General features: G+C 43.9%; 2 protein-coding genes across 4 annotated transcripts; both read right to left on the bottom strand.

The window, feature by feature from the left end:
• Positions 1–20,533: 20,533 nt before the first annotated feature.
• On the bottom strand, positions 20,534–33,736 carry NPEPL1 (aminopeptidase like 1). The gene is made up of 12 exons (XM_085078994.1): positions 33,546–33,736; positions 32,550–32,735; positions 31,210–31,380; positions 28,565–28,654; positions 27,810–27,891; positions 27,469–27,611; positions 26,828–26,905; positions 24,216–24,316; positions 23,470–23,593; positions 22,942–23,118; positions 22,221–22,331; positions 20,534–21,455 (listed from the first exon to the last, which is right to left on the bottom strand). Exons 1-12 carry the CDS (start codon positions 33,693–33,695, stop codon positions 21,297–21,299), a joined length of 1,572 nt encoding a protein of 523 aa, XP_084935120.1. The 5' UTR covers positions 33,696–33,736; the 3' UTR covers positions 20,534–21,296.
• A 2,570-nt stretch (positions 33,737–36,306) lies between these two features.
• Positions 36,307–46,856, bottom strand: STX16 (syntaxin 16). 3 transcript variants are annotated; one of them, XM_085078898.1, is made up of 9 exons: positions 46,560–46,856; positions 44,216–44,260; positions 43,038–43,145; positions 42,005–42,145; positions 41,334–41,496; positions 40,318–40,409; positions 40,022–40,165; positions 39,430–39,510; positions 36,307–38,299 (listed from the first exon to the last, which is right to left on the bottom strand). In XM_085078898.1, the coding sequence occupies exons 1-9, from the start codon at positions 46,638–46,640 to the stop codon at positions 38,195–38,197; spliced, it is 960 nt and encodes a 319-aa protein (XP_084935024.1). In that variant the 5' UTR covers positions 46,641–46,856; the 3' UTR covers positions 36,307–38,194. The 3 variants fall into 3 exon arrangements, with proteins under 3 accessions (XP_084935024.1, XP_084935023.1, XP_084935025.1); XM_085078897.1 differs by lacking the exon at positions 44,216–44,260 and having other exon boundaries at positions 46,506–46,856; XM_085078899.1 differs by lacking the exon at positions 44,216–44,260 and having other exon boundaries at positions 46,560–46,855.
• Positions 46,857–54,893: the final 8,037 nt, after the last annotated feature.

The raw sequence follows: 54,893 nt of genomic DNA, 5'->3' as shown, positions 1-54,893 counted from the left end.
TTTTTCTACCCATGCCGTCATCCAGTGGAGAAGTTACTGATGAAGCTTCCTCTGGAGGCACCACATCTGCCTCCTGACAACGAACTTCACATTCACCTCCCTGCTTCTCTCGGTTTACCTGGCCTGGTTTGTGGCCGTACCCCTTCCCTGGCAGCACGGTGTGTGCACAGCACTGCCAACTTTGTCATGCTGTATTTTGTACTCATCTCCGGCCAGCTCTGAGCATTCACTTATGAGATGACTAATGCTCTCTGGGGCCCGGCCACACATCCTGCCCTCTGGAGCTGAAGCTTTCCACCCAGCTCTCTGTGCTGTCCTCTGCAAATAGCCTGTGTGACTGTCACTGAAATCTCCATTTCTCCTCTCCTCTCCTCTCCTCTCCTCTCCTCTCCTCTCCTCACCTAACTGCTCACAAGTTAGGTGTCTTCTTGATGTGAATTTCTCTTTCAAAATCTCCTGCAGCTGTTTCAGCAGTTAGTGTACAAATGAAATCACTACACGGCAGGGAAGTTCACTTTGCACACCACTGTTAGCCCAAGGTTCAGCAGTTGCTGCCTGTTGCAGGAATTAATCCATCTCACATCAGGCTCAAGATGCCCACATGACTCATTCTGCCTCGACTGTTGTAATGCCTTTCCCTCTGGGACCCAGAGTTCGTTCTTCTGATGAACACACCCCTGAGAATGTAATATAACAAGAAAATATAAAGGTCAGCCTAGAAGATTATTAATAGTTTTCTTTCTCTTCCTGTGCTTTTTGGAGAGACATTGAGACAAGACAAATCTTATGCTTACAGGCAGGACAGTTCTTTGACAAAATGGGCTGGTTTGTGGGGATCTGTCCATGTGCAACCTGCAAAAGGAGAGAGAACTCTCTGGAGGACTGTGCAGAAAACAAATCCAAACAAACCCAAAAACTAAAATGACAAACTAGTCATTGAGAGCCTATAAATTTGTTCTCCTGGCTCTGGGGGTAGGCAAGCAGAGTTTTCCTTCTGGTGCAATTCGCAGCGAGAAGTTTGAGGTCAGCCTGTCTTGGTTTGGTTACTCTGAAAACTTTGCCAGTGCAGGTGACAAGTTCTGCAAAGCACACCAAGCCTACCTTTGCTGTAATGTCCATCCTCTGAAGTAGACATCTGAAAATGACATAGCATTTTAAAGTGGAAGACAGGCTTTCCCCCATCCTATTATTCCAACCCCCAAGAATAACTCATAAAACTTACAAATTGCTTGTTTCGGGAAATCAGAAATCTCACATCCTGCTGTGCCCCTGGCTGTGGCTCTGCCCGTGGTTACAGCACAGATGGAGTTACTTGAATTCCAGCTGTTAACAATGTCAGACACAGCTCATCACTTCCCTATTTACACCAGTTTTAGTTAGTGGCAGAAAGTGACAGCAAGGGCAAAGTCATGTGTTTCACCTGGGTAAAGACTGCATGACACAGGCTGACTGCTTTTTGAAATCACACACCGTTTTAAAGACACAAGAGGAAATTACCTTCAAGATCTGCCTCTTCCTGGCTCTCAGGGTGGAGGAAGGGAATGGAGAGTTGTCCTTCCCTGAGCACTGGGCTGCAGATCTCTCTGCATTTTTATTCTGTTGCTTCTACCATCTGCAACGAGGGGGAAAAAGGTAGAGAGGTTAAAAAGCAGAATGGGCCATCTGGGAATGCAAAAAATATGTAAGAAAAGAAGAGGCAACAACTGTGAGACTGCAGCATTAAAAGAAGAGACATGGACACATAAGCAAATAACTTGGATCAACACCAGCAAATATGACAGCAAGAGAAATGTAGATTAGTAAAATTTGCATTTACTTGTACCTTGGGAGGCAAAATGATTGAACTCAAACTCCCACCCCTGTTAGGGTAAGTGCTCCATCTGTACATCTCATTTCTTGCTGCAAACCAGCACGTGTCAGCCCTGCTCTGGCACTGCCCTCCCCAGTTTGCACTCAGCTTTTCCAGTGTAGGTGGCTGTACCCTGGCACGATGCTTAAAGACATCTGAGGAAAGGCTTAGCTTTTGAAATGGGCCCTGGGACTGCTGTGCACAGTCTGGCTGGAGCAACAAGGGGTGCTGAGCACCCCTGAAAATAAATTGTGCCACTCAGTTACAAAACAAGGCTTTTAGGGCATAAGGAGAGGAATCTACTTTTGTGGGATTTGCTCAGTGTTTATATGACTGAACACCCACTGCAGACTGTGGGAGTTTTCCATTCATTTTAGCTGAAGCAGATTCTGTCTGGTCTTTGCTTTTGGTTCTTTCCTTCACTGAACGCTCATTTTGCTGTCGTTTCTCTGTTTCCTGCATTGCAGTTTAGATCTAAAATGGTGACTAAGTGTCTAATTTCAATCATGGATTCCTAAATCGTTGTTTAAGTATCCATCTAAACTGTTAATTTTTTGTCTTCTTTCTGAAGAAGTCTGAAAACCAAGAGCCCCTGATACCCATAACCACAAAGCCACCATCGCTGGCCTCGTCACATCTCTTAAGCTGAAAGCAGGCTTGTCTGTAAAGTAAACATCATGATGCACTGATAAGGCACGGTGGGTAGAATTAGCTCAATTTGAATTGTATTTCAGATATGAAATGACAAGAGGTGTTGGTGCTTCCAGCCATGGTGAGGTGACTGAGAACATGGTCAACAAACAGCATTGCTGTTACTGCACTGCAGCTTTCAGCTTCCACCTGGGCTCACGGGGCATGGGCTCAGCAATGCCACCTCCAGCTAGGATATTCAAGTCCATTCCATGTACAAAAAAAGGCAGAGTCTTTATTTGGAGAGATTGGAGCATGTAGGTAGAGCTGGGAGAAGGGACAATGTCCTGGCCTAAATGCCAGTTGTGACTGATACTCTTCCAATCCATACTCTTCCATACTTCCACAGGGGGAAGTCCTGCACTCCAGGAGCAAAGCTCTGCACTTCACTGAGTGTGGTGTGTAGCTGAATAGATAAGTGTCCAACTCATCCTGATTAACTTTATGGAGATGTGAGTTATCCCTCAGTGATTTCCATGAGATCTTTCATCCCCTGATCCAGCATTTGCCTTCTCTCTGGTCCTGGCAATGCAGTGAGGGATAGAAGACCAGCTGGGAGGCTGCACCAGGCACAGAACCAGCCACTGTCACCATCCAAGCTCCAAAGTACAAACTTTTCTCTCTCTAATGCAATAAAACTTGCTACCTTTCCCCTTGGCTATCTTAATGGTTGGTTTTCCCGTGGCTATCTCAGTTTGTGTCTTCATGCCCCAGTTTGCCTTCAGGAGTATCAAAATACTTTGCTTTTTTTTTCCTTTCACCCACTGCAGACCATGTGTGAGGTTCTCCAGAGTGGCCTTCTCTGTCCCAGACCTGTCCCCTGAAAACATTTATGACTTCAGGTGGAAAAAAGAGTAAATCTCATTGTCAAATTCCCTCCATTCAGACATCATCTCACCAGACGACCTACCCAATTCCACCGACTTTACTGGGCTTTACACACATACCTGTCATTAACTTGCCACAGAAGAGGTACCCTGAGCTGGGCTAGAAAGCCCCTGGGACTGCACTTGTGAAAACAGCAATATTTTGATAAAGCAGCTTATTTCCATTTCTTAACTGCTTTTCCTACAGCCTGCAGATACTTCCTGCTTCCCCTCTGTCCCTCTCCAGCAGATAAAGGGACGCGTTTGTTGTTGAGATCATCGTGGCACCCTCGGCAAGCCGAGGTTGTCATGGGACTCCCCGCACAAACAGAGCGCGTTTTCAAGGATAATACACAGCACAAATGAGCAGTCTTGTTCTGTCAACAAAAGCCCGTGTGTTTACAAGGACCCTCGAACGTGTTTTTAAAAATACTTGGGCGGATATTTTTAGCAGCTCGATGCCGTCCAGCCTCCCCTAGCACACCGCGCTGCCCCGGCGCTGCTCTCCCTCCCCCGGCCAGGTACTCCCACCCGGGGATGTTCCCGCAGCAGCAGCAGAGCCCCGAGCAGAGCACGGCCCGTGTTGTTCAGGCTGCACTGACATCTGTTGGCTCTTATCAAGGCGGGTAGGAAAAAACAAGCCCGTGTGGTTTCGCGCACGGAGATAGCGGCTGCGGCAGGGCGAGAGGCGGGCGGGCGATGCTGCGGGAGCAGCGCTCGGCAGATAAGCGGCGCGCAGACAGCGCTGGCCAGCGGGCAAGGGCGAGCGGGCGGAGAGCTCGGCTGGCAATGACCGTGTTCCCTGCGAAACATGCGATTCCCAGGGCTTGTCCTTCCAATGCCGCGGCTGTCCTCGCAGCCTGAAGGAGCTCGGGCTGCCTTTGTGAAGGAGAAGGTTGGCGGCAGCCCGTGTCGCCTCGCTGCACGCGTGTTCCTCGGTCCATGTGACTAATTAAACCGGGAGGACACGAACACTCATTTCTGAATCAGTGTCTGAAAACATCGCGCAGCCCGTTGGAAAAAGCAAGTAAGATCTCAGCAGAACGTTGCAGTTGAAGCAGCGAACTCTTACTCAGATGTACAATTTGGATAACAGAACTGCATGTTTAGTGCAGCAAGCAGGGAGCAACTGCATGCGCTGGAGTTCAGCCAGCATCCTGCTCCGGTTCAAAGCTCCATCCTGCAAATAGTGTATCGTGTGTCAGTGCTCTTATTCACAGAGTTAGCACGGGGTAACAGTGCTCCACGCTGCTCTGCCAGCCTCAAGGATGGAGCAATTACAGACCTCTGGCTTTGAGTGACTAAAGCCCCAAGTGTGGCAAGCCTGAGTGTGCAGCCCAAGGGGTTTTCTGAGAAACACTCTGCGAGCATGGGGCCCAGCTGACTGGGGCACTGATGGTCCCACAGCGCTCTGTGAGCAAGAGAAAGGGCAAACAGCTGGCAGGGAGGTGTTGTAGGCATGGGAGGATGTCAAGAGGACTTTTAGAATAGCCTGGACTGGAGGGGCAGGCTTGAGAGAGATGGACACTACCATCAATTTTCTCTTTGAGTGGAAACAGTCCCAGAAATCCTTCTCCCTGCTGTTCCTCAGAAATACTTGTTATATGATTGGGTCAACAGCTTTTAATTTTGGCCACAATGTATAATCTCATTTTTTAATGTCAAATTTGCCCTTTGATTTTAAAGACAGCTTGTGCTGTTCAGGTTTTGAAATAATTTTAAATGGAATTAGCTTATTTTACAGCTTTATAAATCTCTCCTGGTTGGCTCCAGCCTAAGTAGGTTGTTAAATTCTACCAGTAGAGATTTCATCATTTCTCTGAGCGCTGCAGTTTAATATTTGCCATTGAAGCACTGGGTCAGGCTGACTTTGCCTGCTAGTCTTCACTGTTCCCATGCAGCTTTAAAGGAGAAAATGTCAGAAAAACAAGGGATCTACTTTCTTGGTTAAAAAAAGGCACAGAACATGAAAGCACCGCTGGTTGTGCAGGACAGGGGATGTGGGGAAGGCTGATGTCCCCACTGCCAGCAAGCCCTGGAGCAGCCTGGCAGCTCTGCCACTGAGCAGCTCCGTGCCAACACACTCCAGAGCCAAGGGAGAGCTGGAGCTGCCAGGACCGGGGAGGCTGAGCAAGCCCAGGCTCTCAGAGGGAGCTGCAGTGCCATTCCCACAAGAGCTGGGGAGCAGCAGCCCTGCAGAGCAGTCGGAGCTCCCACTTCCACCTTCCCTGTGGATTTTTTCATGCTGCCTGGCACACCTGCCTCTCGCCTCTGGTTAGCGCTGCAGGAAATAGAGGCATCGATGCACTGTAGCTGCAGTTAGTCATAATTGTGATTATTTGTAACTGGGAGGGGAGTGGGGGAATGCTCCCGGAGCACAGCAGCTGCCTGTCTGTGTCACACAGCGTCACTTGACCCCGGCTCTGGGGACAGTGTCAGAGCTTCCCCAGGCACAGCATCCTGGTAAGTCCATCACAGCAGGGAAGGAGCAGGTTTTGGTCTATTCCTTGCTTGCTGTAGTGCAGTTTGTACCATAAATTAATGAAATCTGAAACTCTGGAGGGAGGGAAGCAGAGCATTCCCTCCGGGGCAGTTTCATGGGCACACGGGGAGGTTTTTAGGGTTCTGCTCTGCCACATCAGTGTGAGACGAGCTCAGCTGGCAGCAGGAGATGCCCCACGGCTGGCTAGCCCATCTTCCCGGCACGGAGCCGTGGCTGGTGCCGAGAGCTGGAGTCCTCTAGATGTCACCAGTGCCACGGGCTGGCTGTGCTGGTGCTGCTGTACCACATCCTCGAGAGTCCAGAGGAACAAAGGCAGAGCTGCTGATGGAGATGGCCAGCTTCGGAGCCGTCTGTGAGCTGCTAATGAGGCCCCAGCGAATTAACACCAGCCTCATTAGAAGTTAAAAAAAGAACAAAACTGCTTCATTTCTTTGTCTCCATTTCGGCTGTTCTGTGCTTTCACACATCTGGTGTCTCAACAGCCCAGGTGTCTGCTTGTTCTTCCTCCTTGCTGATGCTGCAGTGCTCAGGTGCAGACACAAAATGGGAGTGATCAGGAATTTATCACCTTTTCTCTTCTGGAAACTACAGGAAAAAATCTTGGGAAACGCAATATTCCTTCTCATCCTCCTTGCATGCTGTATTTTGCTGTTACTTCACTGTCATAGGTTACAACTTCCTAATGGTTTCTGTGGAATAAGGACTAACTCTTTGCCTGGACAGAGTCAAAACACATCAGTTTGGTAAGATTTGTGTTTATTAGGACAGACAGACAGCTGTCCTTCACCCAGAAGAGTCCTTGTGTGCCGAGCTGGAGACCAGCAGCCTGCACTGAACCCAATGGAAAGGCATGGGAGAAAGGGAGAACAGCAGTGTCAAGGGAAAAAAAAAAAAACCTCTAAGCATCTCACTTATAAAGCCCTCCTGGAAGTGCAAAGCGTTCATGATTCCCCCTGCTGTTATTACTACTGGAAAAAATACAAGAGAATGGAACAGTGAAAGCAATGAAGTCTTTTCATGTTAAGAAATGGTTTCATGTGGCAAAAAAGACACCTTGGCTTGCATGATACAAGATAATTTGGTTTCTCTTCCATTTAGAAATGTGCTTTTCCATATCTCAAGTAGTGTTTAACCCTGGACAGCAAAGGCAGTTTTGATGAGCTTTATTAATTTTTGCTGAGGACATCTGTGCTCCCATTATGAAATAATCATAAAGAACTCTGTGTTTTCAGAGCTGCAAAGTTCATTCACAGATACATTTGGCAACAAAAATCACAGACCCACCGTGCACTCTCTGTTGGATTATCTACTACAAAATCCTTGGCCAGAGATTGAAAGGAAAATTCACAGATGCATTTCAGCTTTCACAGTTTAAGTAGCAAATGGCTTCAGTAAATAATTAATAGGACAGAAAGAGGATTTGCTGAGTGAGGTACCAACATTACTAGATCAACTTAACTGTGTTCTGCCTTGCTAGTTAATCCTGCCCTGAGTATTACTAAGGATATAAACCACAAGTTTTGTGCTGATGTATCTCTACTGTCCCCAGTCTCCAGCCTAGTTTGCTCCAAGCTGGGCTGGTAGAGGAGAAATAGGTGGAAATTTGGAGAATTTAACACTGTAGCTATTCCTCAAAAGCATTTCAGATAATATAGGTGGGTAATGCAGGCAGCTGCCTCTGTGATGCTTGGGTTGCTGCTTAGAATGTTCTTTAAAGTCTCTTCACTTGGCCTGTTAAGCATTTAAGGATACATTGCATAGAGACTGTGTGCATTCATCTTAAACTCAAGAACTGGACTTTTGAGCATTAATGTAAAAAAAAAAATCAGTTGTCTTTTTTTTTTTTGTTTGTTTGTTTTCAATGTGAAGAACACTTCTGCTCTCACTAGTTATTTGTATCAGGAAAGAAACCAAGCAGAGAAACTCTAATTTAGAAGGAATGATCCTACAGCCACATTTCAAAGTACTTGTTCAGCAATAAAGAGTCTGGATTAAAGTGAAACATAAGGGATCAATAGTTCCCATTTCAGAGAAAATGAGGATTATTGGGCAGAAAGCAAATCCCAGCCTTTGGTTTGATGATTGGAAATGCATACAGTAAATGTACCTGCAAAGCAATCGATGAACACAGTTTGTGCTTTCCCTCTGGGAACTGAAGGGCATGGAAACAGGAGCAGCTCCCTGTGAGCTCCTTCTGCCTTTCTGAAGCAATGGGAACAACTGCTGTTGGCAAAGGGACACTCCTTGCACCTCACCCTCCCCAGCAGCTGCATTTCTTTTTTCCATAAATGATTTCTTCTTACTCATAAAATATGCATGGTTTAAATTTTGGTCTATCGTATATAACTTCATTTATCCTGCTGAAACTTTAGCATTCTTACAGTTCTTGTACATGAGTGCAGCTTAGCATGGAAAGCTCTCCTGGAAAAGAAGGATAACTTTTCCCATTGTTCTATTACAAAAAAAAATTTTACTTTACTTTAAATTCCATAAGCTGAGTTTTTAATAACTGATATGAACTTGCTTTCCTGTGTTTATTATTTTTGGAAACTTGTTTTGAAGAATAGTCTGTACAATATACCCTTGGTTATTCTTTACACTTCAAGAAAACACTGCCTTGGTAAACTCTGTGCATGAAACAATTGGACAACATGAATATATGACCTAATTTATGAGAGTTGCTTTTCTTGGCACAACTTACCCCTCATTTAAAGCAGCACCCTGTAACTGCATTATTAGCTTGGCAATACCCACTGCAATGAAGAGGTAGCTGAAATTTGTGCTTCTCCATCCCATTAGCAATCCCAGCTTTACAGCCCCACACCTTGGAAGAATAAATTGGCAATAAAAAATTGTTGACTTGCAAAACATGCCAGTTCTTCTTTTGTTTTATCTTATTTTAAAGTGGCATTTGGTCAGCTTTGTATCTGAAGAAACAAAGTTAGTATTTCAGTGTATTTCCATGTGCTATTGATTTAAAATAGAGATTTTTTTCATCAAAGGTTATTAACTGAATTCTACCTTAGTTGGTTATGCAATAACTGCTCTGATTTCAATAAAGGATGTTTTACATTAGGGCAGAAGAAAAATCAGGAAAATATGTTTCTCTGAACTTTGATAAACAAACCAACCCCTCTCTCATTGCCTAAAAGTCAAAGTTTACCCAAAGCTTCTTGTTAATAGATTTTATTTGCATTCATATCTGCCTCTTGCTACCTCCAAACCTTTCACCTCTTACCATCAGAGCATTTCCCCTTCAAAATGCACCAGCAATCCACATTCCCAGTTTGCCTTCAGACTGCAGGGAAAGGGTCTAGGACATTCCAATTACAACAATTTCCATAGAGAGATAAAACATTGCAGTCACAATCAAAACTAAGCAGCAGAGAAGTCAAGTTCATGCTCAAGGCTGTCTCACAGAGGCACAGCAGAGCTCATGGGATGATGGAGAGATGGCTTTGAGTGAAAATCCAGCATTGGCTATAACAAAAGAAAAGAAAACAAAAGAAAGGTATCAAGCTGCACCATCTATTTGGTTACCTGATCCTTTATCTCAGTTATAACACAAGGACTGATTAGGTCTTTAATTGGAAGAAATAATAAATGCTTTACTGGAGCAGCTTTATTGCACATTTGGTAACTCTCATGCAATTTGCTGTGGTTTAAATCACAAGGGTGCTTTATTTTTTTCTTGCATTACTGCAGTTACATTTCTGGGTGGAAGATGCAAGAGAGACTTCAAGTTAATTATTCAATAGAATAGATGGAATATTATGAAACTGTACATTTTTCAGCACTGCTTTCTGCTTGGCAAGCTCAGCAGAATCAATGCTCACAATATCTTCTGCCTACAGATTCCTGATTTGGGAATATTTTGTAGTAGAATCACACTTAAAAGAATTTGAATAAAAAAGAGCATCAAAAGCAAAACCCAAACAAACACCCAAAACCTGGAAAAGGCCTGAATTCCCAAACTACTGTCTCATTCTAAAGACCAAGAAGAAGAGGAAGAAGAGGGGAACAACAAAGAGGTACATGTAGTATTCCACAACCTGAATTCCCAGCCCAACACAGAGCAAAAATGGAATTGGGGTAAAGTTTGCTCACAGCACATGCAGGAGATAAGGAGACAGTGCTAAAGAGAAGGTTTGTTTTTCTAGTTCATGGTGTGGCCTCACTGAGTTTTAGGGTGATGAAGAGCACAGGTGCTCACCTGGTCTTTCAGGTCTGTCTAAACTGACTTTACAACACAGTAACCATTAACAGTATTGTCTTTATAATATTTGCACTTAATTTTAATGTGCACATAATTTTCCAGTGTGATATTTGCTTTCCTATCAAAATGGGACAATAGTAGCATTTGGAACAGCAAATGCACTGATACATCCAAAGCTGAGAATTGGAATTTAAGCAGCAGAATTTCTTCCCCTGTGTGTTTCTGTTGCCTTGCAGGCTCAGGGCACCACAATTGCAGCTGAGCCCCTTTTGTTGTGCTGCTTTGGTCCTGCATCACTTGGTGGCTCGTGACCAGAGGTGTTGCTGCCTTGCGTAGTTCCCCATTCCTTCCTGCTGACGGGAACATCCTGCTTGTCCCGAGTTTCTTTGCAGGGCTAAATCTCTCCCCTGAGGAATTCTTCCCTTGGATCACACAGTCAGTTCCCATCAGCTTTGGCTTCAAACCACGCTGGCTGCCCAGCACACTTCTTGGCACAAAGAGAGGAATTCCACGTTTTCTCACTCCCTGCTCAGGTGAGCCAGCCTCTCAGAGAAAACAAAAGCTGTGTTTTCATTCAGGTGCTGTATTGTACTCTCCCTCAACCTGAACCATGCTAGGAATGATGTGAGGGACAAACCAGAATTGCTTGGCAAAGGCACTCATGAAATCCCTGCAGTTTGGCATGTCCATTGCAGCCTCTGAGGGCAGACCACATGTAAAGTCCAACTTCCATTATAAAATCCTGGGAGTTTGTTCCAGCCCTACCAGTTGATCACAGCCCAAGCATTTGGCTTTGTAGGAGAGGCTGGAGCAGTGAGTGGCCAGTGCTGGAGGCTGCACAGGAGAACCCTGGTGTTGGGAACACTTCTCATTTGGTCTGTCCACAGCACTTCAAGGCTGTGGAATCCAGAGGGGATGGTGCTTTATAGCCAAGGGAAACTTTCTTCTTCCTGTGCTGACCTAATTAACTGTTGGGGAAAAGAGCCATTTGCTGATCCTGAAGAAAAGTGCAGCAGTTAGGCTTCACCCCATTTTGTGACAGTGCTCAGACCTCCCAGTGTGCTGTGTAATGCCCACACAGAGCTACTCCTGCCCCCAAAGCCTTTGCAACCTAAACTCCCTAATTTACACCTAGAAAAGCTATGGCCACTGGGACAGACATCCTCTCCAAACTATTCTTCCTTTTTGACTCCTGTAGTTCATAAGGTTCTAAATCTCTCTCAGTGCCACACCAGGAGAGGTGTTGCTTGTGCTCCTCCACAAGTTCTGTGGGAAAAATAAGGTGCAAATGTGGTTTAATTGCAGCTCCTCTATGCATTCTAAGTCTGACTGTTGCTAAGGCAACATATGATTGAGAGATATAAGAAGGATAAACAAGAATCTCTCCAAAAAGTGACAGTGGACACAGTGAGGAAACAACGAGTTGCTCCTGGTGTGGTCTCTGACCTTCTCTTTAGCAGCACAGTTAAACATTGTGCCAAACTGAGGCTGGAACCTGTTCCCAAAATGCCCTTAGGACAGTTTTACTGAATATCAGTTCTGCAAACACGAGCACTTGGTTTGTGGACACAGCTTGGCTGGGAAGCTCCACGTGTGCTCTTGCAAACCTCTCAGCCCTGCTTGGCTTTGGGGCTGGAATGGGAAGAGGCTTTTGGGAACCACATAAAAGCACATGGAATTGAGATGGAAAGGGTTAATGTTCCCAGGAGAGACCTTCCAGCTGATCTGAGCAGCACAGGCTATTGCAAGGACCTTACCTGGCTGCTGAGGCAGAAGTTTCTGCTGCCAAGAACGTTCCTGTGTTTCCAGCAGTTGTTCAGCTCTCACAGGTTGCTGTTTCAAGTATTTGAGAAAGGCAAGTGAAGCCATGTGAGGTACAACACATCCCATATGCTCAGGAGCAGCAACTGCTCTTCAGGACCACCAATCTCTGCATTTTCACCCTCAGTTGCTAAGTGACAGAGTTTAAGGCAAGATAAGTCACCTGCTCTAGGGGCGTTTGCAGCCACAGGCAGGGATAATTATAGACAAGGTGTCAAGCCAGTCAGTGAGAGCATCATGCCCAACAGATTTGTTTTCTTCTTATTACAGGAGGGGACAAACCACATCATCTTCTTTTGGAAATTCTTTGCCCTCTGCTTAAGGGAACATTGGTTAAAAGCTGGAGATATTTCTGTGCTGCCAAATTGTCAATTCTCAGCTTCGATGGCAGCATGGTGGCCTTTGGAATAAATACCCTGTGCTCTTTTAGTCCTGTGTGGCCCAGCAGCAGGGAAGCAGGAAAACCAAAACCAGAGTGTCCATTAGCATCGATTTTCAGAGAGAGAAAAAACCATCACTTCTCTATTGAATGTTGTTGGGGAAAAGAAAAAAGAAAGGTTTTGTCAGCTTCAGTTTCTTTTGCACCACTGAAGCCTGAACTCCTGGTGATCCACAGGCTGCTGCCACGGGCTGATTGACCCTACCTGGAGAGAGGAGCCTAATTTCAGTCCCTGAGAGGTGGCTGGAGCAATGTCACAGGAGGGCCAAGCAGCACCAAGCTCTGCTGCCTGTCAGGCTGTGGTGTTTTGTAGGACAAGGAGAGCCTTGCAGTGTGAGCAGGGTTTGTTGTGAGTGGTTGTTGTTGTTGTTTTTCCCACTAACTTTCATCCTTCTATTTTTGTTTGGCTTTCTCCATTAAAGAGAGCTGGAATGTATTTGCCAGTTGGCTAGAAATCATTTCAATGGCTTCTGGTTTGGTTAGAAAGCTAAATAACCCATTAACTTGCGTGAGATAAACAGGGTGTAAAAGGTTCTTAAATCAAAAATCCTGTTTAGATATTTGTGACAGCCAGTGGAGAGGAGATGGATGAAGCAAATGGTGAGAGGAGCCCCAGCAAGGACCTGCAAACAGCCCTGCAAGCCTCAGGTCACCCAGGCCATCCCAACACGAGGCACATCTTGATTCCCCAGCAAAGCCTTTCCCAGCTCCTCTCTAGGTGCACAAGGACTGATCAAACATTCTGTGCTATCTGCAGCAGAATCTCACAGATGTTTCCTGGCAGAAACCTTAAGCAGAACACCAAATGTTTCAGCATCACATACAAAGCTGGTGCAGAGCCAGCCCTTTACGGTGGTGCTTTGTGTTTGCCTGCAGTGCTGCCTGTGCCTGTCAAATCCGCTTCCTGTTTTGGAGATGAGATCTGGGGATGGAGAGCTTCCAGCTGCTGGCCACGGCCAAAGTAAGCTGTGCTCCGCAAAAATCAAAACAATAATATCAGGAGAAGTATTAATACTCGGATGAATAATTGTCTCTCTATTATTTCCTGACTTGCAAGCTTACATGTGTTCCTAGGAGGGGGGCAATTTCAAAAGGCAAATGCTCAATTCCTGCTGGCCAAAGAGGCTAAAGTCTGTTGCTCTCACAGCCTTAATATATTGCATGTCGAAGTGATATCCAGCAAAATACACATTTAATTACCATCCTCACCCTGTCTGATATTCATACAATGAGATTTGGGTTAGGTGTGTGGCTTGCCCACTGCTCAGTCTGCTGAAGACAAAAGGAATGCTGGTCTGGTGTCATGGAAGGATTTCAGCCAGATGGGAAAAGTGGTTATGAAATTGCTTGTGAAGGATAATTCTGGGAGAAGAACATTGGTGGGATACTCAGCCTTGGGAGAAAGAATGTGACAGCTGGATGGGAAAGAAAGTTGTGTGTGAGTGTGGATGCCCACAACAAATAAATGTTTAAAATGGTATTTTAAACACCAGGCCTACAGCCAGGGTCTCCTTGGCTTTAGTTTAACCTTACGTCTTCAGGAAAAATATTTCACAATTTGCAATCTGGATTTATTCGTAAAAGCTGGTCCAACAGGAAATTAAAAAAAAAAAAAAAAGGTAAAATACAATAGAATAATAAAAAGGTATTTGACTAGTTGAAAAAAGTTTAGACTAAAAAAAAAAATCTCATTTCTTAAGTAATTTCTAAATCACGTCTGAATTTTCTGGTCATTCCTAGAACACTGAAGTTACAGGTTTATGTCACAAGGACAGTGTTTGTAAGGCACTGAATTCAGATAAAGTGCACACCTAATGCAGAGCAGTCATTGCCTTAACTTTGTTTTCAACCAGTTGGAAGAAATTAATCAAAATAAGACAGAAGAAATGTGAGAATTTGAAGCAAACCAGAAGCCCAGTGGAGAAGAGCAGCATCTCCAAGGTGCAGGGGAAGCAGCAGCACCACTTTGTGTCTGTCCCTGTTCTCTGCTCAGGTTCTGCAGCAAAATGATGGCAAAAAGAGCTGCTGGCAGCCCTGGCTGAGCCTCACCTCGGGGCAGGGAACAGCCAAGGAGCCATTCCCAGGAGGAAGGATGATGTGGGGAAGTGGGAAAACCCACCAGGATGGAGAAGTGTCTCCATAGGCAGCCAGGAGCTGCAGGAGTGGAACTCTGTGCCCTCCAGGAGCATCCAGAGCTGCCCTTGCCTGAGGCCACTGAGTGTATTTTAGCCAGACATGTGCAATTTTCCACTCTGTCCCTCCCAAACACTGCTGCTGCCCAGCACACTCCAATGTACATGGAAAATTATTTTCTTCCCAGATGTTCCTACTCAGAGCTCAATAACTGCCTTCAACTGTATGAGCATCACATTAAAAACACTAATAAAGAGACTAAAACCACCGACTTGTGTTCCATTATGCTATGGTTAACTGGTGCTAAAAAGCTAAACACACACTGAGATCACACACCCAGCATTTACAGGCACAGTTTCCTCCCATTTTGCCTTTCTAAATCATCCACAAAACTCTGAACTCCACTGATTTTTAGATTGTTTTAGTGATTTGAACTGGTGGTCACTACCTCTGTGAGGCTGAGCATGAAGAGAATACCCAGGGCACACGGGAAAGCTCAGATGAAATATTTCCCACTGGGCAAGAACCTTCTGTTACCTGTGCATAAAATGATCATTTTCTGTTAATTTTTCTTTCCTGAGAGGTTCAGAGATGTTCAAAATCACACATTTTTGCCACAGGGCTGAAGAATTAAGTGGAGCTGAAGCAGCAGAAGAGATGAGAGCTAAAAACAGCATCAAGGGTGAGATGGAAGGGATGGATTCCTCACCTGCTCCCTCTGCTCTGCTTCCCAGCCTGGAGAATCACTCACCAGTGGCAGATCACAGCTCCAGCACTCCAGGAGTGAAGCAGCAGACAGGATATTTAATGAAGTTCTCATTAAGATCCCTGTGATCTGCATCTGAACAGGCAATAAAAACCTAAAAGCCAACCCACCTGCTACAATATGCATGTGATCAGTGCAAAAAACATCTAAAAAATTAAATATATTAAGACTTAATAGTTGTAGTTTTTAAAGGATTTGAGTCATGTGTGGACTAAAAGGATGGTGTCAGTTGTCCTAAATCAGCACAGAGTTTTTGGTCCCAGGGGGTGTGTGTCTCTGCCCTTGGGGATCAGCCCTGCCAGGCACTGATGCTCATTTTCACACTCTGCATCAGCTCTGTGGCCTTTTAAAGAAAATTAAACTTCTGACAAAGTAATTTGGGGACTGTTTGGTGCCCTGTGTGATGAGTAAGTGCAAACACACCCTGGTAATTCAGAGGGCTTACAGAGTGGGTGCAGTTTAGATGGTTTACCTCACATTATCCTTTTGGTGCCCATAAATCAGCCTGAGCATCCCAGCCTGGGATTATCAGGGACTGAGTCAGCAAAAGCTTTTGGGAAAGTCTTGGTTAGTTCTGTAACCACCTAAAACCTGCAGTTGTTAAAAAGTTCCATTATCCCATGCCTTGCTCTGGTTTATTTATTCATCTGAGTTAAAAATGCTCTTTAGCAATCTCACACCCTTGTTCCTAGAAAACAGGAGTGATTCATTTGGACTCTTATTTTTCCTCCCACCCCCGTGGTTCAGGATATTTCATGACAATGAACTGGAGGAGTCAGGGAGTTTTTCTCTGTCTGCCTTGTGCTTTGCTTTGTGGTGTCCAAGCCAGAAAGACTTTCTATTCCATCATAGTTCTGAATCCCAGGAATTTCTGCTTCAGTTCTCGCTTTGGCTTTGCCCATTATTCTTTTTTTGTATGTCATTTTATTGTTCCAAGGCCAACAAAATCCTTTGGGATGACAGATTATTTATCCACAGGTACGTTTTTCTTGCTACTGATGAAGTTTTTCTTAGTATTGAAGTGAGTAACTTTGCAAACAAGGCATTTTTAAAGTACAATGGATGTCCTTCAGCCCAACGTTGGAGTGGATTAGCAAGGATATAAGACTTGAAACGTTTTGTTCATGAACTATAGACAATTCATGGACTTGAAAATGAGAACTAAATTGAGTAAAAGGAAAAACAATATTTATTCATCCTAAAGTTTCACTGGCTTTCAAAGCAAGATTTACTTCCAGAGCTTCAAGCTATTAAGAATGTCTATTGGAACCATCCCCTATATTTAAAAAGTCTGTGTATTCCTCTGAGAATAATTATAGCCCAAAATTCCAGCTAATTTGGTTTCTTCCCCCCTTCTAGATAACAGTAGCTGTCAAATATTTTCACAGTTTGGATTTTTTCCCTGGACCACTAAATTACATTGTGCCTTCAATGCAGGAGAAACATTTGTTCTGCCAGATATTGTTGGGATTGAGGGTGGCTGGCTCTGTGCACTTTGATCTCATCAGTGGCTGCACAGGTCAGTCCTGGAGGTAAATTTCCATTCATGCAGAGAGGATTGTTTTCCCCTCCAGCTGTGATGCATGTTTGCAGTTAAATTAAGTGATGCTGAACGTATTTGGTCTTAGTTTTTGTTATAAATCCAAAATTTACTTTTTTAGTTTTGCTTTAAGGAGTACAACTCAGCACTCAGCATCTAAGCTTTGTTTTGGAGGTTTCTCTCAGCTTTGTAAAAGGCTCAGTCCCACAGATCAGGATCTTTATCCTGCTTCTCCTGCCACTCCAGAGAGCCCAGAGGGAGAGAGAAACTTCATTCCCTTCAGCCGAGGGCTTTGCTGAAAGAGACAAGTTGGGAATTCCCTCTGACCCACAGGCATGGATCAGCTGGAGCAAATCCAGAGGAGCCATGAAGATGCTCAGAGGGTGGAGCTGCCCCTGGAAGTGTCCCAGACCAGGCTGGACAGGACTGGGAACAACCTGGGATCATGGAAGGTGTCCCTGCCCATGGCAGGAGCTTTGGAACTAGACAGTCTTTAAAGTCCCTTCCAACCCAAACCATTCCATGATTCCCCCTTCCTTCAGGGAGGACTAGTCCAATCCTAAATCATTCCTCCACGAGTATTTCAGCCTCATGGTCTCACTGCTGGCAGCCTCCCCTACACTAAATTCTCTCTGGTGCCTGGAACAGCTGCTTATTCCTCCAGCTCGGGCCTTTGAGATGTAAATAGTGTAATCCGACTTCAAGAGGCAAGGAAATATTAGCAGAATTTAATGTAAATATTGTATAAATCATCCCAAAATAGCACAGCCACGGGATCAGCCAAAGACACTAACTGAAAGTTAAACAGACTAAGTAAATATAGACTAAATATATTCCCCTCCTGGAATTGCCACTGGAATGGATCCAGACAGGAAATAGGTTAAAATGCAGTCTTGTGGCAGTGATATTAAAAAGCCATTGGCCCGTTTGGTGACATTTATAATGAATTTTATGTACTCCATACATTTTTAATACACGCCGAGTTAAATATTATCAAATCTATAAAAAGATTATGGAAAAAATGTCTGGTTTCATATGGGTGGACGCAGCCTGGAACTCTCTCTGTGGGTTTTGTGTAAGAGAAGTGTTTGAAAGAAAACATGAAAAGGAAAAATAAAAATCCCTGCACAGCAGTTTTGGGAAACTATTGCTTGCCTGTCCAGAGCCCAGGAGACATCCATACCAAGGCAACAGAATTTCCAAGACACAAACCACAGTGGGGACTGAGGAGTGAGATGTACTAATTCCACCCCTTACACATGCAAATGGTAAAAAATGAATTTAATTTTCTTGTGTGCCTTCATGCAGCTTCTGTGTCAGTGCAGTGTGAGGACAAAAGGGCTCTTTTCCAGTATGGATGCTTTTCCAGCTGGAGCAAACATGGCTAGCAGTAGCTTTGTGCACAGGTAACTAGAAAATAAAACCTGCCCTGACTCACCTAGAACAAACCCAGAATACAAGTGCTTGTCTTCATGGCCCAAAGACTATTTTCCAAAAAACCTAGTGTCCAAAATTCTTTCCACGTGGCGAACAGGATGGGATTTCTGTGCCTCCTGCTCTCACACTGCTCCCAGGGAAAGCAGTGGGTGTTGATCCAACCCAGAGAGGCACCTCCTTGGCTCTGTGACCTTGTCCACTCCTGGTACCTGGAGTTTGGGGCTCCCCAAGTTCAGTTCTTTGACACTGAGGTGACCTCCAGTACTTGGAGAGGTTGGGCCAAGGCTCCCCAGCCAGGAGCATCCAGAGCCCAGCAGTTTTACAGAGCTCTGCAGGTGCTCCTGGCCAGTGTGGGAGTGTTTCTGTTTAAAGTTGCTCAAGTGGTGCCAGAATACACTTCAAGTGCAGTCACCCCAACCCAGAGGTCACCTCTGGTGTCTGGAGGGGTTTGCTGTAAATCATGCTGCTCTCTGCCACAGAAGGGCTTGAGGAGCTGTCTGTGTCAGGGATGAGGTGACACATGGCTGGGGTGGCTCTGGAACCTGCTCACCCCAGGGATCAGCAGCTGCAGGGACAATTTCCAGCTTATTTCTTATTTTGGTAATGATCCCACAAATTAATTTCTGTATCTCTGCTACCTGTAAGGCACTTTTGGGATCTCCCTTTTGGCAGATTGCTGCCAGCTCTCACACAGGGCAAACACTTGCTCAGCACCCAGAAGCTGGTGAGGAAACTAAAGGAACCAAAATTCTACTTGTTAGGGGTTAAGAAACACTGAGTTTAATGGGAAAGATCCCAGTGCAAGCTCTGTGAAACACAGAGGAAAGAGAATCACTGATTTGGCAAATACAGCTCACAAATCACTGTCTTGTGTAGGTCCAAAGCTTGTGCTCCAGAGAATAGACCTTTTGTCAAAACAGAAGGAAATAATAATGTACATGAGGAATAGCAAGAGATTTTATTACAGATTTGAAAGAGCCTTTTTATTTTGTATCTCTGATAGGGAATTTTTTATTATTAGGTGTTGAAAATTTATTTTACCGTCCTTTAGCAAACTTAAGCTGGTTTTCAGTTTTTCATTTCCCAAACATCCTGTTTGCTTTCCAGGTGTTTCTTAATAGATTTAATATGAGGTACTTAATTTAAAAAATGGCTTAAGTGCCTTCCAAATTAAATCCAGCAGAATTATATGCCTTGAGACACAGCAAAACTGAAGAATATGATAATCAGCCATCAAAATCAACTTCTCTGTTATCATTCAGTGAATAACATCAGAACTGAGGCTTGTGCCACAAAGCCACAGGCTGCCTTTTATGTAAAAATCTGGCAAAACACTACATTTCAAAATTAGAATTGATTAATTTGAAGGATGCTTCTACAAGATGAGATTGAAGACAATCTCAGAGCACTGAAATTAGAACATGTTGCTATTTGCTTCTGTGCTCAGACTGAGTGTGTAATGAAAATAACTTCATCAACACATTTCCCATGGCAGTTTTTGGTACCAGGTAATGCTTTATACCAAGTCTAGAATGACCAAAGGCAGAACTCATTTAGATACACATTTCTTAAAACTCTGCTCAAGTGGAGCAGGGAGCCAGAACAGCAAGGGAGAAACAAATACTGCAAGTAATGAAGTTCTGGGCTTGGTTTTTTTCTTTTAAAGTTGTATTTTGTCTATCAAATAGGGCCACACAATCAGAATGAAACACATTCCTTCTCTCTTCTGCATTAAGCTTTCCATGAAGTCTTTAATCAAAGAGACTCTTGTGTAGCTCATTGCTGGAAGTCCAGCTAAAACCAACACCAGGGAAAGGGACAGCAGGAAATCCCTCACAGCTCAGCTTGACTTGATCTGCAAAGCCAAGGGGGTGCTGGGGGGGATTTGTCACCACTGACGCTGCTGGAGCCAGGAAATGATTCCAAAGGCTGCTGCTGGAGACACAGGACAGGGATTTGGTCTCTCTGTTCCCAGCCCTGCCACTGCCATGACATAACTGGGGCCACTCACTTCCCATGGGTGTCCCAGCCAAACCAGTGCCTGGAAGCTCCTTGTGGCAGAAACTCACCCTGAGCATCCCTGACTGCTGCTGAATCAAACAAATGAAGTGAATCACAAAGTTCTCCAGCACTGCCCCAAACCACTCAGTGCAAGCTGTTCCTCTCTCAGCTCTGAGTGCTGGGAAGAGGAATGTGAACAGGGCAATGATGTACACAGAGCTTTGGAGCACTCAGTGTTCTCAGAAATGTAAATAACACCATGAAACACCACATGGGATATGTAAGCTTCTTTAATAATAATAAATTTATCAAGTGGCGAGAAGCCACTCTGCTTTGTAAACCGATTTTACTCAATCACAGTCCCTCTATTGTTTTCCTTGTTTAACATGAATACATTCTGTAATTTGCATGTGAAACAATTACATAGAGATATGTTCTGAACCCTTCTCACTGATTTTACTGGTCAGAAGAACATTAAAACATGCGGAAACAGCACCTTATTAGAACTATAGGCCTTTTCTCATTACATCTCCTTTGCTGCTAAGCTAAATTTTCTCTGAATAAGCCAAGTCTACAGAGTTTTTTTATCCTTGTCCTCTGTTCTGAGATGTAGTGGGGCCTGCAGAAACGTCTGATAAAACCTCACATATAATAAGTAATTCAGAAGGCTTTGTAAGCAATAGCTGCAGTTGCTTCTTCAGACTAGAGAGAGCTTCTCATGCATTAATGCACTTGGTTAGGTTTTGTGAGGAGCTCAGAGGAGGACGTGGCCTCTTCCTGATATAGTTAGTTGAGCCTGGACTCTGCACCACTGATATTGTTCAGCAACTGTGTGCACCAATAATTTAAAAAAAAAAACAACAAACAAACAAACCAAACAATCCATCAGGCTGTTTTCATCAGAAACAAGTAATAAGTCTTATCATGATAGTAAAAATAAAAAAAATGGCGATTTCTGACGTGTGACGTTTTCATTGCTTGAGAACAGATCAGTGCAAAGTGAGGTAACCCCACACCCCTCAGGGCTGGGCTGGGTCAAACCAGGCGCCGTCTCTTGGAGTCTCTCTCCATCTCTTCAGGGGGAGAATCTCCATTGCAGCCAAGAGGAGACACCAGGTTTAGCAAAGGGTCTTCAGAGGCTCCTCCAAACAGGGACAGCAACAAAGCCACGCCATAGCCAGTGGCTCGTTCACCCTGGAACCAAACCAAAACCACACAGTTCACACTTCAGATTGAGGATTTGAGTTAGTTCTAATTTAGCTGCTCACTCAATGGGAGCTGTGGTGGTCAACAGCCACAGCCAATCCCTGCTCTGTGCTGCTGCATCCTCAGTGCCACTGGAATTTGGCCCAGCTGGATTAAACCAACACATGAGAACAGAGCTCCCACTGACTTGTGGGTGGATGGAGGCCAGCATTGTTCAGGGCAGGGGATCTCCCACCCAGCCTGAGCATGGGTTTGGAGTAGGAGCTGAATTAACTGTGTTTAAAAAAGAGAAAGAGGCAGGTGGAGTGAATTGCCTTGGTTTCTAGGAAAAAGAAGAATAGACAAGAATATACGAGAAATCCAGGTTCCACCAAAGGGAGGAAAGGAAATCCCCAAGAGGGAACATGGTTTTGGAAGGACAATCAACTCTGGTCAATCATCTTAAAACAGCATGGGTGAAAATGGAAGGCTGGGATTACTGCCAGGAACAGAAAGCAGGCAAGTTGTCAGGGCTTACAATGATAAAGATGTCACTGATTAAAGTGACTGTAAGAATATTTAAAAACCAAAATGAAAAATACAAACAAACGAAACTACTAAACCAAGAAACTCCCAACCCAGCCAAACCAGCGCTTTTCTTAAGGACAATTCTCCACCTCTTTCTGTCACTCTGAAGTGGATGGACACAACCCAGAGCACCTGCAGGCAGCAGCAGGGGTGTTTCCCCAGGCCAGGGAGGCACAGAACACTCACGGCGTGCACAGGAGCAGCGATGTCCACATGCACCCACACCCCAGGCCAGTCGAAGCCGATGTGAGAGGCAATGAAGAGCCCAGCACAGGAGCTTGGGGTGTTGTCTCGGTCCTGCAGGAGCAATTAACACAGAGTTGGTCTTGCAAGACAAGAAAATGTCAAGGGTTTGTTCTGCCTACAGGGAAAGAGTTATGTAAATCTCGTTCAAAGATTAATGAATGGCCCTAAAACAGCCTTACAAACCAATTTTACTGTAAATCCTTGATTTAGTTCCTGGTGTGGTCCTGCTCAATTCCTCATCTGCCCACACTCCTTTCTGCAGTGTTTTTGGAACCTCACTGCACACTGGAACTCTCAAATGCAGCAAAAGCTGCTGCAGCAATTCTGAGGTCTCCATCCTCAATTTCCTGGTTTCTGCACTCCCAGGTATTATCTCTGCTGGTGATGTAAGATCTGAGGAATGCCCATCCTGACTTCCTGAAAGATCTTCATCCAGGAATTCATTTAGGGCCATGTTTTAAAAGCAAACAGCCCAAAGGTACCTTTGCACTCTGTTTAAAACTGACACAAAGCCCCAGGTGAAAGACCCTGAAGACAACCCCAGTATGGCCAATTTCTGAAAGGTTACAGTCCCCATGAAGAGCTTTCAGCCAGCTATCACTGTTTAGAAAACACACATTTTTATGTAACAGAGATATTTGAAAGAAAAAATAAATCTTACTGCTACAGAGTTCTTCATATCAGCTACAGCAGAGGTAAATTCACTGAAGTGGAGCTCGGGGCAGTACACCAGAGGATGGACCAAGTCTCCACAGTTCCTGCCAGCTTTAACACAAGCCTTCTCCCACTCTTCATTATTGGTAAGGACAGCAGCATGGTATTTCCCTGTAGCAATTCCCTGGTGAGGTAAAGCACAAAATCAGGAAGAAGTCACCTTCCACCACTGCTCATCAACAGAACCTTCTATAAAACAGGAACAGGTGTCAGAAAATAAGGGTGTTAAATTTGTACCCTTGTGCCATTCTGTGTGTGACTTAAAATGGCAGCCATTTCATGGGCAAGAAAATCCTGATCACTATTAATGATTCAGTTATAAAATTACAAATTGAATTGCAAACATGGAGTTCTGGCCTGCTTGCAGCAGCTGTTAATGTCATCAGAACACCATTTTTAATTTAAGTATGCAAAAGCAAAGAAGTTGCATAAAGAACAGAAAAGAAACTCAGTTACAAATGTGAGATTGTTGTACCTGAGCTCCAGTGAGAGTGGCCATATCCAGAATGATATCAGCTCCAAGGTCCTTGCAGGCGTAAGCGACTCCATCAGCCAGGATCAGGCGACCTTCTGCATCAGTGTTATTGATTTCCACAGTTCTGGGGGGAGGAGAGGGCAGTTCAGACAGGAGTGCTCCAGGCTGGGAGTTAGGACTCACCTGTCTGGACTAGAATACTTTAGAGAGAAGTCTCAAATCTCATGTGGTTTTCTTATTTGACCCTGCAGGTCTGTAGGGCTGCTCCTGCCCAGCTCCAAGCATCCAGACAGAGCCCACAAGGAAAAGGGACATGACAGTACTGCCCTCATGGCAGGCTCTGCTTGTTGGGCCTGTGGGATGCCTTGCTGGGATTCTACAAATTACTGCTCAAAAGGTAATATCTCTCCTTATTGGAGGTTCTGATCCAACAGTCGCCTGTCTTTGCTACTTTGCTACACAGTGCAGCTACAGATGGGCACAGAAATCTGCTGTGCCATAAAAAACACCTAAATCTGAGTGCTTTAAGGGAAATTCAACTCATGATATACATGTATTTTGATGTGTATTTACATAACCAGCAGGCAACTCTGAGCAAATAAAACTCACTACTATGGATGTCTGAAATACTATTATTGATATTTAGGAAAGCTGATTTAGGGACAGCTTCACAGTCTGCAAGGCTCTCAGATAAACAGAAAATTAGGTTTGCTCTGTTTCTGGGAAAAGTTTAGATACAATCTTACTTTCCAGAGTAAAGAACATGAATGTCATCAGGTCTTGTTGCACGTGGTCCCACTGCGTTCTCAGCCAGGCAAAAAACAGCATGAAGATTGTCCTTGAACCCCTGCAACAACCAGAGGGGGAAAATGGCTTTTGATTCACATCAAGCTAATTTATTGGGACTGAAATCAGTGAGGGATTAGGACTTCTTGACAGCAATGCAATAAGTTTCATAGGAAACCTGGTGGGGTTTTTGGATGGGTGGGTGGGTGTTAGCTGGGTCTTTTTAAATGTATCATTTCTGCTGGGAGGCACACAGCATTTTTAACCTGTTTTGGTTTTTTTCTTCCCTTAGCCTCCTCCCTTCTGGTATATCTCATAATGTTTTATTTTGGTTTAAAGTCAAGTGCTTATGAGGTTATGGATGATATTTTAAAATGGATGACGGTTCTGTTATTTATACAGCAGCTGTATTGTGTGGAGGGATTCTAGGAACAGACAGGGAGGCAGCAGCATTTCACAAATAAAAACACAGCTCCTCCTTAACTGGGATAATTAACCTTGACAACACCAAATTCTGGGGGAAAACCTGGGCCAGTTTCACTCTTAATCTCTTGATAAAAGTCTGCTGCTGAAGAAATCTCAGCTTGCTGAATCAGCTCATGTTCTTAAGTCTAAAGGGCAAAGGCATCAATCAAAACCTTTCAAAATAACAGGCAACATTCAGAAGGCAGAAAGCAACTGCAGAGTTTCTACTCCAGCTGGTGGGCAAACAGCATTGCTGGGGAGACAACCTTCCAGCCATGACCCAACTATTCACAGCATCTCCCTGCACTGAACTGCATTTTGCTCCTTTGCTCCTCCAAGAGAGACATGTTGTTAATCTACTGTCAAAAAGTGAAAATCTGCTTCCAGTATCAGTTGCCTTTTCCTGAATCTCATTCTGCCTGCAGCTCCTCAAAAGCAGGATTCACTATGCTAATATGCAGGATCATGTTAGCAAGAAAGAATCCAAAAATTTAAGTCAATGTTTTTCTCTTCTCCTTTGTGTTGGAAAGCTCACAATGGAGGAAATGCATCTTTCTAGGAAAAATCACTTGTTTAACTTTGCCATCCAGAGCCTTTTAAAATCTGTTGAACAGCATGCAGGCAGCTATTTTATGAAGATGGAAAATAACCTCTGCCCCTCTTCCCACTGAGCTTTCTACCAACACATTTCCCACTTCAGTCTCTGTGACAAAGCACAGCTCAGTGAAACCTCTTCCACCTGTCTTTTATTCTTAAAAGCATTAAAAAAAAAAAGGTCTTGAAACAGTAACAAATTCATTCCAGTGCCTCTCTGAACACATTTTCTGCAGGGATGTCATTTACAGGTCTCACATGAGACTGTAAAATTAAGGAGTGAGCTTATTCTTCTGTTTTTACATATAAAGGCAAATAAGGATTTCTCCAGGCTCAGTTTGTCCAAACACATCACTGCCAGTTTATTCACTGTTGCAGTAACTGTGTATGAACTGACAGATCACTTGTGCTCACAACCTACTGTGACTGTGGATGGAACTTCTCTCAGTGCAGACAATCACACAAAACCCCTCTGGAAACAAGGACTGAATCACTGCAAGGATGTCCCCCACCCATGGCATTCCCAGAGCCTCCCAAAGCACCATGGAAGTTCTAGCTCTGTCCCTTGCAGACCTCTGATCTAATTTTCTGAAGGATTTAGTTATGCAAGGTAATTCTTCTGCCTGAGATGCAGCTCACAAATGTTTTCAATTTTAATTCTCAGCAGATAACTGTGAAGTTTACAATCTTTCCACATCAAACATGCTGTTAGGGCCAAGGCACAGAGCTAGACTATTGAGAAATGGGAATTTGGCACTGATCAGCCCCTGGACAAAGCATCCATCAGATCCATGCATTAATCTGCAGCAGTAAATATTCTCTGAACTTTGGATACTCCTTGGAGGCAATTGCTGCACTGTCAGCAAGACTCAGTCACTGGATTTGTGGAGAGGGCAGAGTTTTATTGGCAGCAGCCACTTTTCCCCAGTTCATATTGTTAAAGTGCAATAGGAATATTTTTAATTCTTCATATTTCAATACCTGGCTTCCTCTCAGCTCCCCCACTACTTTCTGACCAAAGAAACAAACCAAAAAGCAGCTCCTGAGGAGACAAGAGCTGCCATTTCCCCTCTAGGTTAATATTAGACCTGGCACAGGATTTGGAATATGGAGACTTCATAACCCAGAGTCACTCATCCCCTTCTTTGCTAAGGTGACAACAGCTGCCCCAAATCCCACAGCTTAAACAAAATCAGCACTGGGGAACTCAAGTATAGACCTGATTCAAGGAACTAGAAACCACTCAGTCCACAGAACAAACTCTGAAACTCAAGGAAGACCATCAAAAAAAAAAAAAAAAATCAGCACTCAAGGAATTTCTCACAATTCTCAAGATCCCAGTAAAGATGTGAAATATTTTCCTGAAATAGCAGAAAGAGCAGAGTGGCTGAAGCTCACTAAGAGCAGTGGCAGGTCAGAGCTTCAGCATTAGACAGGCCTCTGTCTCTGGGAATATATCCAAGCTCCTTGGCAGTGCTGGGATACATGATATCAATTAACACATTTTACTTACTTGCTTTACAGTGGCTTTGAAGGCACCCAAAATAGCAGCTGCTCCACCACAGTCTCGTTTCATTCCAGGCATAGTAGTCTGTTTAAACAGAACCATAGAATTTTTTTTTTTATCTTTAAAAGAGGATTTCACAGCAATGCCTGCTAGAACTCGTGTTTCTGATGCTTCTGAGGCTCTGATTTTGACAGTGCTCAGCTGTCAGCAATACAAACAAGGAACATGAGCCTCTGCTTATTGGTGGATCTGGTCTTGGAACTAAAAAATATTAAAGCTGGGCTGCTAAACTGTTAGAAAAGTAAGAAGAAAAACGTTGTTTATAAGTTTCACACTGAGGCCAACTCCAATGGGTTTTGGTTCTATCTTTGAAACCAGAAATTAAGCATCTTCGTTCCTACTTTCTGCCTTTCAGCGGGCAATATTTAAAGTGCAAAATATCAAGTTGCTATTTAATTGTTCTGTAGTGATCCTTGAATCCCATTTAGTCTTCTCCCCTGATAGCTTGTGTCCATATGGATGACAACAGATCAAGCTTTTTAACTCAATAAAAATCTACTTTGGTTTCCTACAGATATTTTCTGAATTACTTTCATCAGAAAACAACAGTGCAAACAAAGACTGTAGCAAAACGAATTTTTTGATACCTTTCCCTTGATGCTGAGTCCTCCAGTGTCATACACAATACCTTTGCCCACCCAGGCAATGGTCTGTGTTGCACCATCTGGAGTGTGACTGAGAACTGCCAAGGCTGGAGGATGCAGAGCTGCCTTTCCAACTCCATAGATACCTGGAAAACAGAGAATTAAACCACCTGTGGGGAAGAAAGTCTGTGGGGAGCCCCTGTGGCTATTTTCTGTAAAACATCTTGGAATACTATGGGCAACGAAACAGTTGCAAAAACGTGCAAATAAAACATTACAATGGTAGATGGCAAAACCTTCCAACCACCTGCTAGGAAAAAAGTGGAATATTCAATGAGATATACCTCCAAAGCCTCTCTCTTTCAGCTCCTCATCTCGGATAATGGTAGGACTAATCCCAAGATCTTTGCCAACTTTTTTGATTTCCTTAATCATTCAAGAAAAAAAAAAAGACATTGTCAGTCAATCATCAGAACACATTTGTGTTTTTCCACACAAATGGGTACCCAATTAAGGGGTCTGTGTGATTTTTGCACGCATACACATACAAACATTCTCAGTTTTGGGGGTGATGCTGCTTATCCAATGGCCTAATTCCACTGAGACATCCTTCATTTACCATGGCATGAAATATAAATTTGACCTTTAGGCTTTGCCAGTAAAACAAATCTTCTGAAGGACAACTGTTCACTCTGTTGGATCATGATGTAATAGGACAGGAATAATTTCATTCTCAACAGCTTTTCAGATCTTTATGATAAAGCTCACTTGGAAATATGTCAACTATGGAAATGTGGGACCATAATTTCAGTAACTCTGGTCACCATCAGGTTTAAGACAAGAATCCAATGCCATGACCAAATGAAGAACTCATGTTTTCAGCTTCCCAGTGCCTTAGCCCAAGCTGTAAATTCTGCCTCCTTCCAACTCTGCACAGTTCTAAGAAACATTAAATGCCAAAGGAAGAGCCTGACAGCCCTGGCTGGATGTTCCCCACTGCTGACACACAGCTTTCCCTGAGACAAAGCAGCACTCTGGTTTGATTACTGCATTCTAGACTTGCAGTGAGCAACCCTCACTCCTCAGGAGCATCACCAACCTCCAGGAAGTGGTCAGTGTTCATCTCATTGCACGGCGTGTCCACGATGCGCGCCGCCAGCCGGACCCCCTCGGTGGCACTGGCCAGGCACTGCAGACACAAGGAAAAACTCCTGAGGAGGGGCTGGGCTTTGGCACAGCTTGGCATTTACCCCTCTGCAGCCAGCATCAGGTGTGTGGTTCCTCTGGAACCTGTGGTTCCTCCTCACTGCCACAGGCACTGCACAGTTAATGTTAGCAAAGCTAACCATTACTTTTTGGATGTGTCCAACTTAATTTTCCATGTGCTCCAAATTCTAAGCAACTGCGTTTTCTTTCCCCAGCAAACTGATATTGCAAAATCAGTATCCTTCTCCACTGTCAAAGGGAGACCAAGAAGGCAATGTGAGGTGGAGGAAAGGAAGATAAGAGGCAGCTAATTCAGGAAGTCCCAATGAGCTTATGGGCTGCTGGGGTTGGAAACCTGCAGAGATTGTGTAATCTGCAACATGGGAAACTGCAGAGTTTGTACAGGGCAGGCAGAGTGGCTGAGGGCAATAAAGAGTACTGTTGTGAGACATTCTTGATGGCAGGCATGCATGCATGGCATGGCATGGGGAAAACTGGAATATTTCATGTTTGTGTAAAACATGCACTGTTTCCTGATTACTGTGGAAAAATTGACTGACCCTCACCTGGACTGAGTGAAAACTTATCTAAGCAAGAGTGGACAGAATTAAAATGGTCAAGCAGCCAAGGCTTGTTTCCTTACGAAAGGATCCTCCTGGCAAAGAAAAGGACCAGACACTAAGTTTCAACTTTTAACTCCCATGAATTAACAACCTGAAGCTGTAAGACCTGGGGGAAGGAAACTTTGTGCAAGCTTTCCAGCAGCCACACCACACTGAGGACCACACACAGCACACGGGTGAGTCAGGATGGGTTTCACAGGAATCTGAGGTGTTGGACACTCACTGGTGCTGAGGGATCTGCAGTTTGGCTTGGCCACACTAGACCAAGGACTCCATACATTTTGTATCCCAGCACACTCCTAAACCTTGGCTTGCTTTGGAATGGTGCCCAACTCCCTGCAATTACTTTTGATTGCTTTACTGTCCCTAAAGGGATAAGGACCTCTGCAGGAGCCAAGCTCTGTCTGGAGTGATTCCCTGCTAGGGCCATGCAGGTAAAAGGAGGTGCTCTAACCCCAAGGACAAGCCCCAGGAGAGCAGCAGGACTTAGAGAAATTAGCTGTGCCTGTGTTTGTGTTTCCAGAGTGCTCCAGAGAACCTGGATAATGGCAGCCTTTAATAAGTGCCTTGTAAAACTCTGACAATCCCTGCTAGTCCTCACCATAAAATACCCTGGACAATGCAGTAGGTGTAAAATACAACATGCCAAGGGAGAGGTTTAGATAAAAATGTCCTACCACGTGCCTCTTCCATGCTCTGCTTTAGCTGTCTGGTGCTGGTTGAATTTAAGGGGTGCAAACTCAGCTTAGAGGAAGCCAATAATATTTTTGGCATTGACATCAAGGGGAAGAACAGGAGGTAGAAATAATTGCAGCTTTGTTTTTAAGTTAAAAATAACCCAAGTGGTTTGGAATCTACCTATCTGAAGGAACTATTTTTGACACCAGCTATGCTTTTTGTGATTTGGGGCATGGAAAAATGGAGTGATGAAGAGTTGTACTCTCAGCACGTCTGTCTTTGCCACTTTGCTGAAAACTGGGCTGGCACCATTTTCTGGGGCCACATCAGTTCACAAAATAAGGGAAAACACACAGAAGAAAAACATACCCTAAAGCTGCAATTCTGTGAATTTCAAATGCAGCAACACCGTATCCTTTATCAAATGCACTGCCAAAACTTTTAAGGGATTTCTATAACCTCACTGATTGATCTGCTAAGGGAGTATCCATCTGTAGTGAAGCACAGAACCTGGAGCACTGAACAGGGATTTCCCTAACAGATTAACTGCAAACCTTGGAAGAGCTTTTAAGTTTATGGATCTTGCAGAGGAATGACCTGGCATGCCAACAGTTACCTGATGTGGAGTTTCCTCTCTGTAACAGTCAAATAAGGGAAACAGTCTTTGATTTTCTGCCATTTAAAGATGACTTAGATACATTTCACTGTCATGCACAGCTCATCTCCAAGCTGTTTTGTTTCTTAGGGTCTTGTTTCTGGCTACAGTTCTGCCAGAAAAACCCAGCCAAAGAGGTACATCAGACAGAAATAGCAGAGGCCATATGTGATCCTTGTTAAGCAACTTTGAGTGACTTCACTGTGGTATTCACCTGCACAGTCACAGACAGCTTTTGCCTGGGTAAAAAAAATAGTGAGAAGCCCACACACTGAAAGCAATGTAATATTAAAGGCTAAAAATACACTATTTGCATCTGTGACACGAATGAGAGAGGAGATGCTCTCCCTGTGCTGTTTGGTGTTTTCCACCCCTGAAAAATAAATTCTGACTAACATCTTCAGTCTCTGCTGCAGTAGTATGATCAGTATTTCTACTCAGAGATGCTGTGAAATTATTAATTCCAAGGAACCTCAAGCTCAGATAATTACACACCACCTGTTCCAGAGGTAGCTTGAGACAGATGCATTAGCCCATGCAACAAACTGAAGGAACAGATCCAGAAAACCCCCAGAATCTTACTTTAAGTGTTGCCACCTCTATTGGTCCGTTGTTTTGGCCAACCAGGAAGAACTCCACGGTCACAGTTTTCTTCTCGGTGCGTCTGGAGGCGCTGGAGCGATGTGTGAACAGGGGGAAGGCTCTGGCCAGGGCACAGGCAGAGGCAAACACTTCAGAGCGCTCACACACCATCTGAAACAGCAGCAGAAACAAGAGTTTCTGACGTGAAACAGACACGTCACACAACAGCAGTGTGTGCCAGGCTGCTCTTGAAAGGATCTGGTACCTGAGGGATTATTGGGGAGAAGGGGAAAAGGAGGTGGGTGGGAGATAACTGAGCTCTGAGTCAAGACAAGCTTGTTTGTCATGTTTTGTATGGATGGAGAGGCAGAGTGAAAGCACCATAGTGAACAGGTCCAGTTCATTTCCTGCATGAAAATGAATTACACTGCTGGACTGTGTGGGAATTAGTTCATCCTTATGAGGGAGCTGGACTGCTTTAATTATACCAGTGCAATTAACACAGGTTAGCCTACAGAGCAGGACCAAAAAAAGCATGGGAATCACCAGTATGTGCTCGAAACAAATGAAACAAAGACAGAAATTACATGAGAATGTGAAGGCAGAAATTATATGAGAATGTGGCTAATATTAACCCAAAAGCTTGTTAACAAGCAGATTGTTTTTCTCAAGTTCATTACAGAAATTACCAATGGAAAGCAGTTTTAGTTAAACATTTTCAAAGGGTAAAAATTAAGCAGTTATTACTCTTGCAAATAAGGTTTCCAAGGGAAGAGTACTATTACACTTTGTCACTGACACTGACTGTATGAGACTTCTCCAACAACCCACAAATCTGATGTTAACTGGAGAACCCACACAAACAAATAAATTCAGGCCCCTATAGAAGGTGACCAAAAAAGCCCAAGAGCTTGTCCTGCAAAGGACTCACACTGGAGCATTATTTGCATCAGGACTTTTAAAACTCACTGAACAACACAAGGCAGCTTTCATGGTGTATGTGATACAGACATAACACCCTTCATGCAGACTGCATCAATCTCCTAAAGCATGTGCTAACACCCCAAGCCCTAGTTTGGAAAAAGCCACTAATGGGCATGGGCACTCCTGGTTGAAGATGTTCCATACTCATCCAGCCTTAATTCCCTCCAGCTGCTTGAGCATGCACAAACCATTACAGTCAGGCCTTGCCTACATGTCAGTGCAAAACCACTCATGTCAGTATAATTATATCAGTAAAACATGTCCACCTCCAGTCTCCTTGGAGACAGCTCCAACCCGGAAAAGTCGAGAAAACACTCACTAGCCATTTCACCACGAGCATTTCAAGAGGCACTTACAACAATGCATCTGTTGACCCCTCCTGGCAGGCAGTTCCTGACCAGGCGGGTGATGAACTGTGCTGCAGAAGGGCTGTTGTGCCTGCTGACCCTGGATGGCAGTGCAGCCACCGTGGCATAGTTCAGGTACAGGGGACAGCTGTCCGTGGGGTTGGGATTCAGAGTGCTCAGAGCAGACTGCCAGACCTGGGGAGAAATGAAGGGTTTAGAGACAAAGAACTGTGCCAGGCTTTCCTTCCCACCTCACTCCTGATGGGGTTAGGCAGTTTTTAATGACAGGGGTTTAGGTGTTGGAAACAAAGAAATTGTGCACAAAAAGCTCTGGAGTGAGAAGAAACAGGAAATTTGACAAACCTGTTCATTAAGCAGAAAATATAAACGTGCTTTCCATTACAAGCATCTCTTTAAACCGTATGAATTACAATTTAAAACCACCCTGCCTAGTGCACAGGCTGCTCCAGAGCTTCCTTAACTTGAGACACTTTTCCTAGTGATAAACAGGACGATTGATTTACTAGCTCCGAATTATTATTTCACATAGCAATTTAATTAAAAACAAACAAAACCAAGAAGGATAAATATTGCCATAAGAGACCGGGGAGCCCTGTACAAAAACCCCGCCAAACATCCAGCGACCTAAAAGCCGCAATGCAAAGCGTTGATCATTCTAGCAGAAGCCATCAGCACCGCTAAACAAACAGTCCGCAGTGCCTGGGCGGGGAGGGGGCTCGGGGCTCGGAGCTCGGGGCTCGGAGCTCCCTGAGGCCCCTCAGGAGGGCAGAGCCGGGCCGGGCTGCACCAGGGCTGGAGAGGCTCCGGGCGGCCCGCCGCAGCAACAGGCTCGGTCCGGCCCGGCCGGGGGGTTTCCGGGGCTCAGCCGGGCTCAGGGCCGCGCAGCCCCGCGGGTGGGAGCGGATGGGATGGGAGCGGAGCGGAGAGCCGCAGCACGAGGCCCGGCGGACACGCGGCGTGGAGAGACCCGCGGCGCGGCCTCACCTCCTCGGTGACCCGCGGCTGCAGCTTCCCCCGCAGCTGCGGCCAGGGCAGGCGGTGCAGGTTGTGCAGCTGCCCCAGCACGAGCAGCGGGCGGCTCTGCGGGTCCGCCTCGCCCGCGCTGGCCTGGAACTCCAGCTGCACGTTCGCCATCTTCCTGCCCGGCCCGGCCGCGCCGCCCCGCCCCGGGCCCGGCCCCGGCTCCGGCTCCGCGGGGCGGGGAATCGCCGGTGTCGCGGGAGCGCCGGGCTCAGCTCAGCGGCGGGCTCCTCAGCACAGCCGGTCTCAGCTCAGCCGGGCTCAGCTCAGCCGGGCTCAGCGCAGCCGGGCTCAGCACAGCCGGGCTCAGCACAGCCGGTCTCCTCAGCACAGCCGGGCTCCTCAGCGCCGGGTACAGCTCAGCCGGGCTCAGCGCAGCCAGGCTCAGCACAGCCAAGCTCAGCTCAGCCGGGCTCCTCAGCGCCGGGCTCCTCAGCGCCGGGCACCTGGCACTGCAGCGGGCAAACAGTGCTTGCCAAGCGCCTGTTTTCGCAGCACGCTTAAATGGTGGGGTGGAATATAATAAAGTGTGTATTCTGATCTTTCTGTAGGTGCCAAGCGCCTGCTGTTGATGCTTGGTCAGTGGACAGTTATCAGAGGAGGCCGATCTGGAAGGAACCCGCGGAGATGATCGAGTCCAGCCCTGCACAGGCAGCCCGACCATCGCAGCCTGTCCGCACGCCGCTGAGCTCACACACAGAATGCTGTGACTATTTCCCAGCCGAACCTGATGCTCACTGACCTGCAGCCAGGAAAGCCGGGAAGGTCTGCGCAATCTTCCACTTATGCGGGAAAAGTGAATGCTGATGCGTATAACGGAAATACACAAAAAAAAATTTAAAGGCTGAATTGCAGAAAAAAACAAACAAAAAAAAAACTTCCTTAGAATAAAGTCTTTGCAGGGACACCACAGAAACTTTATTAAAAATAAATGCTGTAGGAACATCTGTTGCACAGGTCTGTCGTGCATCCTCACAGACAGGACAGTGACTGAATATACAGATTCCAACTTTGAGTCTCTTTACAGAGCCACAGAAAATACACTGCCCAGGAGTCCACTGTGATCCCAACACATAAGATCAGCGTGGGAATGACAGGACACACAGCAATAACTGCAGGATCGAGACATTCCAAAGATTCCTCCAGGCAGTAAGCTCCCAATCATTGAGTTCAAAATATGCTGTTCCTGCTGCTCTAAGAGTCCAAATACAGCACATTTCCTGAATCCACAGCATCTGGAAAGCAAACAGAACAGTAGGAAACACTCACCTAACCCGGGATCCTTGTGTTGCAGTGAAGGGCAGCAGAGGAGGATCCTCGGGAAGGGAATGGACTGAGGAAATCAATTCTCCCTGTCGATGTCCCACCAGCAGCAGCTGCTAACGTTTCTATTTGAGCTTCAGCAGAAGCTGCAGCAAGGACCTGTCTTCCAATTATTGATCCTCTACAATTATTCATGGAATTAAGCCACTAAAATGTAATCTTCTACAATCCATCATAGTTAATATGCAAAATTATAATGAATTCCCTGTTTTAATAAGTTTTCTTTTAGAAGGCTGTCTGGTTTGGGGATTTTTTCCCAATAGGAAACATATATATTTTTCCAACAAAATCAGTTTCACTGTCACCTATCCAGGAACTTACATTTTGAAAGGTTGTACCAAAAGCAGAGTTTCCAAAGATTTAACCAAAGGAGTTAAGACTCCTTAGTTTCAAGTAGTTCATAAAAGCAAATCTTAAGTCAATGCAATCTAGGCAGTGAACACTACATCAAGTATAGATTTTCCAATTTTTAGCACATTCCAAAAATCACCTAGTGAGAAACCAATTCTTCCACATTACTTTCCATTTTCTAGAGAAAACTTGCAGAAATAAATTTGCTATTACAGTGCTTTTAATACTGCTCTTTTGGCATGGAATTAACTTCTGCTAACAAGTTGCAGCTCATTTTTTGCACGCTCACATGCATTTTAATGGAGAAATTCTGCACAAGCCAACAGCTTTACAGGCCATTCCCACCAGGTGGGGAGACAGGGATTGTTGGGAGATGCTCTAGCAATGCTGTTCTGTTCTTTTGAAAGGAATTTGAGCTTCCACACAGGCTGGGAAGAATCCAGCAGCATGAAGAAGCCCCAAGAGCTCCAGCTTTGTCTGTAGCAGCAGCACACAGAGATTTCCAGGGCTGGACAGAAGTGCAGGCAGGAGGCTCAGGCAGCTCCTGGAATACCTGAGCAGGCAGTAGCTGCTGTGGCTTTTCTGGGCTTTCATTGCCCAAAGGCACAGACAGAACCCTTCTTGTGGGGAAACTCCCACAAAGCAGCAGGTTTGATTGAACTGCTGATAGTTATTCAGACTGACTCAGAATAAGCCACACTCCTGCAATGATCTAGAAACGAGCCTGCCCCGAGTTTTCTTCCTCAATATAATTATGCTTCAATAAATTCCAGCTCAAGTTACACAGGACACTTGACATCTGAGTTTAACCTCATTAAAAATGCATTTCCTGGGACAGATTTTGGGTAGAAAATAGGTAAAGACAGTGGGCATAAGTCATGGGAAATCACTCTTGACAATGCAAATGACATTGTGCTACAGAAAGTTACTTTTTTTGGAAAAAGATATGTCACATCACTGCCACTTTCATTTATTATGAAAAACAGAAACATGTTAATATCACAAAAGTACGTTTCAGTTTTAATTAAAAAAAAAAAGAATAATTGCCCAATTAGGTTGGAAGTGTTTTATTACTTCTTTGAATCCATCTGCCATGATAAAATGTCAAAAGCACCGGTCAAGACAGAAATAAATAACACGATCTCATGTTAGAGAGAAAGTTGCAAATACAGTATATTAAATTATAGCGATTTTCTGCTTCACACCTAGTGATGCAGACAGCACGAGGGAGACAGTAGTTTTACTCACGATCATTGAAAGATCTATCACCAGAACAGGGGAGCTGCACACCCAACACAAGCCTCATTCTTCCTTTCTTTTACCAATTTACTTCATGAATTCAGTGAACTGGCAGTTTTGGTGGTTCAACATCCCCTTTCTCTAGAGGTAACAAGAGTGGTACAAAGCTTTTCCTAAGCCCCACAAAAAGCCAAGGCTGTCATGTTTTTGCAGTCTTTGCTTTCAGGTCCATCCCTGAAAATGGTCAGTTTAAAGCCACATCTCAAGTCCTCTTTAGCAGAGAGTAAAGAAATTCAGGGCAGGCAACAGATGCAACTTCAATGTCATAGTGTTTTGAAACTGCACTTGAGGGGCTTGGAGCAGAGCATCTCTGCAGGTCTATGGGGAGCACTTGTATCAGTCAAAAAAATGAAGGAAGTTACAGTCCCTTTGGGAAAAAAAAAAGCCCCCAAACATATAAAAAAGCAGTATTAAAAATATTAAGACAAGGCCTCTACAATTGCACACCACTTCAGGCCTGAATTAAATTAAGAGTATTCTATTACTTACAGGTTGCCCTAATTTCTGTAGTACGGCCTGCAGCAAAGTCTTCCACTGAAAAAAATAGTGAAAACCCCAAATCCTCCACTGAAGGCCTTGTAACATGTCACTTGTGTGACATCTGTCATGGTCAAAAAGACCACAAACACGTCCTCTTCCAGGCAGACATTTGAAAGAGAATCTTCTGTCAGGGAAAATGGATGTAATATCTACTGTAGTGAAGCCACTTCTTACACAAAAAACATAACCCATATGGACAAATGCACTACAAAATAAACAGCTTATACAGCAGTTACAGTTTGAAACATCCAAGACCCACTACAGCAGGCCAGAGAGATTCTCTTTTTGGGTTTCTACTCTATTTTCTCAGCTTAACTTCACCACTGCTTTAATGCAATGTCTGTACTTTAAAGTCAAAAAAGAAATTATGCATGAAAAAAAAATATGATCAACTCAATGAAGGAAAATCATTCCCATGATTACTCAAGCTCAGAAAATTTTTTAATTAACTAAACACGTTAAATTATGCCAGTGATTACATCTTGCTATTTACAAGATCAAGTACCACTGATTCTTAGTAATGGTGCAGTATCTAAATTAAGATCACAGGGGTTGGATTACGTTCTGGTTGCTAAAAGCTTTCCTTTTTAGCTGTCTATCCAGTTCTTTGGAGTTTTTGAGTCTGGAAGAAAGGGCATTCAATCAAACAATTTTGTGTCTCAACGTATTTTACATCTAGATCAATTTTTGGTATCCAGTCCCATTGACATGGCTTAAATGTGAAGCCTACAACAATTATGACATAAGGATATAGAAGACAACACATTTTTGTTCACAGTAACACACTAATTACTGTAGTCACTGGTAAACTTCAATTTTTAATTATTCTTAAGTACTGTGTTTCCAAACACCTCTGCAGAGAGCGCCAAATTTTTTTTCTGTGTGGGAGCATCAAATTTCCTGACATTTTCCATATAATCCTTACAAACACCTCACAGATCACCAGACTTGTACTTTGAAGAACTCTACAGAAACATTGCACAGACGTTGCACCACAAGGGCTCGTACATTCAAAGGCAGCTTTCTGGAGTGCAGGTCCATCCATTCACATTGGGAAAAAAGTTCACAGAAACTCCAAAAATGAGAAAATGAAGCGAAACCTAGTGTGACTTTACACCAATAAGAACAACAATGAGGACAATTACTATAACAAACAAAATTAAAATAACGAGCATCTTCCGGTTCTTCTTTTGATATTGCTCTGCCTATAGAACAGAGAAGAAAGAGTTAATAATTAGATTTCTACAAGGCTAAAGTGCAGATTCTTGTTTAGTGTAAGTGAAGTCCATGTGTTTCAAATTGTTCTTTGGTAAGCTGACATTTCATATAATGGACATTGCAGGCAATTCCCACAAAGTAACTCTGATCTGCACCACAAACTCCAGTGAAGGTAAATGTGCACTGAAGTCACATCCACCTGTGTTAAAGAGCAGGCTCACCTTGCTAGGATAAGATTCCTGTTTTATATTTGAAGGACACTAAAATTCACACCAAAATCTCCTTTTTTAATAGGCATATTTGTTGTAACTGATCAGTGTGCATTTTTATTTAATTTCAATTTGAACTGGAAGCTTTGTTTTTGAGTTGGTTCTCAAGCTTTCTGCTTCATTCCTTCTTTCTTTTAACCATAATTTCTCATCTCTCTTCTCTTTTTCCAAGGGGAATTAAAAGGACACAACATGAAGAAAACTTTCCAAAAACCAATAAAAGTCTACTAATAGAAACTGAAGAAAACAAAATTTGCATTTTGTTTTTAATTAATAAACCTTTAAAATAAAACAACAAAAAAAAGACCACAAAACTCTGATCTGGTGAGATCAATGTTTTTAAAATTTTTCAGCTGTTCATAGTAAAAGCTTCACATTAAAGCAAGAGGTTGGACCTGACATCCAACAAGTGTCAGATGGTAAGAGAAAGCATTAATAAATATTCTTTCTGCTCCCATGACTGAGATAATGTTTTCAAACTAAAGTCTGCAGGGAGGTACCCAATAACCAGCCCTATTTCCCAAGTGCCTGGCTCTCCAAACAGAGAAGGAATTGCAGACAGGTCCCACCAGGTCAGCAATATAAATATCAAAGCACATTGGTTGGATGCCCAGAAAGTCATTTAAGAAATTAATTCAAGGCATCAAGCATGACATTAACAGAAGTTCTATGGAAAGCTCCTCCTACAGTACAGCTGGACATTTCATACTGTACAGAAATCATTTCTAAAAGGGACAATGTCCAAATGAAAATTGACTGAATAACTTAATAGCTATTTAATTACAAAAGATTATTATTATAAAAGATTATTAGATATGCAAAACAGATAAAGTATTCCATCAGCTTACCTTATGCAGTTGTTTTAGACCCTCTTCAGTTTTCATACATGACTGCTCAATATTATAGTCAATTCTATCTAGAACTGTTCCCTAAATAGAATGGAGAAAACAAGCACCAAATTGAACCTAAATGAACTTCATAAAGCAATTATTATTATAAGCAGCAGAGTAATTAGCAACACTCAAGGCAAACAGCTCATGAACTATGTAAACAATTCTTCTGTTCCTACACAGAAGAACTAGCTGGGACTTCATTAAGCAACTTCCTTGCTCAGTGCCTAATGGCAGCTCTGTCACCATCTCACATCACATCCCTAAAAATCACCTTAATTGCAGACCAGGTGCTTTTGGCTGACACATTTAACATAAACTGAATCTCTGGGAGAAATAACCAAGAGAACTTTGGCTTTCTATGGTCTTTTTATTTTATATTTTTTTAGTTGAACACGCATTGCCAGTTGAATTTTTATTCATTTATTTTCATTAACTTGACTTGTGGCATATTTCAAGTAAAGGAAACCTGAGCATGAAGAGGTTAGGACAAATGAGTCACACGACATGGAATGTCCCATTTCTTACTAGCACTGTGCTGTCAATGTACCTGTTCTACTATCATTGCTCCCAGGTCCCTAAATATCTCGTTGAGATCGGAGATTGATTGCACAATCTGACGGATTTCTCGTTCCCTCTCTTCCACCATCAGCGTGTTCTGCTCCACCAATGCCAGCTGGTCGTCTGTAAAACCCTGGTGAAAGACAAGATTTACACGTTGAACTAATATTAACAGCATGAAAATGTTAGAAATCATTAAAAGGATAACAACATTTTGTAACTCGGACAGATATTTATTACCTGAGAAAATGCAATTCATATTAAATCTGTGTAAAAACAACTTACTCTATCATAAAGTGTGTCATCCTCCCCATCATCCATCAGTGGGACTGAGGTGTCAAAGAAGTGTTTGGACCTTTCTTCTCTATTCTTCATTCCTGTAAAAGGCAGACTATATCTGAGCATAATATTTAATCACAGTATAATCAGAGTAAGTTCTGAAGCATTGGACAGAAAAAGCACAAAAAGAAGAAAATCTGGCTAGTAAATTACTTAAATCACAATATTTAAATTTAACTGTCAGGCTTACTATTTAACAAAAGCATAACAAATTGACCCAGACTTGCAAGACTGATTAAATCAGTGATTTTTAAGTCGTTATGTTCCGTGAAGTTAAAAAAATTAGGTAAATTAAGAGCCTAAAGTGTGATCACTCCAGACTATTTTGTAACAAATTCTCTTAGGAACACCCCTTGTCTGAACTGTAATCTTCAGTTCCACCTGTGACATTTATACCACAGGACGAAGAAGTATCAATGTTAAATTCGAAAATCAAGTTTTTGTGGGTTTCTTTCAAGATTAAAATAATCTGACTCACTTTAAGACAAAACCGAACAAAATTTTGAGAGTTTTAAGCAGAGGTTGTTCCACTTTCAATCTGTCTATGGATGCAGAATTTTAATTTATCACAGACTACCTTTTATCCATCACAGCCTGCCATCTACAGTAGATATCATAGCTGAAAACCAAAGGCTGCTTCACCAGTGTAACAGAAGCAGCTTTGCAAACCACATTTTGAGAACCAAAATGCATTAAAAATGCGGATGGATGAAATACTCTGTTTTGTTGATACACTTAACTATGACATTTCTTCTTCAGCAACATGAAAAAGTAAGTAGAACAAAGCAGTTTGAACACGGGCTGTGAACCAGAAACTCTCCAATTCTAACCTCTAGTTAGTCCTGTGTGCATCACTTAACCCTTCTGTGCTTCAGTTTTCCCAAGCAAGAGAACAAGCACACCTCAGTGAGTGGATTGCACAGGAGGTGCCCATGCATTACTGTTACATCTCTTATGCTTACGTTTGAGATAGTCAGACTGTGCATGCCTAAAGTTGGTGGAGAGGTCCTGAAGGGACTGAGCTAAGGAAGACACTACATTCCTGAGAACACGTGCTTCTTGTTCTGTACAGCTACGTGACCTGCTCTGCAACACCTGGACTGCTCTCTGACATCTGTGGAATAACTGAGAAAACAATTTTGTTAATGAAAAAGCAAACAGCAGCACACACTTTAAATGGTACATTGCAAAGTGCCACACTGAAGACTAATATTTTGATCTGTACATTTTTTTAAATTAATTTTTTACTGCCCCATGCAATGTTTAAAAAGATACAGAAATAGAATATAAATGAACAAACAAGCTAACAAGGTAGCAGAGTAACACAACCACCTTCACCAAAGACATTTACTTCATTATAGCTGGCTGGACTGCAAGACTTAGAATAGATAGCTGCATTTCTCTGAGATATCTGTAAATTTGATTTCATTAATCTCCCAATCCTTTTCCCAGTGGAAAAGCAAAGAGGTAAGGGAAAGAACATGGAGGTTGTGCAACTCGTTGCAAAGTTCAGAGCAGAGCCCAGGAGTTCTGGCTCATAAAATAAATGCTTTCCTCTAAGCAAACCACTGCCTCATCCTAATGCATTAAAGATGTGCCAAACTGGAGGTTTAGAACCCAAAGCAGTCTGTACCTGTGTGATCTCTTGGGTTGTTATTTCTATTGCCCGTTCCTCTTCACTGCTGTCATCCAGTGTGGGTCTGTTTAGATGTTTATCATGAAGACTGGCTAATTCTTTCATCTTCTGTTTAACCCTGGCAATATCATATTGAATCTAAAACAGAAAGCCCAACAGGAAGAAAGGGAAGTAACTCATGTTTCAGGGGAAAAGGTTCTGACAAATGTTAGATAAAAATCATTGACAGAAATCTGTAACATAAAAAGCAGACCAAGTCTCATTAAAAGCCACATAAAAAGCTAAGAAACTGAATACTCTTAACAGACTTTGAGTTTGCTACTTTTTAAAACTGACTTGTTAATCTTAGGCAAGACTGCTGTTTTCAAATACACTTCATTAAGTTGGAATAATATTTTGATCATTATACAGTATCATAGCAAGAAGATTTAGCCAACTTCCAAAAATATTAATGAAAACTGAGGTCACATCCTTCAAGTCTGTCAAACATTGAATGGCCTCAACTCAATAGCAGAAGTTAAATGACATGTTTTCAACCAAGTAATTAAAAATAAATCTGTAAGGATGATTATTACAGCAGTAAAAATGAGTCTAAGCACCTTTCTGCACAATCGGTTCTGGACACACAAACTGATAAACCAATGTGTGTTCTGAGTTTAAAAAAAGGATTTTCTGAAAGTCAAGAACAGCTTCACACTCCAAATACTGGGAAAAGCTTTTAACTCGATGCCTCCAGAATCATTCTCTTGCATTCCTCCAAATATTTCCATAACTTGCAAGGCATGCAGACTGCAGAGGCAGGAAAATTCTCCTGCTAGAAGACACTAATGTTTCCTGTTTTCAAACACTGAACTGCTCATCCCATCATTTTAGAGTCTATTCAACCAGACTCCTCACCAGGTTCAAACAAAAATCCAAACTAAAATTCTTACGTTAATCTTTCTTCTAATACTATTTCTGTCACAAACACTGATAAATCCCTCCATGGGAGGTGCACAGTGTGCTGGATGTGCCCCAGCAGAGCACTTACCTCATCTGCTCCATCGACCCATTTGGGAGGTAAGCGCTTTGTCACTCCGATGGCAGCCTCGGGATCCAAGCTGATTCCCGACACAAGGGCCATGCGATCATCAGCCAGCTGCAGAAGGGGGAAAAAGACACCAAATTAGTTTGATTCTAATTAGATCCAAATCCCTGAGCATCAGAGAAAAATGTGTGTTTGCCTTCCCACGGAAATTAAGCTCAGAGATGTGTTTGTTCATGAAGTGAGTATGATCGAACATCACATCTCCTGGTTTGCCCCTTTGTGCTAATGACCTACAGCCTCCCACTTCCTACAGCATCTGAAAGATCAAAGTTACTCTCAGAATAAATTCTTAGCAGGTTTTCCAGGAGGAAAGATGGCATTGCAGAGAGAATTCAATTCCCATGCTGGTACATTTCTATCAGACAGTAATTCCCAGCCAATGGTGCAGCACAGCTCCTATCAGGCCTGGTAAGTTTGAAAATTGCATTTGGGAAAAGTCTCATAAAAAAACCCATTTATTATAACTGCTTGTTCTCAAACAATGCTATTATGAAGAACAAACACTCTTGCAAACTGGCATGCATGCAACTCAAGTGGTTAAATTACTTAGTTAGTGATAATTAAAATGTGCTAAACACAAATAGCCAAGGCAGCAGTGGAGATGATCACTCATGATATCACTTGAAACATAACTAATTACTTGGGAAAGGTATCATAAAAACACCTCCCTTCCTAGTTTCTCCCAAATTTCTAATTTTCCTTTATCAGGCCTGGAAAGTTTTGTCATTCCCTACCCCATCCATTTTTAAGCAACAATGCCTCATCCTTCCTGAGCAACACTTTCTTGAAAGCACTTTCTTTATCCCTGACCTTATTTTCTGATCAATAAAGTTTGCATCATTTATGCACAGCATGAAAAATAGTTAATGGCTTCATTGTGCAAAGTCATGCTATCCCATCTGTGCACAGTAAATCAGACTAGTTCATACATTTATCTACTCACAATATAACATTTTATCACAAAATGCTTGATTTCTCTATGCAGCCTATCCTTCTACTGTGCACAGACCCTTCATCCTATATAATGAAATTCAATAAGCTAGCAGAATAAAGAAAGAATATTTTAGCTCAGTGATGTAGGCTTGATGCACCATGGCAGAATAAAATGTGAAAAACAATACCTCATCCAGCTCCTGAAGTGATTTGTGGATCCCATCAGCCCCATCCAGTTAGAGACAGCAAAAGATAAAAGGGAAAAAAGAGACATAGGACAGATATAGGGCATGGTCAGTTGAGAAAATACTGATTTATTTTTAAAGCATGATGGTTTACCAAGAACAAACAAACTGGCTTTTAAGACACGGTTAATCAATAAATACATAATGATATTGCATTTTAAGTCAGCATTTTGCTTAGTGCACCAACTTTCAAAAGAAATATGTCAGTTCCTTGGTAAACAGCAAGAACATGAGAGATCAAGTGCAGAGCTTGGTTTGTTTTACAAAGTAATTGCACAGTGAAGTTTCTAAATACTGAAATGTCAGGGAGAAAACCTGCAATAGAATACACTGAAGTGTGAGAGCAAGGGCAGCCTGACTGCAGCATTGAGCATCCACTGGGTTTGACTGTGGTTGGAGGAGGCACAGAGAAGTTTCTGTAAGACATTCACTGACCCCAGTTCTCACAGGATAAAACAGACAGCAAAAGACACAAAGCAAAAGCAAATGTTCAGTCACTGCTGCACACACTCGAGCTGTGCTCTACTTTTAGGGAACAGTAACTCTGCAGGGATCTGAAAGAATACACAAGGCAAGGCATCTGCACCTCCTCTGTTCATCAGTCCTTGCACTGTGGAAGGGATGTGTGAGCAAAAGGATATTTCACTCAAAGATTAACAAAGTCAGGCCTAAAATTGGACAAAATACTTGTGGTTTAACAAAGCAGCATCAACTGATGATCTCTTACGAGATTCCCCAGGGTTTTGAATCAGGGCTGTCCTGTTAAAGATGCTGCTTTGATTAGCTGGCTTTAGAATGCAATTCTTGACAGAGTTCTCACAGCAAAGGATTTCTTGAGGAGAAACCTGGAGATGAACTAAGGGAAGCTGAAGTCCTGTGGGTTAGAATTTGCAGCCCTGCCCTGCTGGCACACAGCAGCTCTGCCTTGGGGGTACAACCAAAAAGGAATCTGCAATTCTGACAGTGACACCTAAATCCATGAAATACAAACAGCTCACACTGACATCTTTACACTTCTTGCTAAAACACTTCACTTGTAGCAACTATGGAACTCTGAACTGCCCACCAGGGCCAAACCTGAGCCCCTGACTCCCTTCAGCCACTGCACAGATGGACAGTTCAGCCACTGAGAGCCTCCACTGCATTTGAATGAGCAGCCCTGCAAAAACCTTCAATTAATGTTAACAAATACTGCCAATGAATATTTGATGCAGGTGCTAAGTGTTATTGCCCTGGCTGCTGAGTAAAGTGCAGTTTCACTGCTCAGGAGTAGTGAGTTTAAATTATCACTATGTTTTCTATTTTACTATACCCAAGGATCTACAGAAGTGACATTGATATGGGAAAAAAAAAAATTAACAAGGACTAATGCAGAGCCCAAATACACATGTATAATACAAATTACTATTGACATTTCCTGTTCTGCAAATGCAATTTAATACACAATTTATTAGACACAGGTGTAATAAAGTTAGCAGTGAACAACGACCATTGACAGCAACAGGAAGCACTGTTTTTCCTAAGAAAAATGCATTAATGTAAAGCAATTTAGAACGATGAGACTGCCAGGAGATATTTACTGGTGGCTATGACAAATAAATGACAAGTTTAAACAGAAAGTGTGAAAACCTGAGCAGAGCTGAGCTGCCAAGCAGCCCATCAAAGCCTGACCAGCCCAAAACCTAGAAAAAGCTACAGAGACTGCCTCTGAACCAACAGCTTTTGGTAGTTTCTGTAAAGAGGAGTTACACGAGAACCTACTGACTCCCCTGTCTCACACATGTGTTTGAGTTTTACTTGGACTTAGGGGATTAAGAAATAAAAAAGGGCAATGAACATCCTAAGCAATGGGAATAAACTCCACCAGTGTATTAACAGTGCCCACAGTGAGGTGAATAGAAGAGTTCTGCTTTATGATTTTTTATTCATTTGGAGGTGAAGAGGCATCAAAAACCTCGTGTTAACGCAAACACGAAGCTGTTCGAACAGTAATTGATTCATTCTGCACGAAGCGAATAGAGATGCGATCAGAACACACAGATCTCTTCTATTCCTTTTACGTGGAGGGAGGGGAAAACAGGAATCAACAGGGCGGGGAGGGAGGGAGGGAGGTGGTGGGACGGGGGAATTTGGGGAGAGGGCTCAGGGGAAGCGGGGCAGGGCGGGTTAAGGCACGGCACGGCCGGCAGCCCGGGGCGCGGCGAGTACAGAAGGATGAAGGGAGGAGACTCACCGCAGCAGCCATGCTACGTGAATTCAGAGGGCTGGAGGAGCCGAAACTACTCACTTGCTCGGCCAGCAGCTGCCGGCTCTGCACCGCGTTGTTCCGCAACAACAAGAACGCGTCCGTGAGACGCCGGGTGGCCATGGCCCCCCGCCCCGCGCCGCCGGGCCCAGCCCGGCCCGCACCCGCGGCGGCCGCCCCTCGCAGGGCCGGGGCGGAGACCCGTCAGAGGGCCGCGAGCGGGAGCCCTCAGAGGGCCGGGCCCGGGCCGCCCCTGGCCGGGAGCGGGACCCCCCAGCCCGGCACCCCGCGGCCGCCGGGCGCCGCCATCGCCGGCCCACCGGCACTTCCGCGTTGTGCGGCGCCGCCGCCTTCCGGCTCACCGCGCCGCTCCGCTCCGGCCGGAACTTCGGCCGCCTCAACAGTTCCGCTCTCCGCGGGCCGGGGCAGCAATACCCACGGCCATCCCCGTGTCCATCCCCAGGCCATTCCCGTGTCCATCCCCAGGCCAACCCCAGTCCATCCCCAGTCCAACCCATGTCCATCTTCACGTCCATCGCCAGGTCCATCTCCATCTCCATCTCCACATCCACATCAGCTCCACATCAACCCCACATCCCTCCTCATGTCCATCCCCAGTCCAACCCTGTGTCCATCCCCAGCCCATGCCCACATCCCATTTGTTTTTCACTTCCCAATCCCTCCCACCCCTTCCTTGCCATTTCCTTCGCCTCCAGTCAATTTTCTGTTTCCCAAACAACCACACACAGCCTTTTCCCAGCCCCAACCATTCAAACCCCGAGACGTTCCCTGAAAGTGAGCAAGCCATTTAAAATGTCAATATGGGGTTTGACTTTCCAAAAGAGACTTTTCAATACCGTGACTAAAATGACTTTTCCCAGCTCTTCTGTCTAACCCAGCATGGGGCAGACAAGACATGAGGTGGGCTTGAGCTCCTTCCAGTGCACCCCATGCCTTTATTCATGACATGAGGTGGGCTTGAGCTCCTTCCAGTGCACCCCATGCCTTTATTCATGACATTAGATGGGCTTGACCTCCTTCCAGTGCACCCCATGCCTTTATTCCAAGGGTCACACAACAAATCCCCCATAGAAACAGCAGTGGTCACTGCCCAGCTCAGCCAGGGCAGCTGCTGCCCGTGGATTATCAGGAGATTCCTTCACTAAAACCCTCAAAAACCCCTCCCAAACCAACCAGTATTTACACATGTGGTAGGAACAGGGACTGTAATCACAACCACATTTTCTGGAAATGTTATCTCGTTTTATTTAACCGCCTGGGCAAACTTGTACCGTGAAAAATAGAAAGAAAAAAATTCCCTGTGCTATTATAAGATATTTGGGGAGTTTTCTTGAGCAGTCCTTCTGCCTCAGCAGGAGAGACCTGAAACTTGGAATTTAGCAAGGAAATAAGCTCCAGCCATACAAGGCCTAATGCACGCATTTCATTTTTCGTGGTCTGGTGAAATCTGCTTTCACTTTGGCTGCCTGACAAAGGCTTTAAAAATATATGTGTGTGCTTCATTTCTTCATGCTAATTTTTAATCTACTGTAACAATTTTTATACTATGAGAACAGCTAATGACCTTCCTGCCTTCTCTTGGCACTGCTGCCGTGGCTGGAGGTCAAGAGAAATTTCTCCTGCCATAGTCTCACCATGATCTTTTAGGAAAAACCATTTGGAATATCTCTTTTGGATGGAAAACATGAACCCAGCAGGAAGCCCAGTGTGCTGGAAGTTGGTACACAGCAGCAATTAACATATTTTGCTTCCTGATGTTTGCCAGCTTAAAAGGTTTTGGATGTTGGGCAGGCTTGGAATTTAAGCAGGGGCTATAAAAAGTATTTAGGACTTGTACACAGAGGGATAAAACTCTGCAAAGAATGGGTCCAGACTTGATGAACAACCACTTCAAAGTGGATATTAGGAACAAGCACAGGGAGTAGAAGAAATGGAAAAAAGGATTAATCAAAGAAAACTACGTCTTAGAAGTTAGGAAGTGTAGGCATAAAGGGAAATGGGCCAGAAGTAAAGCTAAGGTAGATCTTGCAAAGGAAATTAAAACAAATAGCAAAATGTTCTTCAGGCGTACATAGCAGGAGAGGAAGGAGAAGAGAGGAAGAGGTGGTGAAAGGGAGAGAGGCAGGACAGGACACAAATGAATGTATAATATGCAGTGGAAATGTACACAGAGGAAATGAATGCATGGAGACAGAAATGACCTCATCCAAGTGGAACAAATCATAAAGATCATAATGCGACAATAATTTGGGCTAAATGATCGTTATAGACACCTTTCAGCTGGAATGTTCTAATTTCTGACTCAGACATCCAAGAGCACTTTATATCTGGCTGTGTAACAGCATCCCTGCATGAGCAACACAACACAATTTGAGAACAGGAAAAATTCTTTCAGCTTTTAAAAAGAGGAAAAATGATTAAAGTCTGATCCAAATAAAACACAAGACTTTGGGATAAATTTAGCAAAAGAGAATAATAGCAGGCATGATGGCAGAGAGAAATGTGCTAAAAGGCAACATGGATTTATTAATTGGAGGTGGACAATGCTGGACTAACCTGATAACTCTGTTAGTTTTCATACAGATAAGAGCTGGTAGTTCTGTTCTGTCTGGTAATGGATAAATGTAGGCTGGAAATGAGAAGAATATGTTCAACCATCTGAGGAATTGGGTCCTGGTATGTCCTTCCTACAGGCATAGCAAAGGCAAACAACCACATTAGAATGTAGTATTTGATCCGATCATCACAAACCCAGAACATATTTTCCCCTCCTAAGACAGCACACATCCCTAAATACATCTTTCCAAGTGTGTGCTGTTAATATTTAGGGCTGTTGCATGTCTGTGCCTAAGCCCACTGCTGCAGGTTTGGAGCCTGTGTCTTCCCTTGCCCTTTTATCTGCTTTTTGAAATGCCTGTTCTTTCCTGCTGCTCCCAGTGAGCCATGAGATAGCAATGCTGCCTGCACTGGCACATTCCTGCACCCACCTCCTCCCACAGCCAGGGCCTGGTGGGGAACTTTCCAGTTACTACTGTGGCATTTGGATCAGGCTTCTGGTGGAAAAAACCACTCCATATTCAGAAGAACATTCTATTTCGAGGTGGATAGATAAGATTTTTTTTTTCCCCTTTTCTTAATGGCAAGTTAATCAGAGCCATATTTCAAACTCCAGCTTTTAAAATGTGCTTGAAAACCCCATCGTTGTGGTCCAGTCCTTGTGCTGCTGTTTGGGTACTCAGGCCACGTCAAGGGCAAGCAGACCTTATGCTCCAGTGATCAGATGAAGGTCAATCCCCACGATGTTTTATCTTGTGTAATTGAGTAGATACACGGAGGAGGTGAAATATTGCACTCTTTTGAAGCCTGAACAATCAGCTGGTGCCAAAGTTAGGATTAATGGACCGTGAAGTGCATTTTGCCCTGAAAAATCCCACCATCCTTTTGCAGATGGAACACTTCTCTGCCAGAAAAGTTCTTCTGCAGGAAAGTTTCTAAAGAAAAAAACAACCAGCAAAATGTCTGGCTTACTGCTGTCATTGCTAGAGATGCCTCTCCTATGGCTCCTGGGAAAATTGATCATATTCTTGCCTTTATCTTGCTGCAGAAGGATTTCAGGTTTTAGGGCTGTCAAACTCACAGTTTGCTGAGCAGGGTAATCTCTGAGACAGGATTTGTTTGTCCAGAGAACTGGAGCTTCCCGAGGTTGGAGTGGGTGTGATACTGACAGCATCTCTGTAGATGGTGCTGCAAGGCAGGGAGATGGGAACAGGAACAGCCTGTGCTGCTTTTAAAATTCAGTCCCTAGGTTTCTCAACCAGCTCTTGGTATTCCAGCTTCCTTACAAGAAAATGAGACATGGTTGCCCATAATGTCTTTCTTTTGATGAGCTATAATCTGAATGCACCCATTGGAAACATAAACAGAGGAGATCTGTTATTTTCTCTGGGTTCAAACAGCTGACATTCTGTAACTCTGCCTGGAAAACTGTTGTTGAACAAACTGGCTTTTCATATTGATCTAACTGTACCAGCATTTTAACAGCAGATTGTGGAATCTAGAGAATTCCAGAAAAACATCTGAAAAAGGATAATAATTTGGTCCTGCAGAGACACAAAATAATGGATGTTTAAATAATAAAGATACAAATTCACATCTCTAAAGGGGTTCTGTCCTTTTTTGTTCAACGTCAAATGTTGCCTTGAGTTCAGCTGGTCTTCTGCACACTGAGAAATGGTAGAATGGATCCTGCAAATGTGTCTGTACTGCTCCCCTGCTACTGAAATGCAATCAATCCAGGTGGAATCAAGTCTTATTTTAAGCTGGGTAGGCAGTGAAGACTGATGTGTCTGCTTGGAGGGCTGGGAGAAATTTTTTAATCAAAATTCAGCTGCATGAATTTGGTGTTTACAGGCAGACATACTTCACATACATAATTACACAGGCAACCTTGTTCAAAGGCAGATGTGAGAGGCACAGCCTGTGAGTTTGTACCCCAGTCTCGTGACAGACTAATAATGCCTGTGGTACTTAAACAATGGAACAACTCTGTCATCTAATATCGTGCAGAATTCCTTCCCTCAGCTGGACACTCTATTAAATCTGTGTCACCACAGTGCTAGGTCACCTCTGCAGCGAAGATAAAAGATTGCTCATTGTGGACATTTATATCTCTGCTTACCCTAATTCTCTCTCCAGTAGCCACGTGAAGATATTCTGGTTTTAAATTGAGCTGTCAGATATAAAAAATTGTTAGTGGTCTTTTTCTTGTAAGGTATTGATAATTTTAGATCCAGGTGGGACACCTAGCAGTCAGGGATGTGGTTTTTAGCAGAGCAAAAGTGTTGGGGCTGGAGTTACAGCAGTAATTAAATGTTCATGTGCAGAGATAGTGTGAATTCAGGATGTTCTGTCCCTTAAATGTTTGCTGTTGACCACAGTGAGGATGTTACCCTGCAATTTAGCTACCACAGTGCACTCTGTGAGTGCTTCTCTCGCTCCTTAGTGCAAATCAGACAGCTCAGTTACTGACAGAGCAGCTTTTCCTGAGAGGTCAAACCACCACAGATAACACACCAGACATTCAAGGGTCAAACAGCACCATGGCTGCAGTGAGAGAGGAGAGGAATGTGTTGTTTGCATCCTGGGGCAGACTCCCACAGTACTTCAAGTACATCCAAACATGAACAAAATGTAGTCAAAATAAGTAGACAAGTGAAGTATTATTATTCCCCTTTCAGACGTGAGGAGCCAAGGCATGAGGAGATTCAGTGAGCAGTTCTCCTGCAGATATGTGTAATGTAAGAGCTGGCAATAAAACACAGGATTCATCATCACTGCCATTTTACAGACGGAAAAACTAAGTCACAGAACAACAGTGGCTTGCTCAAGGTCGTACAGGGTATTTATAGCAAACCCAGGACCTGAATCTGGAGCTGCTGAATCCTGGTCAGCATTTTTCCTAAGGGAATCGTGGATAAGGAGATTAATGTCAATAATTTCCCTCAAAGCAGCAGAATTTCAGTAAGAGAAGGAAGACTGTTCCAGAAAAATATGCCTCTTCTTGTGTTAGAAAAAGAAGCTTAGACTCCAATGTCCCAGCAGCTCATACCTACGTTCTTGTTATCCTAATTAGTGGCAACGTTCCACTTCCAGAAGGTTTTATCTCTTTAAATTAGGTGGTGTGGTTTTTTTCAACTAACAAAATTAGAGAAGGCAATTCAGAAAGATGTATTGCAGTAGATCACAGCCTGACGTTCATTCCAGCAATAACAACTGTTATCAAAGAAAGATCTTTTTCATAAACGTAGGAAACAAGTCAGGCTAATAAAGACATGAATAGGTTTTTGCACATTACCATGTAAAAATAATCAATGAAACAGTGAAAAAAATCTAGTCAGAAAGTCTGCCTAATGAGTGTTATCTTGCACAGAAGTAGTCTGACTCTGCTTTATAATGATAGCATTTAGCCATAAATCATTCTGAAACAAGAGGGAATTTCAGTGCCAGTTGGGAGCAGCAGAGGGCACAGAAGAGTGGGGTCCTACTTAACAAATCTTCACCTTTTTTTGGCCTAGATCTTCCTGCAGAGTTAGGAACTGTAAACACTGATTTTCTTAATGAACTGGTGCCCAGTTATTGCCAAGTGGGCATCTTGTGGTGAAGAAACCTTAGATTTCCAGGTTTTCTGTCACTTAGAACTGCTGCCTGATGCTGATGTGTAATGCCAAGATACTGCTGTGCCTGGTGTTTATTGCTATCCTCAGAGGTGCTTAGAAATAGGAAATGATAGAACCTAAGTACAAAGATGATGTAAGAGATGATGTACAAGGAAGGAAACTGGACCAACCAAAAAAAAAAGAGTTTATTAGACCAAGTGGAGCAAGGCAGGGAGGGGGGCAAGAGCTGCTGCTGAGAATGGCCATGGGGAAATGATGAAAACCCCTTTCTGCTTTAAATAGGATCACAGTAGGGAAAAGCCCAAAACCACCAAAAACCCTGAACAGGCCATACATCTGAAGTCAAAACAAAGGGATTGCAAGGAACAGCAGAACAGCAGCTCCAAGAAATGAACTGCTTTCATTTCTTTCTCTTCTCTTCCTGTTACCCAGATAAAAGAATTACAGTGTCTCCACCATCTGAGAACTTCCCCTCCCCAGAGCCTCATGAGAACATTTCCTATTGTCCCCAGTTTGAAGAAACTGAGGTAAGAGATTGTGAAGCTGATTTGACAATGTCCTGGTTTCAGCTGGAAGCAGGTTATTTTTTCTGCCTCATAGCTGGTACAGTGCTATGTTTTGGATTTGGGATGAGAATAATGCTGATGGTTGAGTTGTTGCTGAGCAGTAGCCAAGGACTTTTCATCCTCTGTGCTGCCCTGCCAGCAAGGAGGCTGGAATGGGGCACAAGAAACTGGGAGGGGACATGGCCAGGACAGCTGATCCCCCATACCAAAGGATTATTCCAGACTGTGTGGCATCATGCTGGACAAAAACAATGGGGGGAGTTAGCCAGGGGTTGGTGGGTGCTGCTTGGGGACTGGCTGGGCATTGGTCAGTGAGTGGTGAGCAATTGTTTTGCGCATCACTAGTTTTGTGTATTCTTTTATTATTACTTTTTTCTGTCCTATTAAACTGTCTTTATCTCAACCCATGGGTTTTACCTTTTTCCCAGCTCTCTTCCCCATCCCACTGTGAGGGATTCAGTGAGGATGGTGTTTTGCTGCCTGCTGGGTTTAAACACAATTGTTTTTTCTCCAAGCTCCCCTTGTTTCATCCCTCTGGAGACAGGGATGCCCAATCTTGGATGACTCATGCAGCCCAGACTCCTCCAGCTCACCTCCCACTGATGTCCCCGTGGCTGGCTTTAGGCCAGGACCCCTCAGCTGTTGTTTGTGGGCTCCAGCTGCTCTCCAGTGACAGTGACTACACCCTTCAATGACCCATGCCCTGAACTCCCCAGTCATCCCCATTGCTGGGAGAGGCTCAGGACATGAATATGTCAGGATGTGAATGATGTGAGAGGTGGACAGAGCGGGCAGAGGGTTATTTTGACCTCATCCCTCATTGCTATCATGTGGAGGCTGATCTGGGAGGCTCTCTGCCCTCCAGGATGTATTGCCCATCTCTGTGCACTGCTGTTCTTGTTGTATCCCTGCTGGGAAAGGTAGTCCAGTGCCTGTTGGCTGTGCTTTTCAGGGGTGACCACATCTTCCCAAGCTTGGAGTACATCCACCATTGACCACAGAGGGCTCAGGGTTCTTGAAACCCTGAGCTGAGTTGCAGGAAAAACCAGAGACCCGTGGCTGAATTGTTGCACCCAAGGGAGGGCTGGATCCAGCCTGTGCCAGTTACTTTGACACAGCCACCTCATTTTCCTTGCATGGGAATGTTCACCCTGGCTCCTCTCCACTGTGTCCCTCTTAAAATCCACAGGAGAGGCTGTCAGAATCACTCAGCAGCAGGAAACACTGGGCACAAGGACTGTGCAATCTGGGATCTGCCTGAATCTGCTATTCTTGGTGCTGCAGTGTCCCAGCTCACTGCAGTGGCTTTCACCACCATTGAGAATGAGAACACTTGAGAGCCCCAGAGCTGTTCCATAGCAGGGGCCAGGGAAAAGGTCCCAGTGCTGCTGTGCCTCCCCTGCAGCAGAGCTGGGGAAGGTGTTGGGCTGGGAGAAGCTAGCGAGACATAATTTGGCTCTGCATGTTTTCTTGAGGTATTTGGTCTAAGTAGGCTCAGCAGCTTTGCCTATCCCCATCTCAGTTTCCAGACCAAAGATGAGGTGCGAGGAACTGAACCACATTCCCTGGGAAGAGCTGATAGAGCCTCCCCCGCTTCTCCCCCTCCTCTGGTG

The sequence above is a fragment of the Lichenostomus cassidix genome, chromosome 20 (assembly GCF_008360975.1).
Source record: "Lichenostomus cassidix isolate B80296 chromosome 20, HeHo_3.0, whole genome shotgun sequence".
NCBI classification, from domain to species: Eukaryota; Metazoa; Chordata; class Aves; order Passeriformes; family Meliphagidae; genus Lichenostomus; species Lichenostomus cassidix.
This window is presented reverse-complemented; position numbering and strand designations above follow the sequence as displayed.

Excerpts from the sequence above, each read along its gene's own strand:
- NPEPL1 (XM_085078994.1), bottom strand. The coding sequence starts at position 33,695 with ATGGCGAACGTGCAGCTGGAGTTCCAGGCCAGCGCGGGCGAGGCGGAC. Across the intron at positions 31,381-32,549 it reads GGGTCAACAGATGCATTGTT|ATGGTGTGTGAGCGCTCTGA; the intron begins GTAAGTGCCTCT and ends CTGCTGTTTCAG. Across the intron at positions 23,119-23,469 it reads CCACTCTCACTGGAGCTCAG|GGAATTGCTACAGGGAAATA; the intron begins GTACAACAATCT and ends TTACCTCACCAG.
- STX16 (XM_085078897.1), bottom strand. The coding sequence starts at position 46,640 with ATGGCCACCCGGCGTCTCACGGACGCGTTCTTGTTGTTGCGGAACAAC. Across the intron at positions 42,146-43,037 it reads GGGTCGATGGAGCAGATGAG|ATTCAATATGATATTGCCAG; the intron begins GTAAGTGCTCTG and ends TTTCTGTTTTAG. Across the intron at positions 40,410-41,333 it reads ACAGTCTGACTATCTCAAAC|GAATGAAGAATAGAGAAGAA; the intron begins GTAAGCATAAGA and ends TGCCTTTTACAG.